At 40.0% G+C, this 72089-nt stretch overlaps 2 protein-coding genes across 3 annotated transcripts in view; one reads left to right on the top strand and one right to left on the bottom strand.

Moving 5' to 3' along the window:
• Nucleotides 1-3390, top strand: part of sdhdb (succinate dehydrogenase complex, subunit D, integral membrane protein b) — a 15421-nt gene extending 12031 nt beyond the window's left edge. For both annotated transcript variants that reach the window (XM_030152117.1, XM_030152115.1), the window contains exon 4: nt 1863-3390. In XM_030152117.1, the coding sequence (XP_030007977.1) occupies nt 1863-2028 (166 nt within the window). In that variant the 3' untranslated portion in view covers nt 2029-3390. The remainder of the gene's footprint in view (nt 1-1862) is intronic.
• A 24218-nt stretch (nt 3391-27608) lies between these two features.
• On the bottom strand, nt 27609-59271 carry LOC115432193 (uncharacterized). Its single transcript, XM_030153064.1, has 8 exons — nt 59214-59271; nt 59006-59058; nt 54947-55029; nt 41454-41529; nt 35577-35606; nt 35330-35473; nt 29358-29494; nt 27609-28346 (listed from the first exon to the last, which is right to left on the bottom strand). Exons 3-8 carry the CDS (start codon nt 54962-54964, stop codon nt 28137-28139), a joined length of 615 nt encoding a protein of 204 aa, XP_030008924.1. The 5' UTR covers nt 54965-55029; nt 59006-59058; nt 59214-59271; the 3' UTR covers nt 27609-28136.
• Nucleotides 59272-72089: the final 12818 nt, after the last annotated feature.

The raw sequence follows: 72089 nt of genomic DNA, 5'->3' as shown, positions 1-72089 counted from the left end.
ATATTATTTGTTAGTGGAAAGTTGTCTTTTTTCTAATTATTTGCACACTTTACACACTATGTTGTCAAAATGGACAATAATTGTTTCTTAATCTGTGTTTGTGTATCATACTGTATATTTCCTACAGAAAAAAACAGGCACATTTTCACCACCTTCTGCCATTTTGGATTCATTATGTAATATATAAAGCTGTCAGTATAGACAATATTTATACAGCGATATAGAGAAAAGTGGTAGTTTAGATGTTAAGTAATTAGGGCAAATAATTGTGCTTTTAGTAGATGTTTGAACTGCAGTGGACACCATGCATGAAAGAATTGACGTATTTATTTATTCATTATCTTCTAACAAAATTACCAACATGGAGCCAAATAACCAGTAAAATCAACTGTGTACTAATGACAGACTTTATTTGTATTGTATTGTACAAACAAAGTAAAAAATACTTTGTTTGGTAAGGACAGTGCACATTAATGAACATATGATATGAAATAAGATAAAGTTAGATAAGATTTTATTCATCCCACCGCAGGGAAGTGGTGGCGTTTACAGCAGCAAAATACAGAAAACAAAGTGCAGGAGTCAGGCAGAACATTTAAGAGTGAAACAGGAAATATAAAAGAGTATCTACTATTTAAATTGCTACTTCTGTACATACATATTTGCAGTATACTTGCAGTTGGGTGCCTCTATGAAACTGGTCCCTAAAAACAGGACACTGGGGCTAAAAATTCAAACCAGATGTAGATTAATGTTATGAAGCAAGTTTAGAAGCACTTTGGGTGTATTTTAAAAATAAATACTTACTTAGATAAAAGAGAAGCTATTTTTCAGATAAAACACATTTTTATGTATTTTTTTACATTATATTTAATACAAAAATCTGCATGTAACATGGTCAAAAGGACACGAAAATTACGCGCTACTATATTTTTGAATATCTCTTTATTCTCTCACAGGTACATTTTGGGAATTGAACTAATTATGCAAGGCAGGGTGTTTCACAAAAATGACTGCTGTTGCAAACTCATTCGTGATTTATATGCATTTAAGTGGGCAGGTTCTGTATGTAATGCCAGTGGACACGATGGGTTACATATAAAACCTGGAATGAGACTGCCAATTCATGAAAAACCCTCATGTCTGGATTAGAAAAACCACTACGATCATCAAATTTAACACAGTGTCTTTATTTATAGAGCTATATAAGACCATTTCAAGTCATGTTTTCCAGACCAAATGCACTGACACCGAGGTAACTTTTCCTGTCTCAAATTTGGTCCTATTTTTGGCCCCAATATTTTATTAAAAATTCATTAATTTTGGGATGGCTCAAAGCAAGAGTATAATTTTTTTTGCATATATCTGAGGTCATCATGAGGTACATCCTGAGGGGAAGTGTATCTAAATTTCTCTTTAATTATTGGGTGTAAAAAGCTGGCAAAGTGCCAGGTACCAAAATGGACCCAGTTTCATAGAAGCACCCAGTTATCAATGAAAATAAATATGCTGGATTGTAGCTAAAATGCTAATGCGCATCTGTAGTCTCTAGGCAGGTAACAAAAAACATCATCAATTAAAATATGCAAATAGAATGACATAACACATGAAAAGGTTAAAGATGAAAGTAGTGAAAAGACTGGTTTCTGTCACTGTTTGAGTTCAGTTTTTTAAGTTGATGTGAACTATTTCTTAAATTGGCTACAGTCTTTAAAAAGAAAAAACCTACAGAAACCATTTTCTGAAATTTACCAGTAAATCGAGTTAGCACTTAGCCTTTGCTTAGATCATTTTCAGTCATTTCTTGTAAATGTCCACATATTCATCCTGTCGCTCACTGCTCTGTTCCATCGACTCTGCAGGGGCATCGGGCAGGTGTTGACAGACTACGTTCACGGAGACGCAAAGATCAAGATGGCCAACGCAGGGCTCTTCCTCCTGTCCACCGTCACCTTCGCCGGCCTCTGTTATTTCAACTACAACGACGTGGGCATTTGCAAAGCTGTCGCCATGCTATGGAGCAAATGAACGGGACTGACTGTGGACTGGGGAGTGAACTAGACACCAGGACGGGAGCAATCCAGCTCTAGCTGATTGTAAAACAAAAAAAAAAAAAAGGGGGCGTTTCGATGTAAATTCTTATAAATATATCATTTTAACAACATTACAGTGATTCAGAGGTGCGTAATTGTAATATCGATTACAATTATTACTGTAAAAATTATCGTTATTTGTTTTCAGATTTGCTGCAGTAAGTAATTGGGCAACAACTATTCATTTTCATTCCTACATGTGGCAGAGCAGCTGTTTAATGTGGAATAAATTAGCGCTTTGTTCTGTTTTGGATTTTGATCCGAGGCAACATGTCCAGCTTAAAATGTGTAACGATTATCAACATAGACACACGATTCTGTATCCTGACATGTAATCCTCATACTGGTCATATTTTAAGAAACACAATACATTGTTTTTTTCACAAAACAAAAAGCCTATGACTTCTTTCAGGTCTAATAGTACTGTTTGATGTTTAATTTATTTATTGTTAATGTCGGGGTAATTTTTTGTGGCGGAGTTCTATTTTTCCAACACTGTGTACATATTGCCTTTTGCTCTTCTGATGTCAGTGGTGTTTGTACAAGAGCTCCCAAAGGCCTCCAGTTTAGCAGTGTTCATTCACCAGAGGTCTGCTCCACTGCTCTGTTAAAAGGTTGGGTGGTAGAGAGGGATGAGATCTGAAGACGAGATCCAGTCCGAGCCATCACACACATACACACACTCACACACCCCCATTTGTTCTATTTGTGTACTTGTATGGCTAATGAGCCTGGCGATCCTCATACATGTCTAACAGTGTGTGATCCTGAAACAAACAGCTAACCAGACACCGTCCTCTGCCAGTACAACTTAACTGAACAATCCAAGAACAGTAACATGGAAGACAGGAGAGTTCTGTGTAGAGTAACCAACAAACGCACACGACACACATGTAGAGTAGGAGGAAAGTTTATTTGTTCCATTTAATTTACAAACAAATGAGTTAAAAGTTCATTTCAGATGCTGATCGTAAATTGGTGTTAGCCCGCTGTCTTAATATAGACACCATCTAGTGCAACATGCTGCTTGTGCACATCTGTTCACTAAGGTTGGCCAACAGGCTAATCAAAAGTCAAACATTACTCACTGCATATTTGTTAAACACGCACAATGTTTGCATGCAAATATTTAGACCAGTAAAGCAGTATTTTTGCACTGCTGCAAGAAGCGTTTCTGTCAAATCTGTGTTCTTCATTCAGTCTGTTATCACAACACTCATGAATTAAATGTGCATAATTGGTTACAAAGAAAAAAAGGCTGGTATTTGTCTGTTTTGTTCATGTTACTTGTCAGTTTTTTAATATCTGTTCAGATCAATGACCTTTCAGAATAATTGGTGCACCCTTCCTGTTTCACTGGAATAAAGATGGATTTATTAAATGCTTTTCTACTGTTAAGGCTTCATGCTCTTACAGTACACAGTACATGTAATGACAAAGGAGTAAATATATATTCAGCTCTGTAGTTAAATGCACCGGAACAATTAAAACACGTCACTTAAAGGAAAGCATATATTACAGTGGAGGAAAAACGTCGTTGGACACCCCATGCATTTGTGATATCACATTAAGAATCACTCTTAAATCACTGAAGTCTGCTAAGTGTTGTCATTCTCCAAACCCAAATGCTCCCTTCTGCACATGCTTCCATTACAGAGTTACATGTTTCAGCAAGATAAAGCCCCTTGAAACACATCCAGAGCATGACATGTTGAAACTGTCAAGAATTTAGATTTGTTATTTTGACATTAACAATAACCCCCCCCCCCCCCCCCCCAAAAAAAAAAAATTGCGTTTGTCTGTGATGCAGCCACATCATTTAAAACATAAAAAAGATTTTTCTGCAAATGTTTCATAATATTTGAGATAAAATGTGTAAAATTATAAGGGTGTCTGAAAACTTTTGTCACCAATATAGATGTTATATAGACATAGAATATTGACATAATAGGCATAGAACTTGTTTTTTGTTTGTTTTTCGTTTTCAGAAACAACCAGTTGCCAAATATGTGAGATTTTTAACTGACATAATGCTAAATACAAAATCCCTGACTTGCTCAAATGTACAAACTACTAGTCCTACTGACTAGGAGGAAGTCACTCGTACAGATGTCAACCTCTAAGTCTCATGCAAGTCTGAAGTTTCTCTGGTGAAAATCAGACGTCGAGTCCTGCTAAAAGCCAAGTCACTGAGCCTGTTGACATGACCATAAAAATCTGATAACTGGGAGTAATCAGATAATTGTAATATTCAGATGTGATGCATTTACATACACTTAAGAAATACGATAATTGAAAACCTTGGTTTAGACGCTCCAGTCCACTATCGGATTTCATTCGGAATATGTATGTACAGGGTGGGGAAGAAAAATTTACAATGAACATTTAGTTGTTTTTTCTCAGCAGGCACTACGTCAATTGTTTGAAACCAAACATATATTGATGTCATAATCATACCTAACACTATTATCCATACCTTTTCAGGAACTTTTGCCCATATGAGTAATCAGGAAAGCAAACGTCAAAGAGTGTGTGATTTGCTGAATGCACTCGTCACACCAAAGGAGATTTCGAAAATAGTTGGGAGTGTCCATAAAGACTGTTTATAATGGAAAGAAGAGAATGACTATGAGCAAAACTATTACAAGAAAGTCTGGAAGATACTATTAAAGAAGAATGGGAGAAGTTGTCACCCGAATATTTGAGGAACACTTGCGCAAGTTTCAGGAAGCGTGTGAAGGCAGTTATTGAGAAAGAAGGAGGACACATAGAATAAAAACATTTTCTATTATGTCAATTTTCTTGTGGCAAATACATTCTCATGACTTTCAATAAACTAATTGGTCATACACTGTCTTTCAATCCCTGCCTCAAAATATTGTAAATTTTGCTTCCCCACCCTGTATATAGAGATGGTAGATTCAAACGCCCTGCTATTGTCCTCAAATCACGTTTGACTATGTAACTTCCATTTTCTACTATTTTAATTGTTTTTACACATGCGCAGATATAAAAGAACAAAATAAATCTGCTTAACCTGTATAAATGCAGGAAGACATCAGAGTCCAGGGGGCCCATTTACATGCACACTGGCACTCAAATCATCATCTGATATCTGGAGTTATCAGATTATTCAAGTGATCATGTAAACACAACTCTGATAATGGACTGGAGCATCTAAACCAGGGTTTTCGATTACTGCATTTCTTAAGTGCATGTAAATGCATCCGATCTGATTATTACAATCGTCTGATTACTCCCAGTTTTTTCCCCGGATTTTTATGGTCATGTAAATGGGCTCCGTGTCTTAATTCTGTCTTAAATCATGTGACTTAAGTCCCCTACCTCTACTGACTACACATTTTCATGGTTGTTGTAATTTGTACACGCTTTAGTTTAGTTTTAACTGTGCCTTAGAATAATCTCAGCCTCTGCTGTGCAGAAGAAGCAATTAGCAATTCTAAATGTAAGAGCTGCATTTCGTTTGTACGTTTGTTTCGTTTGTAGCTTACCATTTTATTCCAGTGTAAATTCAACGTCATGATTGTCTGGGTCACTGGGGTGTAAGACCAGTTTGACACTATCAGTAGGAGTAGTAGGAGGAACAACTCTTAAGCATTTATTCGAATCCTTGAACGACTCGAACTTGTGTGTGTTTCCTTGCCGGATCATGTAGAACAGAGCATTGTCATCATTGATGCCTTCAGGGTCCTACAGGAAACAGGAAAATGGATTTAAGTGTCTTTCCAGTTGGGTTCATACGCGTAGCTATGTGGGGATGAGCCTGGCCCCCCCTGCATGACCAAGAGGAGCCTTTGCACCCCCAAGGTGAACAATAACATCACACAGACGTACTACATCACCCATATGAGTCTAATATTTGTTACGACGTCCAACAATACTTGATCAAAATAGAGTCTTACAATCTCACCGATGTTGCCGGTATCCCACAGCAACATATACAGTACCATTCACACTGAAAGGGAAAATGCCGGCTCCGATGGAAACACACACAGTTTCAAAAGCCTTAAAGATGATTACGGACACAGACTCTGACAATTCAAGGTATGATGAAACTTCAGAAGAACCTTTTAGAGACAGCAACAGAGAAATAGGAGATGAGGGACAATCACAGATAGGAGGAAGATAAAGGAGACATTTATGGTGGACTTTCCAGGAAAAGACAGACAACCAGGCAAACAGAATTCTTCAGCTATAGTGTCATCACATTTGGTGTGTGTTCAGAGCAGGAAGATAAAGGCTGAGAAGTCCATACTGTGCCTGGGTAATCTGGTTGCTGTGTGACCAGGAAAGTTGTGGAAGTAACGGCGATGGAAAAGAGACAGCAATAGGATTAACAAACTTCAAGATTTCAGAGATTTGTGTATATTTAGTTTTTTGTATTTGTTTTTTGTTTTTTTTTGCAGTGTGAGTCTGTAGTGTAGTTCATTTTTGTTTTGTGCATCTGAAAAATGCTGCGCTTTTACATCTCATAACAGAGCACGATGTTTTGAATAGTTCTGCAAGTAAATAAATGATTTAAAGATATATCATGTCTTAATTGGTTTAACTTAATGGTAAATTCATGGGTAATAGCAGAGTACATACAGTATTACAAAGCATGCACAATAAGTACACTAACCTTTAAGATACAGATATACTGTATGGTTGGTGGCAATTCTTACAGAAGTGACGTGGGCAGAGGCATAAGTCAGTATATCTACAGTCAGCCCAGACACTGACACAACCCACTGTATGAGTAATTTACTTAAAAAAATACTTTAAAGTAAATTTAAAAGTAAGTATTTAGTATTTTTACTTAAGTAAGATTGCTAATCTAGTACTTCTACTTTTAAGTATGTATTTTGCAGGATATTTGTACTTTTACTTAAGTAGTAAGCTTTAGTACTTCCTCCACCACTGTTTATAATGAATCAGGAGCTTAAGGAGATGTTTTGTGTAAAGTCTGGTGTGTAGTCTTTGGTTTTATGGTTAAAAATGTTCATGTTTTACCATAACTTGTTGTAGGCTCCTCAGTGGACCATAAGATAAAAAACCAAACCAAACTGAAGAAAATGAAGCTAAAAACTAAACAAACCAAACAAATAAACAACTAACCTAAGTAAATCCTCCAGAGTGTCTCCTCTGGGTCACTTTAGCCCAGATAAAAGAGGAGAGTTGAAACTGTGACATTTAAAAAAAACATTTGTCAGACATTCGTACTTCTAAACATATTTAGGATGTTTTTATACTTACTTTTTGTCTCTAACCTAATGTTATTCCTCTCTCCTATGTCGTTCATTATAATTCCATGCCCATTTCCAATTATGTGATGATGTGATTTAGCAACCTCTAGTGACTTTTAGGACAGACCATAGATACTTTCGTTACTGAGGAGTTGGAAACAGTAGCCCCTTTCACACAGTACTTCTGTTATGGGAATATTTCGCCTTTATTATGCATAAAAAAAATGTGTGAGCGAAATGGTGGGATCATTTGGTCCCACGTCTGTCACGGCTCTGTAACACCTCTGGAGGTAGTAACAGAGCTGTGATAAAGGTGGAATCCTGATTCTGGAATGCTATGTAAAAGGAACACCTCTCGTTCCACAACCAAGGTATCATTTTGATGACGCATTGCGTATGCGAACCCTGCGCCGGGGTGAATTTAAAAATGAGCGCGGGCCATGTACAGTAAACAAACATGTCAATGCAACCAGGAAGATGACGAAGTGGGGAGACGTCGAGATCTGCGAGCTGCTGTCACTTCTGGAGGTGGACTCCATCCATGCTAACATTTGTGGAACGATGAAAGACTCTGGAGAGGATAGCAACACCGCTACGCTCGGGGTATTTCCACCATGCAAGTTATATGTCATACATATATATGTCACCGCCCCTTTGATTCCAGAACACAGGTCCACTGTGTAATAGTCCAGCCTGTGTCATTTCTGTTACTCCTTTGGCTTGGCTGTGGAAATCAGTCAATGGTGGCAAAAAGGTGAGATCACCACCTTACCTTTTTCTGGGATCTCTGTGTAAAAGTGGCTCGTGAGTCTAGGAGAGTGACCCTATGACAATCTTGGTGATTTGAGGATGTTGGATTTTGAAAAAGAATAGTGAATGTTAACACCAGAAAATCACCGTTCCAGTCATAAAGCCGGCCTGATGAACACAAAAGGTTGTCTCTAATGAACCAGTCAGTGTCTACACTGGTTTTGTTTTGAGTGGATTCTAATAAAGGATATGTTGTTGCATTTGGAGTGCTTGATAGTTTTTTAGCATCATAGGGCTAAAAATCCATAATTTCCTTTCAACATCTTGTAATTGAAGTGGTCTGAGAGGAAACAAAGCTTGTGCATCTACTCCTGTTTTGTGTTTTCATGCTGTAGGAGATCTACTATGTGAATCAAATTTTGTCTAATTAGAGGTGTAGAGAGCTGATGTTCTGCCCACACCAGACAGTGATGAAATCAAACCCAGGATGTTCTTGCTGTGAAGTGAAAGTGCTAACCACTGCACCACCATGCCACCCTGTTCAACTATCAGACCGTGAAAATACGTAATGTGATGTGTTTGTGTTCTGTATTTCTTTGTGAACAGACTAAACTACTTTGACAAACACTAATAGAACATTTTTCTTGGTAGTTCTTCTCAGTACAACTGGACTGGTTTAGCTCTTGAAAACCTTTCTTTTCAATGACCCTACCCCGAGAGACACACCCTCGCTACAACCCTAACACTTAAGTTCATTAGCATATGGATTAACACCTACACAGACCACTCCCCCTGCAGCTGTATAAGTCCAGTTTCCCCCACCAGTCATTAGAACTGAAGAAGTCTCTTGGGTGAGAGACAAAACATTTTCAAAAGAGCTAAATGAGTCCAGTTGAACCGTAAAGAACTGCCACGAAGAACGATGACCTGGGCAAATGAGAACCAACACAGACAACTAATAGAGAATGGGAAAAAAAAGTTTAAAAAAGACTTTCTTTGTAAATTCTTTGGATATGCTCACCTCTTCCTTTACAGTAATCTCATCCTCGTCCTTCCGGCACATGACCAGCTTCTTCTGACTGTTGTCAGATTTGTTAGCATACAACATCACAACTGACCCGTCCCTGTTCGTATCTTTTTTATTACTGCATGTCTTGATGTACCATTTGTAGTCTAAAAAGGACAAAAACAGGAAAACCAAGTGAGAAAAGTGTTGTGTTAATGAATGATGAAGGGCACAGTTCAGTGGAGGAGTCTGAACAGAAGTGCTTTTTAGATATATAATGTGAAGAGTTACCTCAGATCAGAGGGTTCTAACCTCTTAACCTCAAGATCCAAAAAATAAATGTTGTGTCTCCCCAAAACCCAAATTTACAAAGGTTTTTCCATTTTTGGACTTTTGCATCTTCATACCTAATTTTGAATTTCATGTGATTGTGTTGTGTCCTTATCACTTTTTTTCTTTAATCTAGACTGAGAAAAAATATAAATGCCCCATGTACAGTACTGTGTAACACAAGATGCACAGCCCAAAATGAGCTCATGAGCTCAATTATAAGACTTATAATTGTAAAACATGTCTAATTCTCTTTGTGCCCATCTCTATGACTGAGCATTTGCTCAGTGATCCAATGATTCCACCCGCAACACAGGTGTGTCATGTCCAGGCGCTGCTCAAACAGCGTTAAAAGTTACTCAGGCACTCCTTATACTGGGAACAATAAAAGGCCACCTCAAAATGTCAAATTTCGTCAGACGTCACCATGCCACAGATGTCGCAAAATCATGCGGGCATGTGCCATTGGCACGCTCGATGCAGAGATGATGCCCTTGAAGAGGAGTGGAATAACATTCCACAGGCCACAATTGACAACCTTGTCAATGTGACAAGAAGACGATGTGTCTTTGTACGGGAAGCCAATGGTGGACACACAAGATATTGAAACATGATTACTTTCAACCGGCCCCCACCGTGTCCACATGAATGTCCCTGAATGCCAGACTCCACTGCTGTGTTCTAACGGACAGAAATTGTGTGTGATTTCATACATTGTGCATCACCTAATACTATTAAAAAATGTAAGTGTCACATGGGGCTTTAATCTTCTTGCCTTGTTGCATCCTTTACTTAAGTTTTGTCATTTTTGCTTTCTTTTATCTTGTTTTATCTTTTAAATCTTTTTTTTCTTTCATGTCTTTTGGCCTTATTACGTCCGCCAAGGAACGGCGGAAGTTATGTTTTCATCAAGGTTTGTCTGTCTGTCTGTGTGTCTGTGTGTCTGTGTGTCTGTCTGTGTGTCTGTCTGTGTCTATCTGTCTGTCTGTCTGTCTGTCTGTGCGTCTGTTTGTGTGTCTGTCTGTGTGTGTGTGTGTGTGTGTGTGTGTCTGTCTGTCTTTCTGTGTGTGTGTCTGTCTGTTTGTCTGTTAGCAAGATAACTCAAAAAGCTAAGGATGGATCTGGATGAAATTTTCAGGAAATGTTGATACTGGCACAAGGAACAAATGATTACATTTTGATGGTGATTGGGGGGAGGGTGATCTGCCTTGGCAGAGGTCTGCGCTCTCCGAGTGCTTTTCTAGTTATTGTAATGTATTTTACTGTGACAACTGTCGATACAACAAATGTTTTCCAACAGCTTTGGGGGAGTTCCCAATGATGCTGAGCACTTGTTCGTCTGTGGTCCATCTCATGTCATTTAAATGAGAAGGTGTGTCTAAACTTTTGACTGGTAGTGTAAATAATCTGTTTAGTTTTTATTACTATTATTGTTTTATATTGGGGGTTTTTGCCTTATCTTTTTGCATGCACATCTTTTTCTTACACTTTATTCTGTTGCTGCCTTTCCCCGTTGTGGGATCAATAAAGTCTAATCGAAACAAAGTGAAGCGAAGTGAACGGAAGCGAAGCAAAGCTGAAAATCAGGCTGTAACATCTAAATGGCACGTGTACCTTTCAAATGATAAGTTATATTATTTTGCTACATCTTACCTGGATTGCTTTGTTGTGTTGTATTTAAGTGCGCCATACGAAACTTGTTTCCATCCACAAACAGGTACTTGCCATTGACGCTATTGCTGCTATTGCATCGAACCAACTTTTCTTTAGTCTTTCCATCTGGGCAGTCTTCTTCAATGCACTGATCTTTGACAGAAACACAGTAAATATATAATTCTGCATTCACATTGTTACTGCTGAGGACTGTTCTATTTTATAGGTAACAGTTGTCTTACCAATGTCGTCATCCTCCTCGACACATGGATACCCTTGAAGTTGGACAGAGGATAAATACTTCATAAGAACACAGAACTGGGAGGAATCACTGTATGAGTGAGTTAGATTAATCTATATTTTGTCAACTGGTGAGTTGAAATATACAGTAAAAAGACATGACTCACATTAACTAAAGAACAATTCATTCAACGGACAAATGAAATTACCGGTAGATAGAATTAGGGATGCACCAATACCACTTTTTTCCAGACCGAGTACAAGTACAAGTACTTACATTTGAGTACTTGCTGATACCAAGTACCGATATGAGTACTTAATAATCCCATTACAGTTCTTGGTTACTTTTGAAAATGTGCTTAATGTCATTGTCATTAGTCTGACTGGAACAAAGTGGTGCTACTGACATTTAATGTGTTGGTGTGCTCTTAATTAACCATACTGGACAAATACCACGAAGAAAAGTAAAATTTTTGAGAAGAAGAAGAAAGTCAGTAATAATAAACATGGAGACGACAGAGGCAACACTAATGTGATTCTAATGCTGCAGGTGAAGTTTAAAAGCGAAGCTTCAGGCGATAAGGAGAAGATAAATTAGCGTTAATTTTCGCTTCCACTTCCGCTGGCGGCAGTCCGCACCACTCCGTACCCCCATAGTGTTATAAGTAGGATGGAAACCGGCCCAGCCCTGGGTAGTTGTCATAAATATGTCAGTAGTTTTTCACTAACTCACAGTCGCTCTTTGAACAGATCCTCTGCCTCCACGGTTCCTGGTGGAATCCTCTGTCTGGGTACGCATCTGTGAGCACCTGGAAAACAGATGGAATGTACGCAGAGGACGGACAGAACGCTGCGTCTGTATCTGTCTGTGTCTTTAATGATACTTGCAGTCACCGTTACTTTTGTCACCGTCTTTCATTTAGTTAAATCTCCTCACTGCTGACCTTACCCCTCCGCCGCGTACCTGCTGCACTGAACTGCAAATGGCACGCTGCTGTAAGTGGTATCGTTGTGGCTGTATCGGATTACTTTTACGAGTACAAGTACACATGCTGAGTGTTGGACCTGATGCCCGATACTGGTATTGGAATCGGTGCATCCCTAGATAGAATGTTTCTTCAAGGTGTAACAGAATGCAGTAACAACAACTGACAGTACGAAAAAGTTTGTTTGTTTGGGTTTTTTTTACCTTCAAAGCAGAAGGCATCCCCACAAATGGCAAGAGATGTACCATGGGAGGAGTCACTGGCTGCCATTATGTCAACCTGATAATAAACAAGTAAAACACAGATATTAGCTGTTTCTTTCATTTGCTACTTCCCTAGTTTTAAAATGAAATTAAATATAAAGATGTGGCCAAAAGTTTTGGCAGTGACACAAATTGACTTTTCATGAATGTGATTTTTTTTTTTTCTTCCTGCATGTATTAGTGTGTGTTGACTGCAGTCAACACACATGGGGCGGCCATGGCTCACAGCTCAGGAGGTAAAGTGGGTTGGCCAATAACCGAAGGGTTGGCGGTGAGTGTCACTCACACTGGTGTATGAATGCGTATGAATGTTTGGTGGTGGTCGGAGGGGCTGTTTGGCACAAACTGGCAGCCAGGCGTCTGTCAGCCTGCCCCAGGGCAGCTGTGGTTACAGATGTAGTTTACCACCACTAGAGTGTGAATGTGAGAGTGAATGAATAATGGATCAATAATGTAAAGTGCTTTGGGTGCCTTGAAAAGTGCTACAGACATCTAATCCATTATTATTATTATTATTATTATTATTATTATTATTATTATTATTATTATTATTATTATTATTATTATTATTATTAATAAAGCCTATTACATTCCTGTTTGTTTATTTATACTCAGTGAAACTCAATAAATTATATTTCTCCAGAATGTGACACTGATGGCAGCAAATTGGCTTTTTAACAAGAAGAGTCTTCTCTCACCACTTCCTGTGCTCGTCCTGTATCATTTCCACCATCAGGTTTATGGGGGAAATGTCTTACAAAACATACATTTCACAGACACTAAAGCATGAGGTTATTCATCAGCTCTGGACTTAAACAGCTCATATGTGTTCCAGCAGGAATACTGTTCACATTCTAAACTTTTTATACATTCACAAGATACATATTGGACACATAGGCATTATGATCTTCTCAACTATAGTGATGAGCTTAAGTTTTTTTTGTGCAGTGTTTCCTTAAGATTAGTTTGCATGCTAGAAAAACACAACACTTTGAAGTGTTAACTCAAAAAACATGACTTAGTAGTGACTAACAGGCCCGGACTGGCTAATCGGGAGGACCGGGACAATTCCCGGTGGGCCGGTATAATATTTGGGCCGCGAGGGCCGGAGTTCACTTTAAATATGTATTTAATATTTTATTTATTTATTTTTGGGGGGCCGGTGTTCAGTCATAGCACTGAGTTGACCACGTAATCTGCGGCTGCTGTTCCTGGGCCCCACCCCCTCTACTAGTAAACTGTTTGTTTTCTTCCTGTTTTTTTTTTGCGGACACACCGTGACCTGGCCTAACATGTCCTTGCATACGGTTAGTAGCTCTGTACTGTAGCTGTGGAGCTTTTACGATCTGTGCTCTGTAGACTATGTCGATGGTCAGCTGTGTTTGCTGTTTGAAACATGGATAATAGAAAGAGCAAGAGTGGTGTGGAGAAGGCAAGAATTAAAAAGAGGAAAGCTCTGGAAGCAAACACAGCCAAATGTGACAAAATCTGCAACTTTTTCACAAAAACGACCTCCCGGTTGGAAACAACTAATAAGGACGATGAACCGGGTAAACCACCTTTAAAGTTAGTTAATTACCGAGTCAGTGAATTGTGTGGCATTGTGACGTGGAACATAACGTTATGTCATTTAAATAATAGTATGATGCGACGCCACGAAAGTGGGAAACTTTGTCTTGTAGCTTCTCAGATTCAGAAACGAGATCCAGCACCTGCCATGAGCCCACAAGTCCAGAGTGGGCAGGTAGGACTGCTCAGAGAGGAAGAGGATTAGAAGAAATAGGCTCCAATGAAGAGTATGGTGTAGGCCTGTTCAATATGAAAGGTGCTCTGAGATGCTCCAGGATTCAGCACTACATGAATGAAACTGACACCAAGGCTTTGAAAATAGAAGATTTGTGCTGACAGTTATGAGCATTTTTAAACTGTGCTTTAGTGTCAGAAGCAGAGCCAGGAGCCAGTAGTGATGAGGGGATTGTTCCTGTCAGGATGGAAGGAAAAGGTGAGCTGATGGAACAGACTGTGTGAACAAGCATCAGTTCCCGTAAAACCACTTTCTAGACCCAAACCATAGTCCTGACCTATTTTAATTTTTATTATTAAAAGTGAGACAGTAAATACACAAAGCCCACAACTGAAAGGCAATAGTATAAAGTCATATTAAATAAACCTGCATATTTAGCCAGTGTAAATATCTGAATTGGTTAAGTAAGTCAAAATGTCTGTAGATATTATTTTTTATTGTGATCCAGGTGCAGGCGAGTCTAGAGAAACTGGAGGAAGAGTGAAAGGGAGAGCAGAGTCTACTGATGACAGAGGAGCAGCTCAGCAGCACAACCCTGAACCACTAGGCACAAATGACACAGATGAAGAGGAGCCTGTTGTTAGCTTTGATTGCTTTGCTCACCCTCAGTCACAGGATACACATATTTTTTTCTTATCATCCTCATCAAGCCCCTAATATCACTGTACCAAAAGTTTTCAATAGCATCGATGGAACAAACCGCAAGTAAGTTGTGATGGAAATCTTTTGTTGCAGAGGATACAAAAATAATAGTTATTAGAAAGTGCAGCAAGCTTAATTAATTAATTTATTTTTTTAATTTTTAATATTTTTATACTTTAATTTCATTTCAAACATTTTAAAGGTTTGAAAAATGTTAACACTTATAAGAAAAAAAATATAGATTTTGTTATTGTTGTGTTGTGAGGAATAATAATGTTGGAGATGTCAATGTGCACTCACTGTTGAAATAAATCCACATTGTGAAGCAACCTTTACTTGCGCTGAATTGGAAATATTTTAGAAAATACACTGAATTAGAAGGCTTTGCAGAACAGTGTGTAGACCTAACATGTAAGGTTAGAATTGCATGATTTTAATAATAATCGGTCGTGATCTAAAGTGGGCCGGTCTGAGGTATGAAACTCCAGGGCTGAAAATGAGTCTCAGTCCGGCCCTGGTGACTAACAATACAATTTACTGGTGTTTAAGACTTTTTCTGTCTTTCTTTGAAAAAGAATGAATTAAAACAGGAAAAAATGTTTGTGAGAGCTAATAATTTGTATTTTGGAAGTTAAAAAAAAGACCTGTGTGTGAGTAACATTATGTTTTTTGGGGGTACAACTGCGTGTGTTCTGCTGAAAGTCAATAGCATAATAACTCGTACAGGTGTTGTTACTCCGGTGCACACTTTGATACCAAAAGGTTAAGTAATTGTGGTAGTGGTGAAGGTTAACTAACCTTAGCAGATGTGATGAAAATGGTTTGTTTCTCTTGTCAGACACCTTGCCTACAACACACATTTAATGTATGAAGATGACAGGACAGTGAGCACAAAGAAAGTCCTTCTGCAGAACCCCTTAAAATGAAATATTTAAAAGCAATGTCTAATGTCTTCAAGCTGTTCCCATTCTATGATTTACTTCAAATGTGGTTTTGTTAGATGAAAACTTTTACCACTTACCTTTTACTTGTGTCTTCCACTCGATGATGGTCTGCTGGCAGAGCTAATGTGAGAGACTCTCAGATGAATCAACACTTCCTGTGTGAGACAAGGAAATGCTGTGTGTCTGTTTATCTATACCTGTTCAACTATTCCTAGAAACCGATTCTGTCATATTTAACTGTTATTTTGATGTTTACTTCTGTATGAAACTGTGTCACAAGTTTTGACAGAACCAATTTCCCTCTGTGGTATTTCACTTGTATTAGTCCATGTTTCTATTGATATCCACCCATTACCACTCACCATACAGAGCTTGTGATGCATGGACCTTCGCTGTCAGCTGGTAGGGGTATGTATGTGTGTGGGACAGCCAGTAGCCTGGCAAGAAAAGTTTGGTAGAACAGAGCTGAGGGTAAAAGACAAAATGTCACAAAGCCAAGTGGGGGCAAGAAAAAAAAAACATATCTGAATCAAAATTTACTGTCATGAGAATGTATAACTTTAATGGCGCAAATCATGTCATTTTGACAATAAACAAATTAATAAAAATAACATCTAAATGTCTCATCATTTACACACTGTTACTCATAAAGTTAGAATAGTGTTTTTTCAGGCTCATTCCTGTTTTTATTCCTATCTCTATACGTCAGTAATCACCTGGTGCACCTGGTGCAATGATTTCATACTGAGTCCCAATTACATTTCATCTATCAAGAATAAATCACATTGTCACTGTCATTTCATGAGAAGAGGCAAACATATTTTATTATAACTTTACGGGCAACAGCGTTATAAGTCAAGGATGTATTAGTGAAACTGATGAAGCCATTAGAAAAAGGGATTTTCACCTAATAACAACATGTAGTTTTACTAAGAGGATATAACCAAAGGTAAAGGGGGAACAAATTCACCTCCATCATAGTCTACGGAAGCTGAAGAAAAAAAGTGTATGAATGGAAATATTGCGAAAAAGGCTAGAAAGTAAACACTTCTGCTGTTGAAACATATGAGCTTTAAAAGACAGTAAACAGTGATTCAAGTTCCTGTTAAATCAGTCATCAAAACCCACAAACCCACTACAGATTCTTATTTGCAGTAAGCACACCAAGAAAGAGAAAGTTGTAAAACATCAACTTTGGGCTTTGAATCTGAACACAGAAAAAAAGAGTTTTGGACAAAATACAATTCATATAAAACCTAGGATTAATCATGCATTTTCATTGCTGGTTTCCCATACATGTTGATTACCATTGATATAAATTTCTAATAAGAAAAAATATCATACAAAATAACACACATCTCCCTGGGTGTACAAGCCGTGGATGAATCATCAATAAAATATGACCTCAAAAATCAAATTGTTTGAAGAAATGAGCTTAAAGGAGCTATACATAATATTTCTTTATGTTATTCAAATGTGACCTAAAAGAAAGCGATTAAGAGGCTTCTTTCTGATGGTATAAATGTATTATGTGATGTTATTATCACTGCTACGTTGCCATTTGTTGATCCACAGTTCAGACTCAACTGTGAAAGTTGTGACCTTGTTTGGAGGGTTCCAAACAGATCTTTAGTGCAGCTGTTGACAACACAAACTGTCCTGAAGACAGAGGTGATTTGTGGTTTTAATGTGGCTGTTTTCAGTCTAAAACCAGAGTTAAGCTATCCAACCTGAGCTGTCCCTCTGAAGTGCTTCTTCCAAATCCTGTCCATCCTTGTCACTCTCCACTCCTGTCTTTTGATCAGTGCAGCTATAAACTGTACAACATCACCAGTCTCCCTGCCATCTCGTACACCTTTCCTTTAAACTCTTGCAGATGTTTTTTTTGTCATACATCACTCGCAACACTTTTCTCCACCCATCCCACCCCACCTGTACTCACTATCTCCAATCCTTCCTCACCCTGGCTACTTGCACCCTCACTGTTTCACCTCCCTCACCATCATTCACACATTCTGTCTTGGTGCAGCTGATTTTCATTCTTTGTCTTTCCATAGCATACCTCCACCTCTCTGGGTTTTCCTCCACCTGCTCCCTGCTCTCACTACAGATCACAATGTCCTCCACAAATTGTCATAGTTCATGGAGATTCCTGCCTAACCTCATCTGTCAGTATAGCTGCAGCTATCAGTGATGTTTGTAATTGAGTAATCTATTGATTACTTAGTTCGATTTGATTAAATGATTATTTAAAAATTGGCTTAAAAAAAACAAAAAACGACTCGGTGGTGCAGTGGTTAGCACTCGTGCCTCACAGCAAGAAGGTCCTGGGTTCAATTCCAACACCAGTCGACGGGGACGGGATCTTTCTGTGTGAAGTTTGCATGTTCTCCCCGTGTCTGCGTGGGTTCTCTCCGGGTACTCCGGCTTCCTCCCACCATCCAAACACATGCACTGATAGGTTAATTGGTTAATCTAAACTGCCCGTAGGTGTGAATGTGAGAGTGATTGTTTGTTTCTATATGTCAGCTCTGCGATGAACTAGCGAAATGTCCAGGGTGTACCCTGCCTTCGCCCGTGAGTAGCTGGGATAGGCCCCACCCCCGTGACCCTAGTGAGGATAAAACGGGTTCAGACAATGAATGAATGGAATGAAAAACCCCAAAAAATTAAAATGTGAAAAAGATGTCTGAAAATGACAAACAACTTGTCCTTTAGTCCAGAATCAACTGAAACAACAGCCACAAAAAGTATAAAAATGAAAGGCTATATAAAAAATATCTATATAGAAATAACAGTAACAGTATAAAAGTACCTATAAAAATATCTATAGATATAAACAAGTCAAATGACATTTACAGTCAATATCTGCGCTGCAGTCTTCAACAAATTTGCATACAACTCACTAACTTACCGACAACTTAAGATGTAATTAATATTAGGGCTGTCAAAATAAACGCATTAATGCGCAAAAATTTTAACACAATTAACCCATCTGCAGCACAGAATGTTAGAATTTTGCGTGTGTGTTACAGTCGCACATGCGTATATGGGCAGTTGATCCAGTAGTGACATGCAGCAGAACCAACCCATAAAGTTGGAAAGCACTAGACAGCACGTTGGCCCTCTGGATGGGAAATTTGAGTACAAAAAAAACCTCAAGATGGAACAGTTGTTTCAAGTTGTTTTGCTAAAGGTGTTTAATAAACATGTTAAGTGCAAATATATTCCTTTCTTTCTTGAGTCTGTTTGCTCATACAAAATGAAATGTGATTAATATGGATTAAAAATGAATATTTAAAATGATTAATCAAAATTAATCCACAGCAACCCTGTGATTAATCTGATTAAAAATTAAATCGTTTGACGCACTAATTAATTAACAACTTAAAAATTAAAGCCAAATATTTTTAATGTTTGCATGAAAGCTTAAAAGTTCAAAGGAGTAAGTGATGATTCCAATGTAGAAAAGTGAGCATATAAAAATTTTCTGCTTTTTTGTCCTTGTCTCTTCTGAGCTACATTCCATATTGTTTGTGTTGATCCTGGCATCATGCGCGTCACAATTTGTCGGTGTGAAACACAACAGCAGAACCAATGTTTAGTAAATGATGCTTTGATTCAGGAAAATTGTAACTGAATATTTGTTTTGGATTGATTCAATCGATAAGTCGATTCCACTCTATCAGCCTGTCCATCATCATGGCAAACATGAAGGGGCTCAGAGCCAATCTTTGATGCACCTCACCATTGTCATACTGTTCTTAAACATATCCTGAATCACATACTTCTCTGTGACTCCTGACTTCCTTATACAGTACCACAGCTCCTCCCTCAGGACCATCATATGCTTTCTCCAAATCCAAAGCCTCAGTGTAGCTCCTTCTACCCTTTCTCTCTGTACTTCTCCGTATGCAGTCTCAGACCAAATATTACAGAGCGAACCAATACACTGCTACACAAGTATCAGACTTAAAGAGCGATCCTTTTATTTCTTGCAAGCACATTGTTCTGCCTTTCAAGCAAGTCCTAGCTCACTTATACAGACTGTTATTTTGAAACTGATTTTATTTTGATGCTCCACATGCACTGTAGAACCAAGCGCCAGAGCTCTGTGTGAACTGTGCACGCAGCTGAAAGGAGAAACGCGAGAGTATGGAGCCAATATGGGGCCATAAGTTTTGTATATGAAAAAATTTAATTTGAAACTTGAAAATTTAAGTATTGATCTTGAATTTTGAAAAATACAACAATGTATTCAAATGAAAAATAAGTGCATGAATTGTTTTTTTTTTTCAGGTTAAATATAATTTTGATTCACATCAGTAATTCTTTGAATAAATTATTTATTTTCATTTTTCACTTTCATATATATTTTAATATTTGAGGTTTTACTTTTGTAGTTGCATGTTTTATCTTTTCAGATTTAGATCTTATTTTTTATGGTTTCAAATCTTATTTTTTCACTTTCAGATCTTTTTTTCACTTTCAAATCTTTTTTTTTTTTTCTTTTTTTTTCTTTTTTAACATTCCCAGCCCTAAAAGTAACATTTCAAACGGTTACCTGTACCATTGCACCCCTATTAGCTATTAAGCGGTGCAGCTAAAGTTAGTAGCGCGGTGCTAAAGGCTGCAGACAGAGCCTCAAACTACCAGTCCCTGCACCAACTACCAGCTCTGTGTGCAGCCGCTAGCACCGAGCTGTTAACTACACAGAACTTAAGACCTGCTCCAGTTCCATGACCTCCTATGTTAAGTCAAAACAAATGTCCAAAACGTCCATGTCTGGCTAAAGTTTCCCATTGTGCTCCGCTCCAGTAGCATATTTGATCACTATTTTTTGCCTTCATGTCGCTGTTTTTTTTTTTTTTAAAACAAATGCACATGGTCGCAGGGGGAGGGTTAAAGTTATACCGTATGATGTGGCATTTTTACACTTTTCTTTTGTCACCTTCAAATGCTCCTAATAAGCGTGTGTCAAACTAAAATGTAAAAGAAATCCACCAGGTATTAAAACTCAAAAATGTTTAATTCTCATACATTTCTGATAAAAGTCTGACCAATCATTTTATTCGGTCCGACTGAAATAATTGGCCGAGCCTTGCTGAGCCTCCTGTCACTCATCCATTACCGCCGTCCCGCATCCGATATGCGTACCTCTGAATCTGATGTTTCACTCCCGCTGCTTCTCCTGTCACTGACCGCAGTCTCCTGTCTAGGGATGTGAGTGGATGGAACTCAAATGCACATGTGGAAGGGAAAAAAAGGATTTATTAACAGAAAAAACAACTAAGAGGAACAAACAGAAAAACCCGACTGCGGCAGTCTGAGTCCGATGAATGAAGGATAGAGATACCAGGAGTGTGGTGTACTGGACTTCACAGACAGGTCTGCACAAAGCTCAGCTTTTATGACCGCGGGACTCATACATGTACATGTACTTGGTGTCACACAATGTAGGATGATGTAGGATGATAAATGTATGGACTATGAAACCTCAAATGTCCACGGAAAATTTGCGGAGTCCGCAATCTCATTGTACGCGTGCCCATCCCCTGGGCAGCTCATTGCCCAGTAGCGATGGAACTTTTGTCTCTTTGAAGGGAGCCGTTCAATCAGAAGCCGTTCACTGAGAAGAGCCGTTCAAAAGACTGGCTCTTCTATGTTTTTAGCATTATTTTGAAACACCAATGTTTTAATTACTAAATATGCTACATGTGATGATTGACATTACATTTAAAGATGTTTAATTGGTGCGGCAGTAAATATTATCTTACCGTTAAAAAGAATAGTCAGCTAAAATGTGTGGGCTGAATACATGACATGAGAGGTGACATTAGGCAAATGCTGGAATTTGACCAAAAACATCACGGTGCATTATGTGGGCAGTCTGTAGCCTAAAAATGAAGAAGAAAATAAAACATTTTCTTGAGAAATGACATTTTATTCTCCCCAAAACAAGAACAATAAATGTGTGTAAACACACAGAAAAAAATTGCACAAAACACAACAGTGATTAATCACTGCAATTACTTAAATACCTTAACAACTGTAGTGCATTTTTCCTCAGAACAAGAACAATAAATGTGTGTAAACATAGGGAAAAAACTGCAAATATTGCAAGTTGCATGCCCATCTTTTCTTTCTGAAAAGTGCATCCAAATACTCCTCCTTTTTCTTTGGCTCATTACTCACAGGTGCTCACTCACTCACTCACTCACTCTCAAACTTTTCTCCAGTTTCGACCAGTCTTCCAGCTCCTCCTCCTCCAGTATGCTCACCTCATGCTTCAAACTGTTGTTTTTTTGCTAACTTCTTTCCATGAGACATGCACAGTTTTTTTTCTGCTCGAACATTCTCCTCCTGCCCAATGCCTCTACGGTGATGCTAAATTGACAGGCAATCGGACACTCCCTCCTTAAAAAAAAAAAAAAAAAAAAATGAACAGCTCTTTACAAAGACTCAGTTCCCATTGTTCATTTCAAAGAGCCGTTCAAAAGATTCGATTCATTTGTGAACGTCACATCACTATTGCCCAGCTGATGAGGTGGAGGGAAGACACTGACCCAGCACTGCACAGACCAGATCCTTAAATACAGGGTCTACTGATGAAATAGGGGCCGTGGCAGGTGGGTGATGTGTCTAATTACTGAGGGAGGGGTCCGCGGATACGCCAAAGCGGACCGGACCTCCGCTTCCACCGCACACATCAGGTGAGAGGAGGGGAGCGTCAGAACTCAGGCAGGGGGAAGTGGGGGGAGGTTGTTCATGTTCAGATTTTTACTAAGTGCTGTGAGACATGCCACATCAGTAGATATAGCTGTAAGTGTGGGTTTTACGACAGTGAATATGTACTTCAAAACTGTAGGGGGAGCTCTAAAGAAAAAAATGCTACAAAAACAAGGAAGAAGAACCAAAAGGGTAAAATCTTACACAGTTCCACTTTTAAGACTTTACAGGCAATGCACACAGTGGAGTACTTTGACGCATGTGATGGAACATTGTCCTGCATAAAAATCATGTAAAAATCATGAAAAAAAAAAAACTTTCTTGAAAGATACAGACTTTTTCCTTTACCACTACTTAATGAACGTGCCTTCTGAAAACTGGAAGTGGGTTTGGGAGTTGATTTTGAGTACATCTTTAACCCAAAAAAAGGTGCAACAAGCTCATCTTTAATATTCCAGAACCCCACCTCCACCTTGGCGTCTGAGTTGAAGCGGAGTACTGTGATGTTAGTGATGCAGCTGTGGGTCCAACAGTCTGGTCCATCAACAGTCACTCTGACCTGGTTTGTCCTTCAAACCTATAAAAATGTCTTCAGATAGTTCTTGGCCCAGTTCTGATATTTCAACTTATGTGTCTCGTTCAGTGGTGGCCGTATTCCAGCCTTCCTCACCTTGACTTTGTTTCTGAGACCTGAACATCTTCTACTTCTGGACATTGTAGGTATGATTTTTGTTCTGGAACACAGTGGTTCTGCAGGTCAGTGTGTTCCTAGTAGTTTCCCTCTTGATTCTTGTTTAATCTTTTGCTGTTAATTTGTGCATTTTCTTCTGTTTGCATATTTTGTGACCCTGTTGACTAACTGCTATAAAACGTGATAATCCTGTGGTCATGCTTCAATAGTTAAGATGTTTCAAGATTGTTTCATCTATCTGAAGGTAATTTTACAGTTTCTGACTTTTCACTGTTAGTTAAATCACTTTTTTTGATCCACTTTACATGAAGCAATGAAGCTGCCTAATAATTCTGCAAACCTTTATATAGGGTGTTAGCATTTTAGGCCATACGCTTTCCAATAATACAAATATATATCACCTGAGAATGACTAATTCCAACAAGACATGTAATTTATATTGTTTGGAGTTGGAAACTTGCATAAATATGATAATATGGTCAAAATACTAATTTGCCTAATGATTGCGCACACAGGGCCGGATCTACTAAGATCCCAATGTGTGTGTACTATTTGCTTGCGCAATCTAGAGTTTTGCGTGTGGGGTGGAACCGTGGTTTGCTGGTGCAAAGTCTTGGAGACCACCCTATTTAAATAAGAGTTTTGCGTGTGCTACTGGAGATAATATGCTGTAAAACTACTCTGGATTACACCAGCAGTATAGGTAGCAGTGTGTTGAATGACCTAGATACACGGAAATGTAACGTTGGAGGAGTTTTGTCATAGAAGGTATTGCATGACTCATTCATTTATTTTTCATTTTAAAGGTGTGTGTGTGTGAGCGTGTGGTGGTGGTGGTGGTGGTGGGGGGTGTAGCTGGACTGAATGACTGTCAGACACATAGTTTTGTCATACTGTAACCAAATGTCGGTGCATATTTTTAATCACAATCATCAGGAGTGGAAAAGAGTCCTACAAAGAGTGTGTGTATGTGTGTGGGGGGGGGGGGGGCATACGCCTCAATTGTTTTTTATTCTGTCATTCCAAAAAAAACTCCTAACCATTTCCATGTGTGCGCAATGACGCACCCAACTCATTTGCTCCTCCTTTTCAGACGTGTTAAATATAGACGCAGTTTCTAGGAGTAAAATTGCTGTCGGGCTTGTATGAAGCCTAATTTGTGTCTTTATTATGCAATCAAAAAGAATAGATTTGAAAACAAAAGAAAACTTTGCAAACAAAATTATAATTTCAAAAATACAAAAAATATGTTTTGTGATTAAAACTGTATCTTCATAAATCCACAAGTTTTATTTACAAATCAAAATTTTGCTCTCATGACACACAGATTCGTTTACACTTCCTGAACTTTCGTTCACGCTTCCAGAAGTTTTGTTTGGGCTTCGTCCTAACCTTCATGGGCGGGGCCTCCTCTGAAAACTGTAAGAAGCCTCCTGATTGGTCAGTGTCCCTCAGAAAGACGGAATGACAACCTCCGCCCCCACATTTTAATGGCGGTACGGGAGACGCAAGGAGTTGACTGAAGGAGGCAATCATTGATCATAACAAGTATGTTTTGGGTAACTCTCCTGTCTTATTGATGCTATTAAGGTTACACTTGTCGCTCTTCTTGGGCTGTTTTCCCTAACTAGTGGAGACTGCGTTATCAGACATGAACGCTCTTAATTTACAGCTAGCTAGTTTACTAGCTTACCGCTATGCACCCATCATAAGTGACTGACGAGCACATTACGGTCCCGGCTTCGGCGACAGTTGGCTCAATCTCACAAATTTCGGCCTTTTATGTATATATTAGGGATGTTCCGATACCAGTATCGGGTATCGGCTCCGATAGTCCGTGTGTGTACTCGTAAAAGTAATCCGATACAAATGCACCGATACCACTTACGGCCGTGTGACATTCCCAGTTCAGTGCAGCAGGTACGTGGCAGTGGAATAATGTGTGTGGAGTGTGGAGATTTTTCGAAATAAGCCACAGTGATAAAAGTAACGCTGACTGCAAGTAACGTTAAAGACACACACAGATACGGACGCAGCGTTCTGTCCGTCCTCTGCGTACATTCCATCCATTTTCCAGGTGCTGGTGGAGACAGAGAATACCAGCGGGACTACGGAGCGGTGCGGACGGACGCCAGCGGAAGTGAAAGTGAAACTTATCACTTTTTTGTCTTTTCTCTTCCTGCTGAAGCTAAACTTTTAAACCTTATCAGTGAAAACGCTGCAATATTAGTATCACATTAGTGTTGCCTCTGTCATCTCCATGTTTGTTATTACTGACTTTCTTCTTCTTCTCTCTCTCTCTCTTCGTGGTATTTGTCCAGTATGGTTAATTCAGAGCGGCGCCCCCTGGTGGATTAATTGAGAAACGCTCATTCCAACACATTCAATGTCAGTAGCAGCACTTTGTTCCAGTCAGACTAATGACAAAGACAATAAAGCACATTTGCAAAAGGAACTAACAACTGGAATGGGATTATGAAGGACTAGGATCAGTACTCGGTATCGGCAAGTACTCACATGTAAGTACTCGTAGTCGTACTGGAAAAAAGTGGTATCGGTGCATCCCTAGTATATATCAATAAACTTTAATTAGATATATAATCAAAACAAACCATCAGGTGTGTGTGTGGATTATTGAGTCATTCCTCTGATAAATTTAGTAAGACTTATAAAAGGAGCATTTTTCAGAGATCTTTATCCGTTAGAGTTTTAACAGTATACAGTACAGGCCAAAAGTTTGGACACACCTCATTCTTTGCATTTTCTTTATTTTCATGACTATTTTCATTGTAGATCCTCACTGAAGGCATCAAAACTATCAATGAACACATGTGGAATTATGTACTTAACAAAAAAGTGTGAAATAACTGAAAACATATCTTATATTCTAGTTTCTTCAAAGTAGCCACCCTTAGCTTAATGTGCCCTTAATGTGCTCGTCAGTCACTTATGATGGGTGCATAGCGGTAAGCTAGTAAGCTAGCTAGCTGTAAATTAAGAGCGTTCATGTCTGATAACGCAGTCTCCACTAGTTAGGGAAAACAGCCCAAGAAGAGCGACAAGTGTAACCTTAATAGCATCAATAAGACAGGAGAGTTACCCAAAACATACCTGTTATGATCAATGATTACCTCCTTCAGTCAACTCCTTGCGTCTCCCGTACTGCCATTAAAATGTGGGGGCGGAGGTTGTCATTGCTTCTCTCTGAGGCGGAAGTTGTCATTCCGTCTCTCTGAGGGACACTGACCAATCAGGAGGCTTCTTACAGTTTTCAGAGGAGGCCCCGCCCATGAAGGTTAGGACGAAGCGCAAACAAAACTTCTGGAAGCGCGAACGAAAGTTCAGGAAGTGTAAACGAATCTGTGTTTCATGAGAGCAAAATTTTGATTTGTAAATAAAACTTGTGGATTTATGAAGATAGTTTTAATCACAAAACATATATTTTGTATTTTTGAAATTATAATTTTGTTTGCAAAGTTTTCGTTTTCAAATCTATTCTTTTTGATTCCATAATAAAGACACAAATTAGGCTCCATAGTTTGATAAATCATTTTGCATGTGCTAAATTATTATATTTACATTTTCTCCTCCCAGCACACGCACAATGGACTCCATGCACAGCCCCACTACTTCCTGAATTTCAGGTGGGTCCTTTATTTCCTTTCTTTCATTATTGGACACACTGATTAATCCAGGTATGCCTGCTACTTCTTAGAGTGACTACTGATGAATTAGGTGTACCTGGATTAATCAGTGTGTCCAATTATGAAAGACAGGAAATAAAGGAGCCACCTGAAATTCAGGAATTAGTGAGGCTGTGCATAGAGTCCACTGTGTGTAAACGCCCCATATTGCCCCCCATATAATAATATTCATTGTGGCAAATGTACTAACTGGATGCAGATGTGGTATTTTGCACCTTTGAAAGATACAACCCTTAGTGCACACTTTATTTATTTGCATGTGCAATGAGTTTGCACACGTTTTAATACACGCAAACCTTTAGTGGATCCAGCCCACGATGTAGATTGCAGTCTATCTTCCAGTTGGACATATGTGTTGTACAGTCTGATACATTATATTGAGGTAACAACAAGGAAAAGAAAACACAAGTAAAGGTAGCTCAATATCATTGTTACGCCCCCGGCTAGGGGACCCTAGGGCATGGCATGAATTAGTGGACACCTTTCTTCACTCCCAAGCCACAGAGAAAACCCCAGGACGCGAGCTGTGCATTTTCACAAATAAGTGATTTATTTACAAAGTGTATAAAGACAGGTAATGAAAACTCAACAAAACGGCAGCTTGGTCTTCAGGGTGGGCTCAGGCCAAAATAACAAACATAACTTTACTAACCCAGGAAGTGAGGCTGACCTACAAAAGAAAAGAAACCAAAATACAAAGTCTAACCGCCCTTACTTAAACATGAGAAAACAAGGCGAAAGAAATCGGCAGCCCACCCCTACTGCTGTAACCAGGAACAAAGGCAGAATCAAGACAAAGTGTGGGGTTAGAGGAACGGCAACGATAGACCGGCCCAGCTTTGTCATTTTTATTGTTCCACCTCCGGCTGGCTGGTCCAATCCGTGCATGGGATCTGGCTCCGCACTTGCAAGATATTACCCACTCATGCACAGATAAAATGACACACCCACAGACTGACACCTAAACGCATCTATGGGTCGTAACAATCAGGAATGCTTGAAGTAAGAAAAGCGTAACTTATAAACAGGTGGCAAAGTAGCTTTTTTTATATCCATTATTCTGGTGAAAGCGCATCATTATGGTTGTCTGGGTCATACATTCGTAAAACCAGTTTGACCACAGAGGGTTCCGACTTATCGGGTTCCAGTCCCAGGTATTTATTCTCGTACAAAGAAGACTCGAACATGTATTTGTTAGATCCTTCCTGTTTGATCATGTAGAACAAAGCCTTGTGTTTCGATTCCTCAATGAAGTTTTTGATTTCCTACAAAAATGGGGGGAATAGAGACGACAGTTTTTCAGTCAAAAAAAATGACAGTGCTATTGTAAAACATTAAAGCCAAGCCTTATCTACATATCACATCTACATTAATATATTTTGTTTGAGAACACCTAAACCCATAGTCCATGGCATTTTCTGAACAACATGTTATGTACTTGCATGACTTTGTACATACATTATATGAAACATTATCAATGAGAGAAACATGGAATTCATTCATTGTTATAGTACATTTTGCTCGGTCAATTGTGCAATATCTCCTACATTAAGCTAATGTTAATACATTTAAAAGGGCCATTGTAAAATTCAATCATATTAATCACAATAAGTGGGTAATGAATCATAAGTATATTCAGATAAAATGATGCATTACGTAGGAACATACATTCTCATGATCCTAGTTGGCATACAGTTTAAGAACATAATTAGATCATCTGCAGTATGTGAAGAAGTCATCAATTTACTGATAGGACAAAACAAAGCATTAATAATGTGCTATTGACTAATTCATTATAATATTTGCAGATATTTGTATTTTACAGCTTGTATGTTTATATGGAAGTTTGCGTTACATTTTATTTTTTCACTGGTCATTTGTTGAAGATTGCACTCATTGCTGCTCCACTTTATTATTCATTCATTAATTTAATTTGTCTTTTGCAGTCTGAGGACTGGAATCAGGGGGTAGGACTGGATAAGCAGTGGCTTCTTCATACTCCCTTTCAGGCACAACAGTTGTTCTTTTTTTTTTTTATTATTTGATTTTTTGTGTATTGTTTATCATTATTATTATTTTTCTATTGTTTGATTTTTTATTTGTGTATTGCTTATTATTATTATTATTATTATTATTATTATTATTATTATTATTATTGTTCCATATGTTTTGTATTATGTCTGTGTCTGAAATAAACTAACCTAACCTAACAATACTGATTCGGGAAACACTGAACAGTTGAGGAAACGACCTTGAAATGGCTTGGTTATACTCACCATTTCCTCTGGATAAATTCCATCACTGCCATTGCAGCATGCGACCAACTTCTTATCAGATTTGATGGCGTACAGCATGACGGGTATCCCTTTTCTCAAATCGTCGCTGTTGTAAAACTGGAGGCAGAACTTGTTGTCTACAAAGAAATCATAGGAAATATGAGCAAGAAAAGTGTTGTTAGTGAATGGTGAAGGAAGAACCTGAGCAATACCTCTGTTTTCTTGTACAGTATATTATCATCTGTGTATATTTGCTGAAATCAATGTGCTCCATACTGTTCTGCGTAAGATACAGGGTGGGGAAGCAAAATTTACAATATTTTGAGGCAGGGATTGAAAGACAGTGTATGACCAATGAGTTTATTGAAAGTCATGAGAATTTATTTGTCACAAGAAAACTGACATAATAGAAAATGTTTTTATTCTATGTGTCCTCCTTCTTTCTCAATAACTGCCTTCACACGCTTCCTGAAACTTGCGCAAGTGTTCCTCAAATATTCGGGTGACAACTTCTCCCATTCTTCTTTAATAGTATCTTCCAGACTTTCTCGTAATAGTTTTGCTCATAGTCATTCTCTTCTTTCCATTCTAAACAGTCTTTATGGACACTCCAACTATTTTTGAAATCTCCTTTGGTGTGACGAGTGCATTCAGCAAATCACACACTCTTTGACATTTGCTTTCCTGATTACTCATATGGGCAAAAGTTCCTGAAAAGGTATGGATAATAGTGTTAGGTATGATTATGACATCAATATATGTTTGGTTTCAAAACAATTGACGTAGTGCCTGCTGAGAAAAAACAACCAAATGTTCATTGTATATTTTGCTTCCCCACCCTGTATAATGACCATATTTGTTATATAAAGTAGGCATAATTTGTCCTACCATCTGTATGTGTTTGTGTTTTAAACTATCAACAGATTACTTGAATGTGTTCACACACAGACACATACACGCTGTAGCACCTTCCACCACTTTTCCAGAACTCAGACAACAATGAAGGAAAAAGAAACCAATAGCAAATACCAAACACTGGATCAGCTTTCACCACCTCAAACATCACACTGTTTCACTGAACTAACAAATTGCATTGGGTGAACAGTCACAGATGCCTCTAATATTTACAATCATAACCCTGATTTCTTGGTTGGTTAAGTTCAATCACATTATCAAGTCTCATTGGGGGTGTGTGAGATGACAACTAGAGTTTATTTTTTATCAAACACTGTCACAGCAGGACATGTACAGCACACATACATATATATTCACAGACAGACAGACAGACAGACAGACAGACAGACAGACAGACAGACAGACAGACAGACAGACAGATAGATAGATAGATAGATAGATAGATAGATAGATAGATAGATAGATAGATAGATAGATAGATAGATAGATAGATAGATAGATAGATAGATAGATAGATAGATAGATAGATAGATACTTATGGGGCCATTATTGTAGCAATATTATTTGCAAATGTGTGTGGAGAGTTGAGTGTCCGCATTTCAATCTGTCTGTGCGCAGTCGGATTTGCAAATGTGTAAATGAATCTGTAAATGCGTGATGAGATTTGTGTGTCCGCATTTCAATCTGTGTGTGTGGAGAGTTGCGTGTCCGCATCTCAAGCTGTCTGTGCGCAGTCGGATTTGCAAATGTGTAAAAGAATCTGTAAATGCGTGATGAGATTTGTGTGTCTGTACAACAATCTGCAAATGTGTAAAACAACTTGTGTGTGTGTAATCAGATTTGAAAAGTCAAAGTATTTTCACTACAAGACCCAGAAATACAGACAAATCATTGGTTACAAGTCAAGCGGCTTCTCGATTGGCTCTCTTTACACACGTGAATTTTGCTACACTTCTGCCGTGACAGATCCACAAATGCGCAGCGGGATTTGTCTGTAAAACCAGGGTTTGCGTGCCTGGGCTCAGGCTCACAGGCTCCCTCATCCCGGCTGCGTTCGGCTTTGCTCGTTCTTGTACCTGACGTGAGTTTACGTGAGTTGTGCTTGCAAGGTTCACCAACTGCCACTAAAAATCGAAGAAGAAGAAGATTCACCTGGGCAAGGAAAGATGGCTGCAAACGACGAGACGGGTCAGACGTTTGGGGCTACGAATAATGGCCCCATGGATTATTCGTAGATACTAGAACTAGAGGCAGTGACCCCCAAGCTGAGAGGATGGCTCCAGCAAATACCAGGAACAACATCAGAGATCTGGGTGAAAAAGAGCGCAGTCCTAGGAACAGCTAAGATCCTGAACAGAACCCTCAGGCTCCCAGGCCTCTGGTAGAGGACCCAAGTCTGAAGGAGATGCCGCTGTGGTGGAAAAATTTACTTTTTATATTTTATACTCTTTATATTTTATACTGTTAGTACATCTTCTTTTAATGCTGAGTCATTATTCATTATGTGTGATGTTTACCACTCTGTAACACCCCCAACCCAGGAACGGAGTTCTTGCCTTGAGTTAAAACCCAAACACCTAAATGTCTGAATGTGTAGATAGAGAATGGCGCCTGCACTCCAGATTGGATCCAAGCAAGGTTAGAGTGGAGAGGTCATCATGACCTCTTCACGGAGCAGAGAAGTAGTAGTATGGGGTGGTACGATGTACGTAAGGAATGACATCATAGTTTGAGGGGGTTGGATTTGGTTCTATATAATCTTTAGTTTTCTCTTGTTTAATCAGACTTCACTTACAGAGTTTCTCTGTGACTGACTTCTCAATAAATGCATTTATTTATTTTAACTCTAACTTTCTCTCCTCCTCTTTGTGTGTGGGTTATCAGTTGAACATTTCCATAACACCGCCCAGGAGGGTAAGAACACACATTTGTGTGTGTGCATACACATATATATATATATATATATATATATATATATATATATATATATATATATATATATATATATATATATATATATATATGCACTACCAGTCAAGAGTTTTAGAACACCCCCGTTTTTCCAGTTTTGTATTGAAATTCAAGCAGTTCAAGTCCAATGAACAGCTTAAAATGGTACAAAGGTAAGCGGTGAACTGCCAGAGGTAAAAAAAAAAAAAAAAAAAAAAAAAAGGTAAGGTTAAACAAAACTGAAAAATAATGTACGTTTCAGAATGATACAAAAAGGCCTTTTTCAGTGAACAAGAAATGGGTTAACAACTTAAAGCAGTTCTGCAGCAATGGAGGTTGATCAAGCCTCGAAAGTTGGTGCTACCAGTTCCTACAGGTGTCCCAATGTTTGTGAATTCCTTCCAACCCCCTGTGTCTGCAGAAAAGTAGTGTTGGAACACACTTTGGTACCATACCGTTGGGAGCATTATTTGAACAGTACTGTACTGCAGAAAGTAGTGTGTACTATAAAAATGGAAAAGAGGAAAAGGCAATTAACGATAGAAGAGAGACAGACCATCATCACACTGAAAAATGTAAGTCTTTCCTACAGAGATATTGCCAAGAAAGTCAAGGTGTCAGTAAGTCCAGTTTCCTTCACCATCCAAAGGCACTCAGAAACTGGGGGAAATGCTGACAGGAAGAGGTCTGGCAGACCCAGACACAACAGAATCAGAAGACAAGTTTCTGAGAGTCAACAGCTTGTGTGAAAGCGACTCACAGGACAACAGCTTCAAACACAGCTAAACAGTGGTCGTAGTAAGCAAGTCTCAGTTTCAACTGTGAAGAGAAGACTTCCAGTTGCAGGTTTGATGGGTCAAGTTGCAGCAAGAAAGCCATTGGTGAGACTTCAGAATAAGAAAAAGAGGCTTGGATGGGCCATGAAACGCCGCCAGTGGACTACTGAAGACTGGAAGAAGGTGTTATGGACAGATGAATCCAAATTTGAAATCTTCGGTTCATCCCGCAGGACTTATGTACGCCGTCAAGTAGGTGAAAGGATGGTTCCTCAGTGTGACATCAACGGTCAAACATGGAGAAGGAAGTGTGATGGTTTGGGGCTGTGTTTGGGTCTGCCAGACCTCTTCCTGTCAGCATTTCCCCCAGTTTCTGAGTGCCTTTGGATGGTGAAGGAAACTGGACTTACTGACACCTTGACTTTCTTGGCCATTTCTCTGCAGCAAAGACCTACATTTTTTTAGTGTTATGATGGTCTGTCTCTCTTCTATCATTAATTGCCTTTTTCTCACCATTTTCATAGTAACACACTACTTTCTGCAGTACAATACTGTTCAAATAATGCTCCCAACGGTATGGTACCAAAGTGTGTTCCAACACTACTTTTCTGCAGACACGGGGTTGGAAGGAATTTGCAAACGCTGGGACACCTGTAGGAATTGGAAGCACCAACTTTCGAGGCTTGATCAACCTCCATTGCTGCAGAACTGCTTTAAGTTGTTGACACATTTCTTGTTTGCCTTTTTGTATAATTCTGAAATGTGCATTATTTTTCAGTTTTGTTTAACCTTATCTTTTTTTTTTTTAACCTCTGGCAGTTCACCGCTTACCTTTGTACCTTTGAACTGCTTGAATTTCAATACAAAACTGGAAAAATTGGGGTGTTTTAAAACTTTTGACTGGTAGTGTGTGTGTATAAAAATAAATAAATAAATATACCCACACACATATGTACACAAAAGCTGTTTTCTCAACCACCTGGGCTGTGTTGTGCTTCTTTTAGGCTCACTATGCCCGCTACCCAGTTATGCTGTTCCATGTATGCCTTGCCTGCCAGCATCTTACACCCTACTGTGATGTGCTGCACTGTCTCTGGGGCTTTTCTGCACAACCTACACCTGGGGTCTTGTCTGGTGTGGTAGACCCTGGCCTCTACTGCTGTTGTGTTCAGGGTCTGTTCTTGTGCAGCCATGAGTAGTGCCTCTGTGCTGCTTTTCAGTCCAGCCTTTTTCTGCCTCTAGTATGTTTTCCTCAATGTCAGCCACTTCCTCAATTGCAGGGGCTTGTCCTTCCATGATTGCCCCTTCGGCTCCTCCTCCTCCTTATGAGTCTTCTGTTACCTGAGGCATTCACTTAGCAGGTTGTCATTGGGGCCATCCTCTTCCTATTCCTGGAGGCTTACAGTTTCCTCCTGGACAGTTGCTTTGACACTAACTAGTCCTCACTCTCCCTCCTTTCACCGTGTGTACAGTTTCAGGATGCTGGATTTAGGGTGAAATCCTCCATGCATTATAAGGAGCTTCCTTATCTTGATATCAGTGACTTTCATCTCTTCCAGTAGCCAGGATATTATGCCAGTGGGGTATCTGATTGCTGGCAGGACATAGGTGTTAATGGCCTAGATCTTATTCTTACCATTCAGCTGACTTTTCAGGACCTGCCTTACCTTCTGTAGGTATTTGACTGTGGCTGACCTCCGAGCTGCCTCCTCACGATTGCCATTTACCTGAAGGATCCCAAGGTATTTGTAACTGTATCGAATCCTAGTCTCCCACAACAAAGTCAGTAGTGGTGGCCAAAGCTAAATGGTCAGTGACAGTGTCAGTGTGACCCATGTCTGTCCACTCTTATGAAGGCCACATCTTGAGAGAATTTCTTCATTATTTATTAGCATCAGTTTATCTCAGACACAGGGATGAACTCTTTATAGTTTGGTGGCCAAAGGTCAAGCAATCAAACCAGCACATTTTCGGCCATGACTAATAGTAATTGACAGAACACCATGAATAGATTATGATGCAAGGACAGTGGGCAAATGTGATTCATTTAATATTTCAATCCTGTCTCCTTTTTCACCAGTGGCTTAAAAAATGCAGTCTGAACCAAACCATGGATTCAGAGAACTGTTACTCACCTACAAAAGACTGCTGACAGTAAAATATGACAATAAAACTGAATTAAAGGTAAGCTCTGCTGTGCAAATACAAAAGAACAATAATTATAGAGGTTGCTGCATCTAAAATACAGAGGAAATTGAGGTTGTTACACAAGAAGACTATTAACGAAACTGAAAATCCATCTTTAAACAAGTTACTTCTACCCCATCTTACCAGGACAATGTTGGCCTTGTGCTGTTAATTCCAGTTTCTCAAACAGGCCATTGTAACTTAAAATCAGGAACTTGTTGTCATAGCACCGAAGCAACTTCACGCTGGTTTTTGAGGCCTGGAAACGATCCTCCTCAATGCGTTTATCTTTGACAGAAACACAGTAGATATTTAAGTCAACATCATCTATTCTCAATTTAGGGATTTTTGAGATGTTCTATTTAAATAAGAAATGTAATGGTTATCCTACCAGGTTCATCCTCAGTGGCACATTGAGGCCCTTGGAGTTGGAGAGGACAAATGTTTCATGAGACATTGTTAAATACACAAATCGAATGACGCTAAAATTATAATAATTACAAAATGAGACGTTTTTCAAGATTATACCATATCACACTTAAGACTGAGATTTGGACAAATTATGTCATTTGTATTCAACCATTGCAAGTAAATATAGTCATTTATCAGTCCCTCCAGAAAAATGCAATTATGCGATCACAAAATTCAATGCATAATGAAGCAACTAGCACACATTATATGGGGGGTCCGCATTTTTTCAAAAAGGGTGCATTTTCACCACAATAGCATGTTTTTGAGGAAAATATGTGAAATATGCAGGGTTCACATGATTTCATAATTCCTGCATTTTACTGCATAAAGTTGAAAAATATTGAATTGTAACTTGGCACAGGTAGTGATGTAATATGCGATGTGCAATGTCATAGGCTTGTGCATCCACAGAAGGTAAACTAACGGTGAGTCTCAGAAAAAATCCTGTAAGATGATGAAAAATGCTGCCATTTGCTAACAAAAATATCTACAAAAGACAGAACAAAACCCGTACCCCAATGTCTTACACGAAAGCAGGGCCATACTATTTTGCACCCCATGCAAGTGTACATTGGAATATAAGAGAAAATCGACACTGGAGCCAGTTTTCCAGCGTGAAACATTCGAAAAGAGTTTCTGCTGCAGCAACAATAATGTTATATGATCATAAAGGCTGTAATAGCCTTGAAATAGATGGCCTGTTCTGCTGCACTTTTGTGAAGCAGGAAGCAATTGTTTTATTTTTGACACTTGTACCAATGTTAAAGCCATGTTTGAACCATGCTTAGAAAATAAAAGTGAATTAAAACATAACCAGCACTTTCTGTGATGTAGTGTATGCTTACTTCTTGTATGTTTGCGTATCAAAGGATGTAATTAGTTATTTTTCATTTAGTAGTAGCCTAGTTAGAACAGGGTGTGGGAGAAGAATCAGTTTTTCCTTGAAACGCATGTTTTTCCAATTCCCACATTTATTTTCCCAACTTAACACATTTTTTGCAAATTCCTACAATTTCACTGCATAAAATCACATAAAAACCCTGCATATTCCATCGCATAATCAAGGATCTTTGCCTGCATAATCAAATATTTTTGCCTGCATTTTTCAGAAGTGACTGATTTATGTGGTCTTGTATGCAGATAGGTTTTATGTGGTTAAATGAATATGATTATTACAGTGAGTTAGCTTCATATATATTTTGTTAATGGGTAATGGCAAGTATACAGTCACACAGTTTAATGGTAAATTGAAATCTTTCATTCAGAAAGGAATGGTGACCAGGAGACTTCAGCGCACTGCAATTATAAACATAAATGCAAACAAAACAAAAAAATCTAAATACTGTATGCACTGCAATAACTTAAAATGTGACTAAACTCACTCTAAACAAACAAGAGACCTGTTAAAGCTTACATTTACATTTACGCATTTGGCAGATGCTTTTTTCCAAAGCGACTTACAGGGGAAAACCAATCATATCAATCAATCAATCAAATGTTATTTATATACCGCCAGATCACAACAAAAGTTATCTCATGACACTTTACATATAGAGTTGGTCAAAACCAGACTCTAAGCCAATTTACAGAAACCCAACAGAATCCTCCAGGAGCAAACACTTGTGACTGGTGACAGTGGCGAGGAAAAACTTCCCTTTAACTGGCAGAAACCTCGAGCAGACCCAGACTCCTGGAAGATTGCCATCTGTCTAAAACTTAAATTTCAAATGCACTAACACTGAGGGCAGACAGGCTTTAGGAACCAGTTGAGGAAGTATAAAGTTAGATGTATTTCAGTGTTATCAAAATAAATTTATTGAGGATAAGTGGCATGTCCAGGGCACCAATAACCCCGTATATGCTATAAAATCAACTACTTTCATTATTTTTACAACCTGTCTCACTGTTTGGATTGGCCATTTTATTTCACAGACCATGGTCAGGCATCGTTTGGATATAAATCATTTAATAGCGATCCCTGAAGGTTCTTCTTCCATGTGCCACTTGTTAACACATATCATGTCCCTCACTAAGCCGCAACTGCAAACAGAACTGCACTATCAGAGATCACAGTTCCTCATTCCTTAGATCATAACAACCGCAATGAAAAATTCATCTGTGTTGTGAATACATTCACTGAAATAATGTTTTATAAATTACTTTCTAGGCATGGATGTCCTTTCTACAATTGGACTGAGTCGTGGTCTGAAAAAGGAAATAACAGTTAATTTAAATATCAAATTAGAAGGTCACGAACAACTGTAACATATGGATTTAAACAGGAAATTGTTTTTCTGGGTTGTTTTCTGGATCAACATGTAACTGATCATGAAGATAGATATAATCATGCAGCAGGTATAAATCTGCTCAGATCAACAAATGCTGCCATTTCTGAGAAAATTTTAAGAAGTGTCAAATGTGCCCACCCCCCAATTCAACTGCAATACCCTTGGCTTATTGCAGTGTATATGTGTTCAGGCTTGTCACAGTCTGCCCTTGTGCGGTCTTCTCCCTCACCTTGCCACCCCTCATCAGTCATATCAGTTTCACCTGTTGCACCCAGCTGTCCCTAATCAGCTGGCCAGAATATAAGCAGGGCAGATTCATCCACCCAGTGTAAGGCTGCACCAATCAGATATTAGGATCAGATATTGGCCCTGATATCAACATTTTAACTGGATCAGGGATCTGTAAAAGTAACCAATCCATAAGACCAATTCTTCTCCCTTACATTTTGTGACACTGGTTACATCATGCATGCCAAGAGATAAGTGGAGTTGTTGCAAACACAGACAAGCAACATGGAGCGAACTAAAGGGTCTGTAATTTGGAGGTATTTCAGCCTTACCACACTGACTAGCGCGACAGCAGTTTGTTTACGCTTGTAAAGTGAATGTTGCCATGGGTGGTGGTAGCACTACCAAATACGCCACGAGAAATTTAATTAAGCAGAAGCGCCACGCAAAGGAGCATGAAGAATTCCAGCAGCTCAACAGATCAAATAGAGCCGCAGCTGCTGGAGGTAGTCAGAACTGAAAAAGTCGGAGCGGTGCATCCCTACCCCAGTGCCAGATTGTGTTTGGGTCATGCTAGACTTTCAAGCGTTCTTCTCGTACCTGTTTTCCTGGTCCCAACCCCACCTCATTCTGACTTCGTCTCCATGCCACTGCCCTGGTAAACTGGCCCGCCTTCTGTCTTTGACCACGAGACCTGCCTTTCATAAATCTGTTTTTCATCTGCTTGTGATGGCATAGCGTTTACCGGCCCTGGCTTCACTGAGCTCTGTCAACGTCCATGTTTTCCTTATCGCCTCAGTGAGGGATCCATCTGCCTTCTCTGTGGTTCGGATTCTTCAAACCCCCGCTGATCCTGAGCACCAATTCTGCCTGTTTCCATCTGGAGTCATCCTTGTTGCTACATATCTGCAGGTGATAAAGGGTGGTCCACGGAATCCGCAATCCAGTCTGCCCCTCTAGCCGAGCGGCAACATTCCTATCTGCCACATGAGAACTCAGGGTTCGAGTCGGGGCTACACCCACTCACTGTTACTCAATTTGCCCAGAAATTAATAGAGAAAGCTCTATTATTATACTTGTTGAACTCCTGACTATCGTAAGTGCAATCGGTCGATTGCCATTAAAGACTGTTCTGATCCTCACCCAAAAGAACTGCTGCAATTGGGTTCAATCCACTACCCATTACACAGACTCATGAAGATCTTTTCATAATTCACTTGTGTTTCATCATCTCTTGCATGTCTGTGTAGGTTCTCCTTTACCCAGGTGTTACGACCCGCAATCGCGGCCAAATGAAGAGGAAAAAACATTTTTGTGCGTCAATGCAAACTCGTCAGAACGCACGGCTGCGGCAGCAAGAGTTGTAATTTTCTGTTCATTTAAGTAGACAACAATGCGCTCCGGTAAACATTTTTGAAATTCCTCTGGCAGAATAAGTTCGCGCAAATGATCAAATGTTTTAACTTTGCTCGATTGACACCACTTGTCAAATAAGATGGTTTTTTCACGGGCGAACTCAACGTATGTTTGGTTAGCCGATTTCTCACAGAGTCTGAATTTTTGTCCATAGGCTTCTGGGACTAATTCATAGCGCACAGTGGCCTTAACAATGTCATAATTTAAACTCTCTTCTATAGAGAGACTAGCACAGACTTCTTGCGCTTTACCTACTAATTTACACTGCAGCAACAGTGACCACACATCTTTTGGCCACCTTAGTGTTGCTGCAATTCGCTCAAATGCACAAAAATAAGAATCCACTTCAGATTCACGAAAAGGAGGTACAAGTGCAATATGCCTACTTACGTCAAAGCTGTCAGGTTGCGAAGGGGTTGCTGGGGGGGTTATACCAGGTGACAGCGGGGAGGAAGGTTGTACCTTTTCAAGCTCCAAGGCTCGGACTCGCAGGTGCATGGCCTGGACCTCCAGCTCTCTGTTCCGCAGCTCAATCTCCTTCAGGCGGAGAGTCATTGTGAAATCTTCTGCTGCTGAGCCAGGTGGAACAGGCGGATCAAGCCTGGGTGATGGCTCTTTGGCCACTAAAGGCACCTTAACACCATCTCCACCCGCCCCGGTAGTCCCAACTGTTGTAGCAAACACACCCTTCTCATTCAGCGCCTGTAACAAAAGCGCTTTTAATTCAGCTTTTTTGGCGTTAAGCGGCACACTCACCTCAAAGAAACTGGCCACTAACAAGAGATCCGCTTTTTTACATCTATCTAATTTACTTTCAGTGGGATTTGTTGCGAAGTCATCTAATTCAAAATCTGCCATGACTCAAGTGAGAGGTCTGCCAACCAAACACACAAAGACCAAACGTAACTAACCAGGTTGTAAAACCTGCGGAAAAAACGGCAGAAAAAAACACTATCAAACAATTTTGACAAAAAACACGAAATAGATGACAAACGGACGAGCCCCCAATTTATGTCACACCCTAGTCTAGGGGTAAAATAAGGCATAACATAAAATGACTCCCCACTCGATTCCCACTCCCAAGGAAGACCGTGACAGATAAGGTTAAATTAAATCCGAGCAGCAGTTTATTTAATGTAGGGTGAGCAGTGATAAAAATAACAAACAAAACCAACTCAAACACTCTGTACTTCCCTAGTAAAAATAAAAGAACAAAAATACACAGGACTAACCTGGCCTCCTAACTCAAAAACAGGAGAAAACGTGATGAAAATAAAATTCACTTCTCACCCTAAACAAGTGCTGCGGTGTCCAATAAGCTATTTACAATGTGCATAAATACTAAATTCAAAATGTCGAAAATCTCTCTCTAATCATGCGAGCTGGCGGCGTTAGTTGGGAGCAGGACGAGGACGAGGACGAGGAGCAGGACTGGGCAGTCCACAGGCGGTTTTAAAGGCGGGGTCCGTCGTCCTCCACCAATTAGCGGTCTGTGTGCTCCAGGCTGGCCAACCCACAGGATGCGCGTCCCACCAATCCAATAAAGCCACCTGGACTGCAACACACATACTTAGAAGAAAAATACACCACTGGCCCTCTACAGGCCAGGGTGGGATAACAGGACAAATAACAAACACATATATACGACCTCAGGGTCGTAACACCAGGTCATCGTTCTTCTTGGTAGTTCTTCTCTTGCATGTGTTTTTTTAAATTGCTGTGAGATGAATTCTGCTGGTCACCATGGAAATATGGGTTTCAATGTGGGAAAACTTTGACTTACACTAACAAATAATGAAATAATACCAAGGTAATAATTACTTTCTGAGGAGGAATAATGATAGAGTATGAAATAATTTTTTTACCCTCAAAGTAGTAGGCATTCTTGCAGACGCAGATAAATTTAGTAGTGGAACAGTCACTGTCTGCCATTATGTCGACCTGGTAACAAACAAGGACAACAATTACTTTGAGCAGTTACGTGTAAGATAAGACATACAAATAAACAACAAAGAGCAGACAATAAACAAGGGTTTTAACAGGATGTTGTTACAATCATGCATTGTTATGTATTGTTTTTTTTCTTAAAATTGGTCACCAATCAGTCTTCCGTCACTTAAAGCTATACCTACCGATGTGGCATGTCTCACAGCACTTAGTAAAAATCTGAACATGAACAACCCGCCTCCCTACAAAGCCCCGCCTGCTTCCCACTGCCTGAGCTCTGACACTCCCCTCCTCTCACCTGATGCGCGCAGTGGAGGCGGAGGTCTGGTCCGCTTCAGCTCTGCCCCGGACCCCTCGCTCAGCAACCAGACACATCATACACCTGCTGCACAGCAGCGGCTCCTATTTCATCAGGACACCCTGTATGTAAGGGTCTGGTCTGTGCAGCGCTGAGTCAGTGTCTTCACTGCACCTCATCACCTGGGCGGAGTGGGCCGTACCATGAGCACGCGGACTCCATGCACTGTCCATAGACATTTGAGGTTTCATAGTCCATACATTTATCATTCTACACTGTGTAACACCAAGTACATGTAAGTCCTGCAGTCATAAAAACTTGAGCTTTCGGTGGACCTGTCTGTGGATTCAAGTACACCTGACTATCTCCATCCTTCTTTCACCGGACTCAGACTGCCGCAGTTGGGTTTTCTGTTTGTTCCCCTTGGTTGTTGTTTCTGTTAATAAATCCTTTTTTTCCCTTCAACATGTGCATGTGAGCCCTATCCATTTACATCTCTAGACAGGAGACTGCGGTCAGTGGCAGGAGGAGAAGCAATAGTGAAACGTCAGATTCAGAGGTACCCGTATCGGATGCTGAACAGTGGTAATGGAAGACTGACAGGAGGCTCAGCCAACTATTTTATTCGGACCGAATAAAATGATTGGTCAGACTTTTATCTATGAGAATTAAACATTTTTTAGTTTCAAAACCCGGTGGATTTCTTTTTCTTTTTAGTCTGACACATGCTTATTAGGAGTATTTTAAGATGACAAAAGAAATGTGTAAAAATGCCACATCATATGGTATAGCTCTAATTAAAACAGAAGAGTTTTATTACCATGGAAAGTTACACCCATTTTGTAACATATGCAATTAGTCATAGAAGTGAAAAGTGTTTATACACATGAGATTCTGAGGCTGGCTGCACATTTTTCCAATAACACAGATGAGCAAATATACATGTGGTAATGATAATCACCAAAACATATATGTTATCTTCCTTCTGTCCACAATGAAATACAGGTCAAAGTAAGTTTCAACATTACTGTCCTCTTTTTTTTTTTAACCAATAACATAACCAAAACCATAATGTCACAACATGCTCTGAAAAGTGCTGTAGTTTTTACTTAAACAGTTACTTATCTGCATGCATCTCACATCATACAGTACTTTGAGGAAGTCTTACACCATCCTATGTTGTTTTTTACATGGTTGTAATGTGCATAATATCTAGTTCCCACCCTCTTTATGAAGATACAACAAAAACACAGAGGTGAGTATTGTGCACATCATTAATAATTCACCAAAAATATAAAGTACATGACTGCTACAGGTCTGAATTTTGCGTGAACTCTGCTCCCATGACAAAAAGCAGCCCAAACAATAGGAAACATTGGACATGTACTGAATGAAACCTGGTGTTAAACACTACAATATTAGTTCAGTAAATCTCATAATGTCTGCACAGAAGACTTGACGGCATGTTAAGTACAAAAGAAAGTCACACTAAATACTGGATACTTCAGACTTTTTTTTTTTTTTAAATTCTTGTATTTAACGCTGTTGTATACTTCAGTTCTATCTTTCTACAGTGAGAGAGGAATGTGTTTGCATATTATATACTCTTGTTAAAACACCAAACCTACTTGAGGCCTAAAACATTTCCTTTCCTAAGAAAATGGATTGTTATTTGATAGTGTAAGGGCAAGGAGGACTGGTGAGACTAATGGGACTGGGAGTCTCCCCACAAAAACATTTTACATTTTCAATAAAACATTTAACCCTTTTATGCATGACATTATTGCAGTGGACAGTTATTCAGTCTTTAATCAAAGCTACATTATTTGCAGTAATGACTCCAAATTTAAAGGTGCCCTGCCATACGTATTTCATTACTTTTATGGTAATGTCTGAAGTTCTACTATGGACTCTGTAACATTTTTTGTGGAAAAAATGTCTGGGTTAACAAGTTTCAAGCCATTCTAACGTGGTATAATGTATGTCAGAGAACACTATAACCATGACTCAAAATAATGCAATCAACCTTATTCATAGATCCAATACTGTCCCCAGGGTTGGAGGACTGCTATAGCACTCACACACATTTACTTCTGCTCTGTCTCAACAAAGCACTTCATCCCTCTCGGACGGCATTCACATATTCACTACTGTTTTGTCTTCAACAAAACACTTCGTCCCTCATGGACGGCACATAAACTCTTAACTGCCAATTCTTAAATACCAGACCCAGGTCAATGTATTTAAAACACCAAGGGGTCCCACGGCGTGTTGTTGAGTGGAGATTCCCCAGATCATATCCGATCACTTAACATCAAGTTCTTTTTCGAAGAGAGCCCAAATTCTACTCACAGTAAGGCGTGTTGAAACTGTGTATGTGTTTGGCAAGAAAGAAATCTCTTCCCTTTAGTTTGGGCCCCAAACACAGTGTCACCATGTCCCATCTGCGAACTGACCAAGGCCTCTTTCGAGCCCCACGCTGGGCACCAATTGTTGTGGCTAAAATAACTAAGAAACCACAACTTCGGGATGGTCTCAGGGAATCTCTCCCATTCTTTATTCAACAGGGGTTTTATACAAGGGTGATCTGATATCATTACCATAAAAAGGAACCAACCATCTGATGAGTACGTGATAGACTCTTTTGCCAAATATGATGACATGTTATTAATGACTTTGTTTTGAACATGGCTCGGTGGGAACATCCTCTGCTTTCCGCTCCCACACTAAATTTCTTTATTCGGTGCCAAGTCACTCGAAACTGGACTCAACATCATGAAATAAGATACACACATCTAAGACTTCATCAAAATACCACTGACAGCCTGCTGGAAGACTCAGCTGAATTTGCACCAGTTCTCATGAATATTCAACATGCTAATCTGCTTGACTCTGATTGGCTAACAGCTAGCCAAGGATAACCTGGGTTTTCAGCATCCTGACTACCCCCTTACAATTAGCAGCATCACAGCCCTGCCTGCCTGCTGCCTCACTCCCCTGCCTGTTACACATGTGTACACTAAAGGCTGAAAATCAGACATAGTGTTTAATGGAACCAAAGCATGTGGTAATGAAGGAATTCTCTAATAAGCTACAGTGTAAGGAATAGTTTGTTCAGTTTAATCCTTATGGACTTTGGTAACTTTGTGATATTAACTACAGCGGACAGTTACATTTTACATTGAAATAGTAGGTTATAAATAGTAGCAGTGAATACATTCTCTTTATGAGCTTCATGAATCTGCTTATTCTTAAAATAAAAAGAAGAAAACACCTCTGGTTGTTACATCCCTACTTCTGCTGAATGAATTTCATTCTCGGGGGGGTAACCCTGTCAATGATTAAAAACCAACTGAAATAACAGGCAGGTATTGACTCAGTTTTCTTTCACCTACAGCCTCCATTGCTGCCACTAACTTTCACCTGAACCGAACTGTCTGCAGTCTCAGAATTCCCAAACATCCCCACCACGACCGCCTTAATGCAAAGGCTTACCTGGGCTAAAGTCCAAGGGCCCACCGAGCTCAGGGGCCTATCATTTTTGGGACAGGAAGACAGACCAGTGTCTAATGCTAAGGAGTAAGACCAGTGCGGCTCTTCCAACTCTAGCCATGCTGTACACTATGGTGCATCAGTATACAGCAGTGCACGCTGGGCCTAGTGACAGCTCGGGGTTTTAGCGGTTCATCACGGATGCACGCGTGTCTTTGGCTGATGGGGTGAGCATGGACATCAAGGTATGATGGGGGGCTAAACATTCATTTATTGTTCAGTCAGTGTTGCCTTTTCCGTCTGACTCTGAGACTGGTGATTTTGTGGTTATACAGAGAATGAAACATGGGTTTGTTACTGTGCCATGACATAACGTGGTCTTAGACTGTGACCTGGTTAAAGGTGTATTTCCAGTTGGTGTTGGCCCTGCTTTACCTTTAGAGGGAGTGCAGTTTGGTCTACTGGCCCGCCACTGCCTGTTGTTGTAGTGAACTACTGAAGTGTCCTGCCAGAGCTCTGCTGACCTCAGTCCAGTCTGTGCAGTGACACGAGCAGAGAGTAAAATTATGTCTGATCTTGTCGCAATAACTGATGTTGATAAGGCATTGATTGATCCGGTTTCACTGTGTGGTCTGTGTCCATCTGTGTCTACACACCAGTGGATTAAAGTGCAGAAATCAGACACGTCTCTGTCTGCGTTGTGAGACCAGCTTGCACCACATGACCAAAGTAGAGATGGTACTAAGGGTTATTTTGTTCATGATGAGTTGTTAATTGGTAAGTGGATGTGAAGGTGATTTGGGGGACAAAGCTGTATTTCAGGTTGTGGTGCCTGCTGGGTTTAGAGCTGAAGTGTTGAAAACAGCACATGGACATTTTGGGATGCGTAAAACCTATCTGCATTCCTTAAACACCTGCATTAAAGATGAATGTTCAACTGTTCAACATGTAGTAGGTATGAGGGCCCAGAGGTGGCCCAAAAAATTATCTACTATAAGAAAAAAAAAGACAACAGCCCAAAAAAGTATCCACTATAAGAAAAAAAAGAGAACCGCTCAAAAAATTATCCACTATAAGAAAAAAAAAAAAACACAATAGCCCAAAAAATTATCCACTGTAAGGAAAAAAAAAACATCATTCACCTTTTCAATTAAAGGGGCACTGTTTACCCGAAAGGTCTCTTGCTTCAAAATTAAGGCCACCACAAAAAATAAAAGTATAGGCTGAAAATTTTTAAGGCCTTCAGCTAATGTGGCTAATGCTAAGGAAGTAACCCACCGGAAGTGGAGCTTGGTGCGCTAAAAATAAAGTTATTTTAAAAATATTTACATTAATATAGTTTTCAAAGCGGTTAAACTATTAATTAAGGATCCCGTGTCTGCTTAAGGTTAGGACTGAGTGTTAAATGGTTAAGGTTAGGGTATGGTTGGGGTTAGTTTTCGTTGGTAAATGGCCGTTGTGTGTGAAGGTTCCTTGCTAAGCTAATGCTAACTTGAAAAGTTGCAGTCAAATCTTTGCGTTAGCAAAAATTACAGTAGCAATAGGAGATGAGGAGCATCATGGTGAGGATCTGGAGCTGGAGCCTCCAAAGGGATCAACATCCATTGTCTGGACTTGTTTCGGATTCAGGGCAAGTGACGTTAAGCAAGAAGTCATATGTAAATAGTGTAGCAGAGTTATGTATGACCCGCAGGGTAACACAACTAATCTGTTCAACCATCTGAAAAAAAACATCACAAATACAAAATACCAGGAATGTGTGAAGACCAATGCTAACGTTGCTCCACAAAATCCCCGTCCATGTCCAGCAGCAACCCAGACAACCAGCAACCCTGCAATGGGCAACAGCGGGCAACATCTACCTCATCTACCTCCCAAAGACACATGGAAATAACAGACACAACATCATTTTATTTGGCCAAAGATGTGTCCAATAAACACAGTGAACAATGAGGGCTTCAGAAAAATGGTCAAAACACTCAAGAACTAGAGGCACTCAGAGAGCGCAGACCTCCGCCAAGGCAGATCAGTGCCCCGGATTTGGATGAAAATTTCAGGAAATATTGATACTGGCACCCCCACCCCCGATCACCACCAAAATTTAATCATTTGTTCCTTGTGCCAGTATCAACATTTCTTGAAATTTTCATCCAAATCCGTCCGTCCATAACTTTTTGAGTTATCTTGCACACAAACAGACAGACAAACAGACAAACCAACGCCAACAAAAACATAACCTCCTTGGCGGAGGTAAATATGTGATCCCCTTGCGCAATTATTTCCAAGCATAATAGATGAGTTTCAATGTTTACTAACAACAGTGATGCGCGTGCACCTCGAAGGCAAAAACACCAGTACCAGCTACCAGCCGGCTCACATACACCTCCAGGCTCTCCCCCGGAACTCGTGAACGAGCGAATATGTTAGTTCTAAAACGTCCATTAACTGTTTCTGTCCAAAAGCCGATCCCATCTTCTCTTTCACAGCAGCATAATTTGACTTAACCGCATCGGAAAGGCTGTCCTATAGTAGTAAAGCAGACCGTCACAGACGGGTGGGGAGCAGAGGTTGTGCTAGACATTTTTATAGTCCGTCATTTTGATGGACAGGGTCGTAAAAATTCCGTCATAACATATTATCCGTCATTTCAAATTTTTATTTTTTAATGATAATGCGATATACACTATATTGCCAAAAGTATTGGCTCACCCATCCAAATAATCAGAATCAGGTGTTCCAATCACTTCCATGGCCACAGGTGTATAAAATCCAGCACCTAGGCATGCAGACTGCTTTTACAAACATTTGTGAAAGAATGGGTCGCTCTCAGGAGCTCAGTGAATTCCAGCGTGGAACTGTGATAGGATGCCACCTGTGCAACAAATCCAGTCATGAAATTTCCTCACTCCTAAATATTCCACAGTCAACTGTCAGCTGTATTATAAGAAAGTGGAAGTGTTTGGGAACGACAGCAACTCAGCCACGAAGTGGTAGGCCACATAAACTGACGGAGCGGGGTCAGCGGATGCTCTGAGGCGCATAGTGCGAAGAGGTCGCCAACTTTCTGCAGAGTCAATCACTACAGACCTCCAAACTTCATGTGGCCTTCAGATTAGTTCAAGAGCAGTGCGCAGAGAACTTCATGGAATGGGTTTCCATGGCCGAGCAGCTGCATCCAAGCCATACATCACCAAGTGCAATGCAAAGCGCCAGATGCAGTGGTGTAAAGCACGCTGCCACTGGACTCTAGAGCAGTGGAGGCGCCTTCTCTGGAGTGACCAATCGCGCTTCTCCATCTGGCAATCTGATGGATGGGTCTGGGTTTGGCGGTCGCCAAGAGAATGATACTTGTTGGACCGCATTGTGCCAAGTGTAAAGTTTGGTGGAGGGGGGATTATGGTGTGGGGTTGTTTTTCAGGAGCTGAGCTTGGCCCCTTAGTTCCAGTGAAAAGAACTGTGAATGCTTCAGCATACCAAGACATTTGGGACAATTCCATGCTCCCAACTTTGTGGGAACAGTTTGGAGCTGGCCCCTTCCTCTTCCAACATGACTGTGCACCAGTGCACAAAGCAAGGTCCATAAAGACATGGATGACAGAGTCTGGTGTGGATGAACTGGACTGGCCTGCACAGAGTCCTGACCTCAACCCCATAGAACACCTTTGGATGAATTAGAGCGGAGACTGAGAGCCAGGCCTTCTGTCCAACATCAGTGTGTGACCTCACAAATGCACTTCTGGAAGAATGGTCAAAAATTCCCATGAACACACGCCTACAACTTGTGGACAGCCTTCCCAGAAGAGTTGAAGTTGTTATAGCTGCAAAGGGTGGACCCACGTCATATTGAACCCCATAGACTAGGAATGGGATGTCACTGAAATTTATATGTGAGTCAAGGCAGGTGAGCAAATACTTTTGGCAATACAGTGTATTTAGTAGTATTTAATGTTCAAAAACATCTCAGTGATGCAGTAGCTGTAGTTGCTGCTGGCTGATAAACCAACGCAATATCACGACTTGCATAATTATATACGCCATTTTTAATTGGTGTGTTATCTGTAGACATTATAAGCTTTCCTTGTGTATGTTTATGCAGCGTCAATCCCATGCACTGAGGATTAGGGTTCAGGTTATGTGAACCACAGATATGGGCACAAACTGATGTGCCCTAACACATGAAAGGTAGAAAATGTGTACATATAACACACCAAATGCCATAAGAACTGGAGTATAACTTGCTTGTCCTTCGTCCTTCACCACATCAGTCCCTCTTTTTTCACCACGTTTATCAGTGCCATCACATTTACTGGGCTTTGAAATAACTAAGGAGACTCGGCTGTCTTCACAGTTTGCGCTAGCAAAGTAGCATCTAATTTTGGCTAAAGTTAGCTAAACAACAATTACCCTCAGTACGGACAGCCTTCAGAATTTTCCATCATTTAAAAGAAAAATCTGTCAATGGCGGAATATTTCCGGTTAACGCAACCTCTGTATGGTAGATCTCCAGTACTTATCAGATCTGAAGTGTGCACTGCACAGACCAGCATTCTGAATTTCCTCCTCAAACCAGTACTCCTGTCTTAATGCCTGCAACCATAACTTTCGCCGATTTTTCTGGAAGGGATGTTTGCCAGCAGGAATTCTGTAGAAGTTTAAATCCTTCTGTGTGTTCTTTCTGTTCTGACAACCCACAGCACAGTAAGACGATGGCATTATTCACACTGACAGTCAGTACTTTGCTACGAACTCGGCGTGCTTTCTGCCTCCAAGGTGAGCGAGCAGCATACGTCCTACATCATCATGAAACTGATCTATAGCATATTTATTCAGTTAGCCCTTAATAAATCTGAAATTCTTGGGTAATTTTTTTTTTTTTAATATCATTTATCATTTATTCTTATTTAAAGTTCCATTACTTTACCCTCCACTACCCCCATATCACGTATATGTGCAATCTCTATGTAAATATGTAAATACTTTTAAAAATGTATTCTTAAATTTTTATTCTTTTAAGAATGTTTATTTCTACCTGCCTTTTCTTTTGCACTAGTGTGTTGCATACTGCTGCTGTATACTGTTTAATTTCTTATCTTGTCTTATTTTATGCACTGAAACCTGTTTACATATGGTTTGTTTAAAAGTAGTGCAATAAAAATACAGATGTTTTCCCTAACATGATCAATAATCGTGATGAATAATCATGATTACAATATTCATCAAAATACTTGTGATCATCCTTTTGGCCATAATTGTGCAGCCCTACCATGAACCGTGACTCAAGAACCACAATACAAACCAAACTGTGGATAACCTGTACCGTTGCATCCCTAATAGATAATGTGTTGTCCCGTGTTTAATTTACTGATCATGTAGATGTTCATAAAAGCTCAACCCACAAAAGAGGATTATTATATCAAAAACAGATAAAACTGAGGGAAAAGTGACTTTTTCAGTCAAATCTATCATTAACTGAACATAAACCAAGCATTCCCATTCACTGTCATTGATCAAACTCCATGGGTGTTACTGTTGAATCAATGTAGTAGAAGATGACGGTGTTTCCACGTTCACTTCGGAGCGTCCAAATGCGTTCTGAACGTCCAAATGGGTCATATCTCAAGGTTCAAGGTTACTTTATTTATACCCATGGGTAAATTTGTTTTGCAGACAGAGTGACTGCATTTGGCATTACAACAAAACACAAATTGCACCTTGCACCTATTAGGCAGGTACTTGATCGAGTGTCAAGACAAAAAGTGCTCAGTGTTCCACCATTCATCAGTATAGCAGCATGGATAAGTAAAATGATAAAATAAATAAGATCAAATAAATAAAAACAAGATGCAATAAAACACAGTAAAAACCTCAAGAAGATAAAAACAGTCTCTAGTAGGGGTGGGCGATATGGGCAAAAAAATATATCTTGATTTTTTTTTTTTAATTTCCTGATCATGAGAATCTAACAACATCCTTTAAAATGTGAATTTCTTTCTTTTTTTTTTTTTTTTACAAAAAAAATGCTGTAAAACTCAACTTGCTTACCAGGACACCTATGGATAGACACATCACTTCAGAACAACAGCTATTGTTTGTTTTTTAAATGCTTCATACATCTTCTGCAAAACATGGGGGGGGTATAGTAGTTATATACGTGAGTGTGTGGTCCATAACTAACTTAACTAACACTGGGGTGAAACAGAAGTGAAATCTATCAGGCTTTTTTCAACATCTGACTCCCAGCTTCTAATGCCTCTATTATACAGCGGGTCTTACACAAAATTTTCACAACTTCTAACCTCCACATGAATTTGTCAAGTTTACCCCCCTTTATGGTGCCCCAGCCAGGTCAGGTCAAAACCGAACCATTTCCAGGCTAGTGATGTGGACTCACATCTCGCTATGAAATCATCTGCAGAGACTCCTGCATATTACCTCCATGTAAGACAATGTTGTGTTGTGGGTGCCGCCGAGTCACCACAAGACTGAATCCCGTCTGCTGATTGGCTTCTGAGGCACGCATTCGGCCAATGAGGACTTTCATGCACCTCTCCTTTACCGTCTATGCACCATCTGTTTGTTTTCATTTCGAGACAGTATGAATACTCAATAATGTAAAATTGCACATCGTCAAACTAACATTTACGATATTATCATAGGCGATATACATCACCCACCTCTAGTCTCTGGGATAAAAACCAGGATAAGAACATAAAATTTAAACATTAGAAGTCACAATAATAATAAATAGAGCAAAGAAATAGGATAAATAACTAAATAAGTAAATCAAGTGCAATGTCACTATTTCTTATTGAGCTCAGTGACGGCGACAGGAACAAAGCTGTTTTTATAACACTGTGTCCTGCACCTTGGGACTAAAAAGCTCCGTCCAGAGGAAAGGAGCTGAAATTCATCCCATACAGGATGGGAGTCATTATTTAGAACTTATGAAGCCATCCTCTGGACCTGTTTAGTGTACAGGGAGGTGGGACAAGACTGGGACTCACCAATCAGGTGAATGGACCATCTGGCTATTTGATTCAGTGAGTTTTTCTCTGCAACTGACGTCTGACCGAACCACGCCACCAGGCAAAAATATAAAAATAGACTCAATAAGAACGATAAAACAAAGTTAAATTGGTTAGGTCAATGTGGAAGTGTGCCAGTTTTCTAAGGCAGTGATGGCGCTGATGGCCCTTTTTACTAACAATTCTGCAGTTTTCAGTAAAATTCAATTTTTCATCAACTAATAGTCCCAAGGTATTTGTATGACTGCACTTGTTCTATTGTCTGACCTTTAATTAAAGTGACTCCGTGCCTGTCCTTTTGTTTTCTAAAATCAGTGACTATATCTTTTGTTTTGGATATGTTTAGGTGAAGGTCGGACTCCTCACACCACTGGACAAAGTCATCAATGACAGGGCCGTGACTGGTCTCACCCTCTTTGAGTAGGCTGATGATAACCGAGTCATCGGCATACTTAATGATGGCCCTGTTTTCATATTTACTCTGACACATATCTGTGTAGAGAATGAATAGTAGTGGTGAGAGGACACAGCCTTGAGGAGAACCAGTGGAGAACACTGGGTCAAACAGAACCCCGTTTATCCTCACTCTTTGAGTGATGATGACCATGAAAAGATGACAAACTGCATTTTACATCAATTATTTACACGTATTGATAGGACTAGTGGATAAACAGGTATTAAACAGTTTAGATCAGTAGATGATTTTGATCGCTGATGGATGTTTGGGTCTTTACGGGTTAATTTTGGAATATTCTTATAATTATAACCATATATTATCATGTAAGTAAAAAGAAAAGTTGGGAAATAAAAGTTAAATGTACTACAAGTGACTTTCCATACATAGGCCCTTTTCCACTGCAGGAACTTTTGCAGCATTACCCTGAACTTTGAAAAAACCTGTATCACAGTTACCCTGGCCCTTTTCACCAAAAAGCACTCTCACAACCTTACACAGAAATATTGCACAATTTACAGTCTCCCTTCTCCTCATGCATACACACAAACACCTGGGTTGTAGCCAAACATTCTTTCATACATCATTGGAATTCACAAAACACCAATATGACCACATTCATCTTGCTTTCCACAAGCCTCATTTTACACACAGACATTCCACACACAAGCACCACCCATCCAAATCGACTCAAGAGTTAGACAAACAAGAAAAAAGAAAAAGAGAAAACACAGCCTGGACACAATATATATAAAGCGCTTTTGCATGAGTCAGCCATTATTCTTACACCACCCGGGAATCCACCATAGGCTCCATTCATGACACGGGATGAATTGGCAGAGGTATGGACTCTGTGTTAACCACCCTTACACCTTAACATGGACCGACTGCTAAAAGGCTCTGAAAAGGTTAAAGGCCATCACCCCCTGCCTTATCAGCCTTGCGCTAGAGAAATCAACGTACAGCCCAAAATTAATCAACTGTATGCACACGTCTACACTGGTTCCCCTGTAGGTCACAACTTACAAATACTGTAGTAAAAACGGCTTAGTTGGAACTTTAACGTATCCCACTAAGACCTACATGGGCTAATTTCCTCTACAGGATCCACTGGAACACAACAGACATACTTCATGAACCGCTACATTTTTTAACAAATGAGGACAGCCAGTCAGCCCTTAATTTACCGGTAATCAAACCCTGACTGTCACCTGCCTCAAAATTTAAACCACATAGATCATGCTAACTCCTCTTCACTCCCAAACACAGAATATTAGTAGAAAACATATATGACAAGGAACATGAATATGATAAGGAAGAATACTTAACCCCATGCATCCAACAGGTTCTTTCGAAGGAATTAACCCCTCAACTCCCGACTCCCCAAAGCAAAAAATTTTAATTTGCATCTGATCGAGCAAGAAGTTAAAGGGTCCTAAACCAATTTAAAATGAGTTTAGCAATCAGATTTCACGGTCTCCTCAGCCCCTCAAGACAGACAGCGGTGCCAAATTTAAGCAAAAAGGTTGCTCACTTTTTCTTTTTCGTTGCGTGCACATTACAGTGTCTGTTTGATGAGGTGCCAAGACGATGGCTCAATCCTAGTCCTTTTTTTTTCATCCTGTTCGTGATGCCAAATTTGTCGTGGCCAAAATAAACTTCTAAAGACAAGAGATTAAGTTCAGTATAGCAATTTATTACTCAGATGAGTATAACAGACAGGATTAAGTAAACTTCCCTTCTAGTATTCAACAGCCGCTGCAGGTCGCAGGTCACACACACACACACACACACACAAAATCAGACAGACAGGAGAAAGCCAAAGGTAAAAAGCAAAAGTAAAAAAGCCCCCCTCTCATCAGAGATGGTCCATTTAAAGGGGAGAAACAGAGGGGACGAAATAGGAGAAAACTGTGTGTTGTGTGATCTTAAATTTCACATATTAAAAAAAGGAAAGAACTAAGAGAGGTACTTCCCTCTTCAGTGGATTATATACCACCACAAGTGATGACAGCTTTGGATGTTCAGTGTTTGACAGAACACAAGGTGACGACAAACCAACTTTATCCATAGACGACAAAGCTTTTCTAGCCATCATGGATGCAGAGGTCTACCAAGATAATGAAAACAACTGGGTTTCACCTTTGCCATTCCACTCATCCCGACAGCACCTCCCAAGTAACAGGGAATAGGCCCTAAGACGTCTCTGCTCACTCAGGAAAACTCTAGAGAAAAAAACAAAAATGAAAGGTCATTATGTAGAGTTCATGCAGAAGATGATAGACAGTGACCAAGCTGAGTCTGCTCTACCAAAGAAAAGGAACACTGGCACCTGCCTATATTTGGTGTCTACCACTGGCAGAAGCCTGATCAGATGCGGGTCGTGTTTGATTCCAGTGCTGAATGTGAAGGAACATCGCTCAGTAAGGTGCTCCTCAGTGGACCAGACCTTAACAACTCACTATTAGGAGTTCTCCTGCGGTTCCGAAGGGAGCCTTTTGCTATTACAACAGTATGTACCAAATGGTATATTGTGCTTCTTCAGTGAAATCAGTTTCACTCTGCATTAAAGTTCCCATATACTCAAATCACATTTCACCTATACACTAGTATCTGGCCCCACTATGACAAAAAGTTATTTTATAGGTATACTATGAATGTTTTAGGACACATCCTGTACTTGAACGCACAATTTTTGTGCGTCACCTTTAGAGGACTGAGGAAGTAGGAAAGATCCTGTATGTTGCAACAATCCTATGAAAAGATACATTTTCTGTTTACTCAGTGAACAGGATCAGAAAGGGTCATGATGTCGTGGACTGATGAAAGTAGATGATGATAAAATATTAATGTTGTTTTTCTAACTTGTAACGAATATTAATTTTGTCATAATTACCTCCGCCAAGGAGGTTATGTTTTTGTCAGTGTTGGTTTGTCTGTCTGTCTGTGTGCAAGGTAGCTCAAAAAAGTCATGGACGGATTTGGATGAAAATTTCAGAAAATGTTGATACTGGCACAAGGAACAAATGATTAAATTTTGGTGGTGACCGGGGGGGGGCGGGGGGTTGATCTGCCTTACAGTAGGTCTGCGCTCTCCGAGTGCTTTTCTAGTTCTTTATGTATTGTGATTTCTACCTGAAATGGACCGAACAGATTTGCCTCTTTTTCTGAACCCGGGCTCGTTTGTGTGCTCGTCCATCATCTACAGGGTGGGCCAGAAAGATTTACCCACTGTTTATCTCTATTTTATTTGCTCAGCTTTTGTCCTAGAAACATAAAATTTTGGGTAGTGCCTCCTAAAAGGCATAGATTTTGTTGTACCTGAGTTCATTTGTGTACTCCTTATGATTGTCGAGTATGGCATCGAAGAGTAAGTGCGACCAGATTGTGGCCTTGAAGGAGGCTGGCCTGACAACAAGGCAAATCATGGAAAAGGTGAATGTTTGTCGAAAGACGGTCTACAATGTCATGAAACGATACAAGAAGACTGGCAATACCACCAGCAAGTAAATCCCTGGAAGAAAACGTTCAGTCCGGACCAAAGGTGTTGTTGACAGGGTGAGGAAGCGAATCCAAAGGAATCCTCGCAGGAGCATGAGGGCAACAGCAAAGGAAATGAATATCTCAAGAGCGTCACTGAGAAGAATCGTCAAACAGGATCTCGGAATGAAAGCACTAGAAATGCAACGCAGACAACTGATTTCAGCCGCTTCTAAGAAAAAACGGCTTGACAGGGGGACAATGATGCTGCAGGAGATTCAGAGTGCCGCAGACAAAGTCCTGGTTTGGTCTGATGAGAAGATCTTCACCGTTCAGGCAGTGGTGAATACCCAGAATGACAGGGTTTATGCACGGAGTGCACAGCACCTACCCGAAGGTCGCAGAACCCATTTTCGTCGTCAGAAGCCAGCTGGAGTCATGGTATGGGCTGCTGTTGCTTCTGATGGCTCAAAGTCTCCTTTGGTCTTCATTCAGGAGGGTGTGAAAGTGAACAGCCAGGTGTACCTTCAAATGCTTGAAGAAAAAGTGTTGCCTTGGTGTACCAACGTGTTTGGAAACCATTATATCTTCACACAAGATGGTGCACCAGCACACACATCCAATGTCGCACAGGCCTGGTGCAAGCAACACTTTTCTGGTTTCTGGGACAAGAACATGTGGCCTCCATCAAGTCCGGACATTAATCCCATGGACTTTGCGATCTGGTCTATCCTGGAGAGGGAAGTCTCAAGAGTATCTCACAGCAGTGTCACCACTTTGAAGACAGCTCTGATGAAGTCATGGTCAAAACTTGATGCAGAGACAGTGCGGCGCTCATGCCAGGCAGTGCCAAGTTGTCTCCAGGCTATGATAAAGGCAAAGGGTGGCCATATTGAGATGTAGATGTTTTTGGTGACAGAGAATAAAGTATAGAAACTGTGTTCAATGTCTGTGATGTTTGTCTGCAAGCATTTCTTGATAGTGAAGAAAAACCGATGGGTAAGTCTTTCTGGCCCACCCTGTACTGCTCTTGACAACAGCCCAGGTAAGACATTTCACATTTGACATCATACTAGTAGGAATCTTTCATCATGCGTTCTGTTATTCACTTTTGCATTGTGATTACTTTTCATGTAGGAAAGTGGAAAGAGTGAGCGGGGCCACGGAGTTCTGGACTGGCTGTCCTGGACCAGCTGGTCCACACGCTGGTCCAGAAGCCTGAACCTTTCACACATGTTTATTTCTCTTTTAATCTCAAGGCACCTTCTTTTTTTTTTTTTTTTTTTTTTTTTTGCACCTTTTGTTTTGTTTCAATTTTTAATTTAAAAAAATTATAACCTAATATTCAAGGTTCAAGGTTACTTTATTTATACCTGTGGGTAGATTTGTTTTGCAGACAGAGTGATTGTGGGTTCATTTACAAGGCATCAAAATATAAGTACAATATAAGTACTATTTTAAGTAATATGCAGTAGAATTAAATGCAGGCATTTGAGTAAATCTGTCTGACTTTAGGGTTGAACCTGGATTATATCTCTAAAACAACAGAAATGAAAACGAACCTTCCATCACACTTAAAGTTAGACCTGATTTAGTTAAATGACTTAGAAGTTGAAAATACATGTTCTACCATTTTTAAATACAAATTAAGGATATGTAATGATGGTTAACTTAGTTAAAAATGTTTTATAGATGGATTAAGTAATTCAAGAATAAACAAAACTTCAAACCCAAACCATCCACTTAAAGTACTGTGTCATTTTATTGTGCTAGAGCAGGGGTTCCCAAAGTGGGGTACATGTACCCCCAGGTGTACTTGGAGCAAGCCCAGGGGGTACCTGAAATTTTTTTCGGAAAAATACATTTAATATATCATCATGTACTGACAAAATACATAATGAGAATTAATGCTGAAATATGCAGCACAATAAATACATTCATATAGTTTTTTGTTTTTTTTTTCTTGTTTGAGCTTTGGTAACATTTTAAGAACATCTATTTTATATTATTCAAAATGAGTTTATTTCAGCAGCTAAGTAATTATTTTTTGTTGATGAAAAATTCATTAATTAATTTTTCTCACCAATGAAAGAGGGCACTTTTCAGTTTAAATTTTCCACACAAAATTTACTTTAAAAAATGTGTTTTTTTTTTTTTTTTTTTTTTTTAATATATTAGTTAAATATACGTTGTTTGTTTACAAAGTTTTGAAAAATATAAACAGACACCTTTGGCACAGGAACAAAATTTGCCTAATTTTTTTTTTTTTTTTCAATCAAAAATGCTGAAGTGAGAGTTGGGGGTACTTGGCTAAAAAAGTATATTTCAGGGGGTCCTCCACTGTAAAAAGTTTGAGAACCACTGTGCCAGAGCTTGTGAATGTACATGAACTGTACTGCAGTTTCTTTTACCTCTCCCCCAAACATCATCAGCCTGATTTGAATAAATTACCCTGAAGTCTGGGTGTGATGGAAACGCAAACCACACAGATCACTAACAAAAGCTCCTGGGATCTGGGTGGAGAAGGGTCTACTGTTCCACTTCAGGCATATTCTCACTGGACCTGTCCGTGTTTCCAGCAGCAGCTCCAAATGAGTGGAAGAAAACTGAGTGGGTGTGGTCACCGTGACAAAAGTCTGGAAGCTTTCAGGTACAATGAACCACGCAGGTGTCGTTTTTCCAAAGTGACTTAAATATCAGTAGTGATCAACTCTGACTGACCTTAAACCGGGTGTGACTGAAGCGTCCGGTGAGTCTGTCGTGTGGGTCAGCCTCTGGTCCAAACACCGACACGAAGACGACGAAAACAAAAGGTTCAATTGTCAAAAGTAGCTCATATCTTCACATATTTTCTCGCTTTTGATATTTCTCATATTCTTGTTACATTACTCAAAGTCCAGCGCAAGCTTATAAACCAGAAGACCCGTACCGGAGGTTCCCTTTGGCCGGAGGGGCTGCTCGGTGATGCTGTGCCCTCTGTGTCTAACACGACGGAGAAGAAGAGGTGGGAGGACCCAAAGAGGAAGAAGGGGCGGATATGGAGCCAGTTTAGGGCCAGGAGTTTGGTATATGAAAATATACAATTTGAAAACGAAAATTTAAGTTTTGATCATGACTTTTGAAAAATACAACAATGTATATGAAAAGTTTTTTTCAGGTTAAATATAATTTAGATTCACTTGGGTAATTCTTATGAATAAATAATTCATTTTAATTTTTCTCTTTCATATCTATTTTAATATTTGAGGTTTTATTTTTTTTAGTTGCATGATTTACCTTTTTAGATTTAGATCTTATTTTTTATGATTTCAAATCTTGTTTTTTCACTTTCAGATTTGTTTTTTTTTTTTGCTTTCAAATCTTTTTTTCATTTTCAGATCTCTTTTTTTTCCCGCTTGTTCAACTTTTGGCCCTGATGTGGCGTGGAGGGTGTGGCCTCAACTGAGAGGGGCGTGGGATCATGAGTGACAGCATGACAAAAATCTTCTGCCACGTTTCCGCTACATGGAACCAGCTCAACTCGGTTTGGCTCAGCTCGCCTCAGCTTGGCTCGACTCAGTATTCCTGGAGACTGTTTCCATTACAAGATACTACCAACCTTATAGTACCTGGACATCATAGCGATGTGGCGCGTTACTTCCGTGTCGTCTGCTCAGAGAGTTGCTGAAAACTCGCTCGTTGCGTGTTGTCTCGTCTGAATTTTTACGTCGGCCACCAAAGACTGAATCTCCTCGACCGACCATGGTGTAGTTTTGGGCTGTTATCATGTGGATTAATGTACCGCTATATTTACTGTCCACTTCCACATCTGTTTTTTGTAAAACGGCGGGTCACAGAGACAACTCTCTGACCAATCAGTGGTCTGTAGTGTTTACACGTCACATTTTAGTATCTGGTCCACAGTCCTGGAACCTCAGTGGAGGTGATACCAAAAAAGTAGTACCGGGTGCCAGATTCCAGGTCCTTTTTCGTCATGGAAACGCAAAGAGGCCGAGCCGAGTTGAGTTGAGTCGAGCCGATACCACACAGTGGAAACGGGGCATTAGAGAGCTTCCCCGCTCATGTTGCCTTCAGGGAACGTAGGAACTAAAACAATTCAGACTCAACACTTTATATACACTATATTCACGTCACTGGTAGTGAAAAAACTGATGCCAGTGACAAACCTACATTTAAAAAGCTGTTTTAGACAGTACTGAGCACCATTTGTGGTATAAGAGTAATAAATTATGCCAGATTGCACAGGAAAACAGTCACACATTAAATATGTGATATTTCCGATTTCCACATAGCACAGTGAAGGGAAGTCAGTTTGTGGTTTAACTTCCTGCTCCAGTCACAACAGCAGGGAAATGAACAGATAGGAAAACTCAGTGCTTCTGAATCTGAAAAGATAAAACATGCAACTAAAAAAAATAAAAACTCAAATAGTAAAACATATGTGAAAGTGGAAAAATGAAAATAAATAATTTATTCAAAAGAATTACCCAAGTAATCAAAATTATATTCAACCTGAAAAAAACTTTTCATACACTTATTTTAAATGGGAATACATTGTTGTATTTTTTAAAATTCAGGATCAAAACTTACATTGCCAGTTTTAAATTTTATATTTCATATACAAAACTTATGGCCCTAAATCGGCTCCATAGACGAGCACTTCCTGTTTCAGAGCGGACGTGAACACTGAGATTGGGGGGAGGTACAAATAACGGTGTGTTTGTGGAGTTCAACAAATGTTTGGACTTATGTTTGGACATGGAAAGCGTTTATAAATTAGTGTTAGTTTGGTGGAATAAGCCTGGTTTTCAGTCCCAGTTGTCATGTGTTCGGACATGCGCTTTGACATTCTTGTTGGCTGCTCAGTAGAGTCCTGGGAAGCTGCCCTGCTCTGTTTGATGGTTTATGACTCACTACCATCTTCTTCATCACATCCCAGGTGTTTTCAGTGGGCTTCATACAGTACTGTGGAAAACGTCTTAGGTCAAAATTAGGTTTGTAGGTTTAGTAAAGTTATTATAACACATTTCTTAGTCTGTGTATTAACCCTTTCATGCACAGTGGTCACTACAGTGGACAGCTATTCTCCAGCTGTTCTCTTGTATATTCATGGGTTTTGTTGTTTTAGTTCCATATCAGCCAACACAGTGGACACTTATGCATAATCCCAAACACTGCAATTCATAACATTACTGTAACTTTGCTGTTCTTGATAAACCTGATCTGCAGTTGCAACATGTTTTAGTGCAAATCAATTACTAGTTGTTATTAGACTGTAATTAACAGTTTTCTTAACCAAAAAGTTTTTTTTTTTTTTTTTTTTGCATATCATTTCCATAAAGTGGGTAATAACTAGTATTAGAGTATGTTCAAATATGAGAAAACATCAGATTAGCTGCATGAAAAATGTTTTTGTTTCATAGTTTTCACACAGTTATGTCACTTTCTGATATTGCATTTTAATACATGTTTCTTTGCTTCAAAAATTAAATGCATGGTGTCATTTTTGTAACTCCATAAAAAATAGGTTCATTAAAAAAAATTTCAATTGCATTTTTTTTTTTTCACGCCTAAAGAGGAATAAAAACACTTAGGAAAAAAAAATCTTGACTAAGGTTCTCATAATTCATGCATTAAAAGGTTAAGACACCACGTAGATATATGGGAATTATGAACAGCCTTAAAAACGTTTCAGGGAAAAAAAACAGTTTCTATAATCCAAAGAAGCTGTATTTAGTGTGACCTCCCTTTGCAATTAACATGTCTTTAATCCATTTGTTCAAACAATATGATATTTATTGCATTAATTTTCTGATGTTATATACCAGGTTTCATTCAACACGTCAGACAAATCTAATTGTGCTGCTTCTTGTCATGGGAACAGGGTTCACATAGTAAGAGTAAGTTTAACCTTTTTCAATTTTTGTGTCTCTTTTAAGGCTGTTACGCATATTTCCTGTATTTTCTTGTATCTAAAGAAAAGTGAAGGAGAAATGAATATGTATGCTCATTTCAAAAACAGACAACAAAAACTGCAAAAACAACAAAGCTAAAGGTAGCTTAGATTTCTGCACAGTTTTGTTAGTGCATTTGCTCCGTTCCTAATAAAAACATGAAAGACGTATAGATACAGATTCACTTTATTAATACCCAAAGTCAATCAGCTTGACAGATGAAAAGAAAATACAAACTAAAAGAGCAATCAGTAGATTATTAACCGAATACTCAAAATGACTCATAAATACATAGTCACATCAGAAGAGAACAAAAAGTAGAAAATATTAAAAGGAAAGAGGCTGGTATCAGAGAATTTTGACTTTATTTTTAAAAAAAAATACACAAACCAAGTAATAAATTAACAAAATACTTTGTAACTGATTTTAAGAATTTCAAACTAATCAATTCATCATTGCAGGTTTCTATTCTTACACTGTTAGTGTACACTGTTACTGTTAGTGTATGTATGTCATCTTTATGAAGGAATATATTGTTGCTAAGTAAAAATCACTTTTTTAGTTACATCATCAATTTTCTGTAATACGCCATTGATTCTGTACATATGGTTACTTTTCCAGTACTTCAGTTTATTATAATTTTTGTCATTACAAAATTGGCTTTTATTTCTCCATTCTTTTTCTCTGTTGACCAGCAGTGGGCCCAAATGAGCCAAAGAAAAGAGTTCATTCAAGTGAAGCAAACTGTGCATTGCAACCACCGTCTTATGATTTTACAGCACCGAAAAAAACAGGAATATAAGATTTTTTTTATTTTTTTATTTTTTTATTTTATTTTTTTTCCAACATGCTATATTGGATCTAGGGATAGATAGCACAGCATGTTCCAAGATCTTGTGAAACCAGTTTAACAAAACCCACAAAAAGACATGCCTATAGTTTTTCAGTCATCCATGCACTAAACAAAGTGAGTTAGAGAAACTTGTAAGACATGGATTCTTGACATGTGTGATCTTTCATTCTCATACAGTCAACTGCTGCAGTTTTAAGAAAAGAAGATGGCAGATTTAGTGTGAAATGTAGCAGCTAACAGAAGAGACTTGATATTAATTTATGTTATGAGAATGAAGACCCTTTAAAGCCACATAATATAGGAATTTCACTAGGATGGGCAGTGTAGCCCATTCTTCTTTTTTTTTTTTGTTCATGTATCAGTACACAAGAGTACACTCTAATAACCTTGTTTTTATATTTTTGGATGACACTGTGATTCTGTGTCTTCTGCAAAGTACAGTGATGCTTCTGTGATATAGACATCAACATCCAGTTGTGGGATTTTTATTTAATTTCAATTAAACCAGGATGAACTCACTGAAATTATATTTCTCAGTTTCATAGGTACCATAAAAGACCACCAAGACCAGCAGCACAGTTGACAGGGATTAGACAGTATTATAGCTGAACATACACACACATCAGAGAATTATTAATATGCAACTGAAATCATGCAAAAAAAAAAATACAGCCAAATAATTCTACCTCCAAACCTTTTCAAATGTCTGTGAAAGTGTCCAATGAGGGCAGCCTTTTGTATGGTACAGAAGACCAGTATGACTGTCCAACATAAGAATACAACAAACAATGATAAGTGAGGGCTTTAAGATTTGTAATAAAGCTCAACCTCATGTAAGCATGAGAAGGTGCATGCATGTACTACATATATCACCATAGTCCAGTACCGACATAAACACTGCAACAACTTTATTTTTGACCTTGAAATTATCTTTGACCCGAGGCAGGAAACTAGTAATAATCAGATTACCAATCAAGTCTCCACTTTTACAATAATCTGTTCTGCTGGAAAACACATATTGATGGTATACATCAGTCAGTCATAACTGACCACTGGCAGGCAATGGGACCTGTCAGTGGGTGGGATATATTAGGCAGCAAGTCAGGGCCGGTTCTAGCCTGTCATATTAGGGTGGGCTGGTTGAAATAACAGGTGGGCAACCTGGTTGGTGCGTACAGACAATAGCAATGGTGTCCTGAAGGCTCACAGTTTGAACTGCAGTCCTGATGGCACTGAAAAGAAGTGATTTGGGGGTTTATGTAAGTATAAGAATCACTTTATTGATCCCCAAAGAGGAATTTAATTGTCAGGCAGCTCATCTGTGTTCATTTACTCTTTAATATAAAATGAAAATGATTTTAAAAGTCCTTCGTGCATATTTCTTTTCATTGGATGAGCTTGGAAAATAAAAGAATGAATACTAAAAACTCATAAAATAAATTATTCTCACTGTGCCCAGAATTTATACAAAAAGAAGGCAGTCTACTCTTGTTCCAACTCAGACTGAAAAGTGGCACAGATAGACTAACCGCACAAACAACTGAAACTGGGCCAAAAGTCAAAATAAAAAAACTAAATTATATTTTTTCATATTTCACAAACCAAAAAACACTCATTCAAATGCAATCTGAAAAGTGACAAATGACAAAGAGGACAACAAATCTTTCTTTTTCATCTAAAACCCTGAAATTTAGACTCAAATGTCAGTAGAACTATATACATATAGACTATCATGACGAAATTGTTATAATAATTAATATAATTTAGTGACAGAGATCATTTGCCACTTGGTTTTTGTCCCTTCCTTGGAGCGACGGTTGAGAGTGTGTGTGTGTGTGTGTGTGTGTGTGTGTGTGTGTGTGTTACTGGCATTGTGTATGTTTTTAAGTTTTACTAGCATTGTGTTGCCCAATGTGTGTGTTTTATTGGTGCTGCTTTAGTCAGTGTGTGCGAACTTAACTTAACGAGTGGCTGCCAAACCGGGCTGGCTGCTCTGCAGGAGCCCAGAGACGATGCTCAGCCCAAGAGCACATCAACAAGCCACAGATACAGTGAAACTCCAATAGAAAGAATCGCGGTATGAAACAGAAACCCCAACAGGTGCAGCAGTGACCTCCACAGGTGCAGCAGTGACCTCCACAGGTGCAGCAGTGACCTCCACAGGTGCAGCAGTGACCTCGATAGGTGCAGTAGAGACCAAGGTGGGACATTTAACTCCCCGCAGCCCAGAAACGGACTGTGAGCTGCTGTACGAGCAAATGAAGCGCTCAAGAAATGCAAAACAATAATGACAACCAATCACTGATGGAATAGGGCGGGCTGTAGGCTGCCCATCCAATTGCAAATAAGAGCCAATAGTAGTGTAGTCTGTTATGTTTTTCTACTGGATAAACGTTTTCCCTTAACTTTCGATTGGGTGGGCAAGATGAACATTTGGGTGGGCTTAGCCCACCCCTGCCCATGCCTACCGCCAGCCTCGCAGGAAGTAAACATGTAGACCTCAAAGTTGATGTGTTAGAAACAGCAAAATGGGTAGAGTAGGTATTTGAGCAACTTTGAGAGAGAAACTATGATGGTCAAATCACTAGATTAGAGCATGTCCAGATCTTGTTGTTCATTCCCAGTGTAAAGTGACCAAAATTATCTAAAGAATAACAATCGGATCTGATTCAATCCAGCATCTATGGGAGCAGAACATTGTCACCACCTGTCTAATGTTTTGTAGGTTCCGCTTTTTCCTCAAAAACATCTGTGACCCGAGGCCTAGACTCCACCAGGCCTCTGAAAGTGTGCTGTGGTATCTGGACCATGATGTTAGCGGCAGATCCCTGAAGTCCTGGAAGAAGAGAGGTGGACCTCCATGGATCAGATTTATTTGTCCATCACCTCTCACAGATGTCAACTGGCTTGAGATTGGAATGTCCTTCCTTAGTCCATTTTTGTTCAGTACCAACCACTGCAGACCAGGAACACCCAACAAAACCTGCAGTTGTAGATATGCTCTGACCCAGTCATTGTCAAAGTCACTCAGTTCCTTATGTTGGTCATTTTGTTGCTTCCAACTGATCAACTAAATGTTCATTTGTTGCCAAATATGTTCAACCCAGTGAAAGGTACCATTGTAATGAAGTAATCAATATTATAACAGTTCTCCTGTCAGTGGTCAGAATATTATGGCTGATCAATGTATGGAAAAGGCCACAGCAGAGGCTTCATTTTCTCATACAGTTGAGTGGAGTGAGCAGCTACATCATGTTGTGTTATTTCACAATCCTGCAACATATACTCAGATGTGGTGTTTGAAACCCTAACAGTACAGTTGAAAAACAGGTTCGCCAGCAGTCGTTAGACAGTGTTTGTATTTTAACATGAATTGCTGCCTGCAGGTAGAAAACTCAGGTTGTCGAAGTGCAAAGCAAATCTCCTGAGGTCATCATGAGTCCCAGCTTCCATTACGCTGCTGAAGTCATAAGTTTACTTTAGAAATATGTGATTTATACATAAGCATTTAAGCACTTGCATTTTTGAATCACATCGATTTAACTGTTTTTATGTTTTATATCTATGTTTTATACCAGGTTTCATTCCACACTTCAAATGTTTCTGTTTGTTCTGCTTCTGCTTAGGGGTCACACTGAATATCACTTTAAAATATACAACCCATTTAGTTCAGTTTCTTGTGTGTCTTTTAAGGCAATGCACATGTTTCCTGTATGTTCTTGTTGTATCTGAAGAAAAGAGAATGAGAAATAAATATATATGCTCATTTCAATCCTGCAACAAGAACAAAACTAAAGGTGGCCAAAGACTTTTGCATACAAGTATATTTAAAACATTATTGTTGTTGTATTATTATGCTGTAGGCAAAATTAGAACTTCATACAGTGTGATAGTATCATACCTTTTTTCCATAAACGAGTTCTGTAAAACCTGAATTAATACACTCTCCCTGCTCTGTGATACACTAATTAAAGACTAACCACTAATTTATTAATGTCAGGTAGGATATTTACACATTTTAAATAAAACTTGGGGACAAAATTTAGTATCGCTGGTTGTTTTGAGAGGATTGTTGAAATAGGTTAAAACTGAGCTGGATAAGAAGAGTTGAGAGGAAAAAAAATACCTTAAATGCAAATTTATTCCAGGAAACACCTTTTTATCTCTTATCTAAACAAATGCTAACTGGTATAAACAGCAATCACACACACACACACACACACACACACAAACATTTGAAGATCCGAATACATCCTATGAAAGCACATCCAGAAAAATAGACGATTTCTGATTTATGCATCTTGTGCATTAAACTTTGAAACCTGTTGTACATTTACAAATACTAGTGTAGAAGTTGTATTCAGCTCCTTCACTTCATTAAAGGTAATAACACAACGCAATAAAAACTGTCAAAAAGAAAACACCAAAACACAGAGGAAAAACACGACTATTTTATTAAAATCAAAATATTTCAATACTTTTACATAAATCCATTTATAAGTAAAATAGTCGGTAGACAAAGAATTCAAAACCTTTACTTTGGCCAATTTAGTGAAAGTAAAAAGTCCTGTAGACAAAACCTTTCTTGAGTATAGAAATGGGATCAGCAAAATGTAAAATGGTCTCTGGCAGTGTTTAATTTATGTGATATTTTTGGATTAATTTTTCTGCTGCACTCATGTGTATGTTGTATTTTACTTTCTTGATGAAATGGAAGGGAGAAGTGGGTCCTGTGATTCATAGGTGGTCCAGTTTGTCACCCTGTTAGTCAGGGTGTGAGGCAGACAGATTCGTCCCTTTGAGTTTTCATTATGCACGTACAAGCTGCCAAACACGAGTGAATCATCAGTGAATTTTTGTGGAAATATAATATTCTGACCAGAGTTTAGCCTCTGTCAGTGATGGAGAGAGTATTCAAATCATTTAACTAAAATATTAACCCTTTCATGCACTGTCCACTCCAGTGGACAGTTCTTCTCCAGCTGTTCTCTTGTATATTAATGGGTTTTGTTGTTTTAGTTCCATATCAGCCAACACAGTGGACACTTATGCACCATCCCATACACTGTAATTCAGATCATTACTGTAACTTTACTGTTCTTGATAAACCTGATCTGCACTAACATGTCTGAGTGTAAATCAGTTGTTATTTGTTAGACAAGAAGGTTTTTTTTTTGCATATTATCTCCATGAAGTGAGTAATTAGTAGCATTAGAATATGTTAAAATGTGAGAAGACATCAGATTAGCAGCATTAAAAATGTTTTTATTTTATTGTTTTCATATCACTTTCTGATATTGGGTTTTACACACATGTTTCTTTACTTCAAAAATTAAATGCATGGATATTTTTGTAACTCCATAGAGAAAAAAAAACTCGATTGCATTGTTTTTTTCATGGCTGAACACTGAAGAAAAAAATCTTGACTAAGGTTCTCATAATTCGTGCATGAAAGGGTTAATGCCACAACGTGGAAATCCTTCACTAAAAGTAAAACTTTGTGGCGAGGAAAAAGGAGAAACCAGCCAGTTGCTAGCGAGCCAACTTTTATTGCTCTCCAGCCACCAGAAACAATCATGGAAACCTCAACACTCCTCATGGGTGCTAAAACCCGCCCCACAAGCCACAACATCCTCTGGGTGAGAGAAACGCCATATCCTGTACACCACACAGCCCCCCCCCGAACACCCAGAAGGGAACACAACCTGCAACTCAGTGTCTCAACGGGGGCTTAATTGGCCTCCCATAGCGACTGCGCCGAACCACCGTCAAGTCAGCGTGAGGAACCTGCAAAACAAGGTGCTCATTAGAACAATGGGCAGGAACATCATTGTCCAGTACAGGATGAGGAACACAATCAGTACTAGGAGGCAAAACTGGAGGCCTGGAAGGCGGACGGCCGCGACGAGGAACCTGGCCTAGCAACACAGGTTCGCCCGCCACAACATAGGCCGGCTTCAGGCGATCAACAGATACAAGCTCTCTGCGCCCACCCATATCCAAAACAAAACCCTTGGTATCCCGTTCAAGCACACGGAACGGACCATCATAAGGAGGCTGGAGGGGCGAGTGGTGGGCATCGTGACGTACAAAAACAAAACGTGCAGATAGGAGAGCAGTAGGAACGAAAGACCCTGGGAAACAGTGGTGCATAGGGCCCGGGGCTAAAGCGCCACCGGACGAAAAGGGGTCCACTGAAGAACGGGGACTCGGTGCGGCCGACTCCAGCAAAAATTCACCTGGGACACGGAGCGACTGACCAAATACCAATTCCGCGGGGGACGCGTCAAGATCCTCCTTGGGAGCCGAGCGCAACCCAAGCAGGACCCACGGCAAACGATCCACCCAACCATCACCCACGAGCGTAGCGCGCAGAGCTGCCTTGAGCGAACGATGGAAACGTTCACACAACCCGTTAGCCTGAGGGTGGTAAGCCGTAGTACGATGCACCTGTACCCCCAAGGAATGCGCCATCCCAGACCAGAGCTCTGAAATAAACTGAGGGCCCCTGTCAGAAGTAACGTCTGACGGTACACCAAAACGGGCCACCCAAGCAGAGAGAAAGGCACCAACCACATCGGTGGACGCAGTGGAGGACAGGGGAACCACCTCGGGCCACCTGGTGGTCCGATCCACCATAGTGAGCAGATGAGTGAAACCCTTCGAAGGTGGCAGGGGCCCAACCAGATCCACGTGCACATGGTCAAAATGCCTGGCAGGAATTGGAAAAGGTTCAAGAGGGGCTTTAGTATGCCGGTGCACCTTGGCCCGCTGGCAAGCAACACAAGCAGCTGCCCACCCCTTAACATCCTTACGAAAACCGGGCCACACAAAACGGGAACCGACCAGCTTAACCGACGCGCGCACACCCGGATGTGAAAGTGAGTGAATAGAGTCAAAAACGCGGTGCCGCCAACCTACCGGAACCACGGGGCGAGGCCGTCCTGTGGACATGTCACACAGGAGTGAGGGACCTCCCTCTTGCAACACAACCGTCTCCAACTTCAAACCTGTACCGCCGGAGCGAAGAGCAAGGATATCCGGATCAGCAGGCTGCTCGGCGGCCATAGCCGAAAAATCCGTCCCGAGGAGCACGGGGCAAACCAGCACGCGTGAAAGACAATCCGCAACTGAATTGGACTTCCCGGCGACATGACGTATGTCAGTAGTGAACTCAGAAATGGCCGCCAAGTGACGCTGTTGACGTGCCGACCAGGGTTCTGATACTTTAGACATGGCAAACGTCAGAGGCTTATGGTCCACATAAGCTGTAAAAGAACGACCCTCCAGTAAAAACCGAAAATGCCGTGTAGCCAAAAACAGGGCCAACAACTCACGGTCAAAAACACTGTATTTACGTTCAGAGTCCCGCAACTTGCGGCTAAAAAATGCGAGAGGCTGCCATGCGTCTGCCACCCGCTGCTCCACAACAGCCCCCACAGCTAAATCAGAAGCATCGGTCGTGAGGGCGATAGGAGCATCAGGGTCAGGATGAGCCAGGAGAGCTGCATTAGCTAAGGCAGACTTAGCTCCTTCAAAAGCAACAATCCGGTCCGGAGTCCAGACAACAGTGTCAGCAGCCTTCTTGGAATGCAAGGCGTCATAAAGCGGTTGCAGGAGATGGGCGGCATGGGGAATGAACCTATTGTAGAAGTTCACCATGCCCAAAAACTCCTGTAACGACTTGACTACAACCGGGCGGGGGAAATCCGCTACAGCCTGAACCTTAACAGGCAACGGAACGGCGCCACACGCCGAAATGCGATGACCTAAAAAATCAATCACCGGCAACCCAAACTGGCATTTGGCTGGGTTGACAATCAGGCCATGAGCATCCAAGCGCCGGAAAACCTCCCTGAGGTGCGCGTGGTGCTCTTCGGGGGACGAGCTGGCCACCAAAATGTCGTCAAGATAGACGAACACGAACTCGAGGCCGCGCAACACCGAGTCCATAAGTCTCTGAAAAGTCTGGGCTGCCCCCTTGAGGCCAAATGGCATACGGAGAAACTCAAAAAGCCCGAAAGGGGTGATTACTGCCGTCTTAGGCACATCCTCTGCCCGCACTGGAACCTGATGATACCCGCGCACCAGGTCCACCTTAGAGAAAACAGAGGCCGCAGACAACCGAACGGAGAAATCCTGAATGTGAGGAATAGGATAACGGTCTGGTGTCGTCACGTTGTTTAAACGGCGGAAGTCACCGCATGGGCGCCAAGACCCGTCTGCTTTAGGCACCATGTGGAGGGGCGATGCCCAGGGGCTGTTAGAGCGTCTCACGATCCCCAGCCTCTCCATGGTAGTAAACTCCTCCTTAGCGCAAGCTAGTTTTCCTGTGTCAAGACGCCGCGCGCGCGCAAAAACCGGCGGACCACTAGTGGGGATAAAATGTTCCACCCCATGTTTAGTGACTGTGGAGGAAAAGGCAGGAGTAGTCAAGGATGGGAACTCAGCCAGCAGACACTGAAAGATATCTCCAGACGCTGAAAAATTCCCGTGCGTCACCGGCCCAACTCCCCCAGCCTCACATGGAACAGTGGCGAAAGTTACAGCATCAATAAGCCTGCGGTTAGCAACATCAACTAGTAAACTGTGAGCACACAAAAAATCAGCACCAATGATCGGAACAGTCACAGAGGAAACTACAAAGTCCCACTCAAACTCACGTCCGTGGAAACAAACAGTTGTCCGTTTTGTGCCAAAAGTCTCAATAGGTGAACCATTAGCCGCACTTAGCAGTGGGCCACCCCCACGGTCTGACATCCCTGGACCGGTGGGGTGCACCAAACTCTTCTGAGAGCCAGAGTCAACCAAAAAAACGCTGTCCCGACAGGGAGTCTTTAATAAAGAGCAGCTCACCTCGTCCGTCGGCGCCCACGGCAGCCACTGCGTTTCCAGACACCTCAAACGTGCATGGGGGGACACAGCGCTTAGCTTTGTTGCCAAATCTCCGGTGGTAGAAACACAGGGGGCTCCCACGACGACGAGTCCCCGCGCCGAC

Source organism: Sphaeramia orbicularis, chromosome 13 (assembly GCF_902148855.1).
Source record: "Sphaeramia orbicularis chromosome 13, fSphaOr1.1, whole genome shotgun sequence".
Lineage (NCBI taxonomy): Eukaryota > Metazoa > Chordata > Actinopteri > Kurtiformes > Apogonidae > Sphaeramia > Sphaeramia orbicularis.
This window is presented reverse-complemented; position numbering and strand designations above follow the sequence as displayed.

Coding starts and splice junctions, on each gene's coding strand:
- LOC115432193 (XM_030153064.1), bottom strand. Junction 35,474..35,576: donor TGCCACTGAGGATGAACCTG/GTAGGATAACCA, acceptor TTTCTGTCAAAG/ATAAACGCATTGAGGAGGAT. Junction 28,347..29,357: donor GAATTTATCCAGAGGAAATG/GTGAGTATAACC, acceptor CCATTTTTGTAG/GAAATCAAAAACTTCATTGA.